The sequence below is a fragment of the Pan troglodytes genome, chromosome 3, assembly GCF_028858775.2.
Source record: "Pan troglodytes isolate AG18354 chromosome 3, NHGRI_mPanTro3-v2.0_pri, whole genome shotgun sequence".
NCBI lineage: Eukaryota > Metazoa > Chordata > Mammalia > Primates > Hominidae > Pan > Pan troglodytes.
In genome coordinates, this window is record NC_072401.2 from 112,408,204 (window position 1) to 112,480,292 (window position 72,089).

Consider the following 72,089-nt stretch of genomic DNA (forward strand, 5'->3'; position numbering starts at 1 on the left):
GTGTGCTACCTTTAATACATGTATTTGTCTTATATTGTCTTTCTAGTGTATTATACTTTAACTCAGTGGTTACTGCCAAATCCATCTCTCCTTGATTTAGTTGTAATAAGAAACTTGTTTTCTTTTCTCCCTTTTACACTTTCCCCCTTTCTGCACAACTTTGCTTTATTCTTTAACTCCTCCTCCCCAAATCCAAATGAAGTGTCACAATTTAGACTTCAAAGCAATTTTTTAAGTTTTGTAACTCACTTGAAAGAAGGGGTAACTCTCTTCTATGCCCTGTACGATTTTGTCTTCTAAATAAAATGCTCTGGCAATTTAAATTTATTTCAAAAATGCGGGTGGAAAATTGATTTAAAATACTTTAAAATTAATGGTGCATTAAAAGTTCACTTTATTCTAATTTATCTAGAATGGTTTAGGGGCCCTATATAAAACTTGGGGCTGTGTTCAAAGTTTGTTATAAAAATAAAGCACTAAAAGTTTTTGGACTGATTTCAGAAATCTAACAAGGTTCTTAAGGTTCTTATCAGGATACTTTTTAAAGAATGAATAATCATTTTATAGGGTAAAATCTGAGATACTGTGGGTAAACTCTTGGAAAGCACAGTTTGTGTACACATTTTATTGCCCGACTGCCTAGTTCCACTATTAGGCAGGCAGGAAGCCATCAATACAAGCTTCTGGAATTGCATTGAGTTGGAGACTGAGAGTAGTTGAGAAAGCCAAATAATGTGAATGGGTATCAATCACTGCAAAAATTCTCACGTCTTACGATATGTTTTTGTTGTATTAAAGAAATGTTAGAGAATCTAAAGTTGGAAACTTATTGGCTATTCATTTTTCAGTAAAATGTTAATTTTCATTTAGCAATCCTCAAGAGATTGTCGTTAACAGTTAATGCATCAAAGGCAATGCTTGTCTTGACAATAAACCAAGAGGATATTTAGTATGAATTTGTATGTTTTCATCTTTATTCCCTTTACCTCATATGTTGTTTTCTTTTCTTTAAAAATGTAAAAAAGATGGAATACTTACTGAAGACAAAGCTTTCTACAAGCTTTATTTATTTGTTTATTTTTTATTTACACTAACCACCCTGATTGATAAGGATGTCTCTTTAGTGGTTTGGAACACAGATCTATGATCTTAAAAACAACAACAACAACAACAACAACAACAAAAAACCCAAAGATGTTATTTTTGTAAGTAATCCATTATAATTTAACATTTTCTAAGAGCAAATCTCTAAACATATCAGTTACAACATCATTGGAAAAAAACCTAAAATTCTATTTTGCCTGTATAATGAATTGTCTAGCAAAATGCCTTGTACAAAGTAAGAATTTAGTAAGTTTGTAATAGTAAGAAGAATGTAATTACTTCATACAAGAAAATTAAGTTTGTGATAATTGATCCACTACAAAGCTTGAAAGTAGACATTTCATATATTCTATCAGTGGACGTGCTTTAAAACAATATACACTTAAACATCTATGAACCATTTTTAAGTTTCTAAAATAAACAAAGGAAATCCAGCTAGCTTGTTAAGTGTCTTACTCTAGGTTAAAGTTGACTCTTTAGGTGTGTGTAGGGGTGTGTGTGTCTGTGTGTATATATGTATGTACACATTTTATATATACACATGTAGATATACAGTATATATGCTCTTTCTTTACACACACACAGACACATACACACATGAATATAAAGTAAGTCATATTTTCTGATTCACGTGGTCGTTCCAAGGATGCTTTATTTTCTTCATATCTGATTGATCTCCCATTGGCAGTGTCTCCCAGCACTTGAGCTCTAAGTTTTTCTGCCCCCATAGCTTCTTTGTCAAGTAGTTAATGATCTGTCAACAAACACTTAAATAGGGAACTCCCTATTTCCATGAAACCATCTGTGAATTCTTTTGTGATATGAATAATCACATTCTAATTTATCTGTTTTTCAAGTTATCTAACTTTCTTAAAAAGAGGCTGTCTGGTGATATTATTTTAGAATATGAAACTTTTAAAAATTGATCTCTCAGGTACTCCTGGTCTTAAGCAAGAAATATGTAATTAATGGCTAAATGGAATCCTCAGTTAGGACCATAAATATCAAGGCCAATAAAGAAATTCAAAGCTAGAATCTGCTTAATATGCAGTAATCTATAGCAACTCTTATAACTCATGATAATTTGTTTTGAAGATACAGAAAAATGGGTAATACTCTGTTTCTTAGTAAAGTCAGTATTATTTGAGAATTTCTTATTCTCCATGTCTCTGTATTTATAAAAATGCACTTATTTTAAAAAATATTGTATATAGGAAACCTAAATATATGTATTCAGTGTGATTTATCCCACCATTAAATTTTAGAGGGGAAAATAATCATCAGTCAGGCTTACAAAAGCTTTTATAAAGACCAGTGTTTAGAGTTACTGTGGCTTTGAAATACCTCAAGTGGTTTCTATGGAAACATGAAAGTTAAGCAGAGAGATAATTTTAGATAATATTTAATATATCATCTACTTCCTCAATAATAAAAATAGAAACCTAAACTTTTCAGGTTGTTATAATTTTCCCCCCCAAAATGCTGCATTCTTAAACCCTTTGAAATATGTAGATGAAAACATGGATTAAAATTACTATGTACAGTATCTGTGAAGAAAAGAGACCACCTCTTATTTCTTCACCTATATATAGACAGTTTTGTTTAGGGGCTGTGTATATCTGAAATCTCAAATAAACTGGCAGCACTCTGTAGTAAAACTTGGAGGAAAAAATTCAGAATTTCTTAAAATATTAAATTACTTATTAGTAAATAAAAGCATGTAATTTTATATGGCTTCTGATCAAAGTTAATTTTATTTATGTGTATTTGATTTTGGGGGGAAGAAACTTGCTTATAGAATATAGTTTCTTGCTCTATGAGAGTAAAATAAATTATGTTAACTAATATCTAACAATGTCTCATTTTATTTGAATAAAAATGTCTATTTTAGAGCACAGAAATGCCTAAAATAGACACAAAAAATGTCTATTTTGATGCACAGAAAATCCATGTCGTTTGACAAGGCCACATGGGGCTGTAAGATTTAAGTTTTTTTATGAGAGCTTCCATTAAAAGCTTGAATATATATCTTAAAATGAGATGACTTCTTATTTTATATGGACATTTGTATAGTTTGTGGAAATTTCCTGGAAAAACTAAAATCTCCAGTTTTTGTTTTTTAGAGCCTTGTAATGTCTTAAAAAGTGAAATTGTTTACTTTTTTTGTTAATCAAAGCATGTTTAAACTAGCATATTGTAGTTTGGTTTACAATTTGAAAGCAAATGCTCTTATTAAACATCCAATTGTCTTTCTTAAAATAGCATGAAAATACTTTATGTAGGAAATTTAAGATATACTTAAAGCTGAAGCATTATTTTAGTGAGGTTTGGTTTTGTCTCATCTTTTTTTGTGCATCATAGGTTTTATAAGCAAGTGTTTACATTTCAGATATGATATCAGAAACTTGCACTCCTAGTTGTGTAATTTTATCAAGGGTGTCTACAAGTATCTGATAAATTGTATTTGGTTGGAGGTAATCTGCTGTAATCCCAATACAGAAATCAAGGGGGAAAATGGTCCCAGCAATGAATTATTCTTTCTTTCATTCTTGTTACCTTGAGTCTACCAGTTTTTCTCAAATCCCCTGATTAAGATCACCTGCCCCCCATTTTGCCCCATTCAAAAAAATGTCTTTTAACTAAAAATACAGAAAAATATCAACTAAACAAAATACATCAATAATTTTGGTTCTAGAACTGTAAAAGTTGTTTTTAAAAAATGGTTAAATGGTAGGATTATGAATAAGACACGAATCCACAACTGTCAATTTCCTGTTGTAAAATGTACAAGAGGGCCAAAGGTTTAGAATATTGCTTATTATTCTAGCCTTGGAATTCTTAGTATTATAATAAGATTGGTAATGCTTTCCTTTCCTTATTTCAGTGCATAATAAATTTAATGTTTTCGAAAGTGAATATTTATTTAGAGATAAAATAAAGACTGTGCTTTATGGTTACAGTTTGCATGCTCCTCTGTAAAGAATATAGTGGCTGTCTTGTGTTAGTATAGCTAGTTTTAAATTCAAAAAGTCTATCAAGTTTTTAAAGAAAATGTTAATATATTACACATGGCATATTGTGTTAAAAAGTCTTTCTATGATATTCAAAATGTTTCAGAAACAATGACAAGGTCAGTGTTGCTAGAGAATCAGTGTTTTACTAGAATGCAATGGTTTTAATGGAAATAATAACAACTCACACATTTTAAGGCTTAAAACTGAGCTCCTTGATTGTGTTTAGCATATTGGAAGTTACAAGGAGCTCCTATTTTGTAGTTGCTGTAGATTAGATCGGTAAATGAAAATGTCTTTCTGATTTCCTAGAAACACTTTGTTTCTATTTTTTGTGAACGTAGATACTTTGGGGACCCGGCCTTGTTATCTCATGACTGTTTTCCAGGCTGTGTTATCATGATGAATGGGTAATTACAGTACAGGGCACCCACACAGGCCACTGCATATGAGACCCTTCATTTAGGACGTTTTTACTTTATAGAGAGATTCCTTATAAGTTCTGAAGCTCTTGGGTTAAATTAAATTTCATTTTGTCATACCTAATGTGTTTATTTTCTCTTGTGAAGAAAAAGTCTTCAAACTTCATATGATTTCTTAAATTCAAAAAACACAAGAAGCACAATTCCAATTTCATGAGAATGTATTATTTCTTAGTATCATACATTCATAGATGATAGACTACTTTAATGTGTGTGTTAGCAGTGCTTTGACTTGTTTAAAAATGCCATCATTTAATAATATGAATTTTTCTTGCTAAGAATAAAAATTGACTACACAATATGATAATATTTGTTTCTGATCCAACACACAAAATGAAAGCTTTGCTTATTTATTTGATTAAAATGCAAAAGTGCAAGTACGTTTAGGTTTGTGTTGTATAGAATAGAACTTATTTTATCAATCACTTTCATAACCTTTAAAGAGCCTTAAATAGTACATATGAAAAACACATTCATATCAGGTTCCCCTTGAGGATTTTTTCTTTGGTTTAAGAAAATTTTATTAAAAATCGGCATTGCAAATAACATTTTTCATAACTATATGTAGACCTGTTAAAATTTTTATTAAAACTGGAGTTCGGCCTGTTCTTTTTCATCATTCTATCAGATATTAAACTCCTGCAGCAGCTGTAGGAAATAGAGAAAGGGATTTTCAAAGGGATTTGAGTCTCCCTGTCTCTGTGCCTTTAGTGATCATATTATCATAACTATCACACATAACAAAGCTCTAAATCTGTAATTCAGATAAAGTGGTCAGGACTCTGAAATACAAAAATCCAAACATATGCCGTAACATTTTTTTGCAATGCTGGCTCCTTTAACGTGGATTTTGTAAACTTGGAGAGGTATTCAAGAGCTTTTGTATACGAACACAAACTAAACAACATTGTTAGTGGTATGTTTCACAGAGATTTAATTAGAGGTGTTTTTATACATCCAAGCAGTTCCATTGAAAGACCATGCCTGCATGCTCTAGCAAATTATGATCAAACCTCTGAAGGTTAAAAAGAATGAAATCAGAAGCTTGTTTTGAAGCAAGGTCTACATGAATCTATGTCTAATCCTGCAACAGTCTGAGTTCTTTCTCAAGAGAGCAACATTCCTTAAATGCAGTGCTAAGGGTGGTAAGTGTGACCACATAATTTTTTTATGAATTAAATTAAAAATGAGGGTAATAAAATTGTAAATGGGCTGAAATCCAACTGAAAATTACACAAGAAAGAGTTACACAATGAGTTTTTTCTTCACATTTACAGGACAAATTTATAACTTAATATCTACATGAAAAGAATATTTGTGCTGTAAAAAGTTGGTAAAACTCTCATCAGAATGTCCAACCAGTTTGTAAATGAGCAGCTGTATGTATATATTTATTGTAACAGTGCCTTCTACTGGTCACACATTATCTATGATGTCAGTGAAATTACTGAAAAGTAATGAAAACTTGTGTTTATCCTAAATTATTCTTGGGTATTTTTATTGCCTTGGCAAAAGTATTTCTGTGAATCACAACTTACATACATAAAAAATATAGTGTGTTAGAGATTAACACATTTGATTTCTGTTGTACTTTAGCAGTAATAGGACCTGTTAAAAAGTTTCTCCTAAAAAGAAAAGCATTTCCTACATACTGCAACTTAAAATGGGGAATATTTCCACCTGTTTATTTTATTGTCTTTCCGATTTTGAAATTGATCTTTTACTTACCAGCATTTTTCTTTTTAGCTTTTCAGTCACACTGTGTCTAATTAAAATGAGTAGATTTCTTACATATTATCAATATCTATAAAATGTGAGAATCATGAAATTTATTTGTAAGTTGAGAAATGCAGCAGAATTTGAAATATAACTTAACTAACAAAATATTTAACAATATTTAGTGAGAATGATTTAAGGTTTGTCTAACTATCTAGGTATAACAAAGATGGTTGATTTTAAATTTGCTTAGGAAAAGAATCAAATAATTAAAAAGAGAAGCATGTATAATCATGAAGAAAAGCTGCATTTTTCAGCAAAATATTGACATCAAGTATTTCATTTTCTTAATATATAATAAAGATACCACTGAAATCTCTTTATGAATCTATATGATTTCAGTTTTAATTTTAAATAATATTTAATAAAGTACTTAGATGATTATAAAATAATTGTTTTTCAAAAAAAGCATGTTCCAATTAATTTTATGTAGATATGGTTTACACTGAATGGGCTATCTTGCTGAATAACATTTTTAAGAAATTCTGAACATGAAATTTTTACTATCTGCAATAAAAAATCTGTGCTGTGGAAAAAATATTTTACTTTTGTTTAAGTCAATAAATATTGCTTTTATTGCCTGAGGCAACATTTTAAAAAACTTTATTATATGCAAATTACAACCTGAATATCTGATAAAATTCATTCTATTTAGTTAGAAATAATTACCTCAATGGAGGCAATCTGTTTATGTTAGAAATAATGTAAATCAGAAGGAATCCTCATGATTCCCCTTATCACAGATCATTGCACGTGTGTGCTCACTAGTGCTTATTAGACTAAAATCAGAGAACTTTCCTGAGGAATACATCACGTCAGGAGCAAATTGTTTCGATGCTCAATTCAAAATTTGGAATCACCTACATGACCATAACATTCAATGGAGAAAACACAATATTTTAATTTCCCCAAAACTCTTTATTTTAAACAATTGTTTTCTCTAGGAATGAAATGCCATCATTACAAGTCTATCTTAACATTCATGGAGAAAAGATAAGGATTAGGAACACAAGGTACAGTCAGTATTTTTTGAATAGTGTTCCAGTGAGATTTCAATCAGTGCTGAAAAGCATATTTCTTAATGGGGGAAAAAGCTAGAAAAATAGTTGTCAGAGATGAAAGGGTGCTGTTTCAGGTTTGTACACCAACAACTTCATTCCTTCCTGTGTGAGAAAATCCCTCTATTACTTTATAACAATGGCATCCGTTTTGTTTACCTTGCGGCATCCATAACAAGGATAGAGGTGTTCCGCATTAAATTTTGTTGTTTGGAATGAAGTACATAGATCTTTACAAACAAGTGTCTGGTTGCTATTTATCCGTGTGTGACTATTTCCATATTATGTGTGTACATTTACACTTGCATAGATGCATCCATGAATAATGAGCCGTGGAAATATGTGCGCAAGGACATAGAAAGAGACAATACATGACAGTGGGCAGTTAATGCACTTTCATTTCCATGAGTTAGGGATAATTGCATAATTCATGATTGGCAGAGAAAAGTCACAAGTGTGAATTGCATATGGGCAACTTAATATATGTCACTACCATGCTAGTTAAAGGATGTGTTTAAACTTGCATCACTAGTAGTTTGGAATCAAATCATTTTAAGTGGCACATCAAGAGGAATTAAAAATCTACTGAAAACAATGTAATTGTTTCCTAATAAGGATAGGATATTTACAATAAGCACATTTTGTTTTTGCTTAATTTGCCTGCAAACTGAGTTTTCGTATCTTGTGTTAAAAATGATTCATTCATATTTTATTTTATGCCAGGTCTTCGTATAAACAAAATTGTGTTCTCATTTTTGTGGAAGTTACATTGTGACATCTAAGTTATTGAATTCACTGAAGACATACAGATCATATTCATACTATGTCTAACACAGACATTGTAATGATGATGTGTATTTCATAAAGAATAGTGATCTTTGCTAGAACTTCAGAATTTTCAACAGTTTTTGAGATATATAATAAATATAATTTTCTATGCATTATTTTTCTTGGTTGGAAGATTTAAACCATAGTACTCAGTAATTAAATATTCATTGAGAACTACTTCCTAGTATTATTTAAATAGTACGTTCAAATGAAGTAGTTAAGATGTTCCATGAGAAGAGCAACAGATTAGTAATTTTAAAAGATTTCAGATTCAAAAGTGTTGTCTTGTGGAATAATAACACAGCATTGTTATGGGGTGGGGGTGGCTGCTTGCATATTTACACACTTCTACATATAGTGTATGACTGCTAAATTTATGTGCCAGTTGATGGATCTAAAATTGTCCCAGAGAGTTACAAATTTTCATAATGATTCTGAGGAGTTAAATTTAACCTAATGCTTTATAATTAAAACTCCAATATGCAAGGAGATTTCAATGCCCTGCTCCATCAGCTCCTTGTCTGAGCAACTTCATGAACACAAATTCTTTCAGTTGTTCAGATCATTTCCCCTCGCTTCTACCGCAAACGGTGTGTCACTGTATACCTGGGAGGAAGCAAAAACATTTGCTTTACAGCTGTTTTTTCAGAAACATATTTCAAAGACAAAAATGTTTGGTATTTAAAAACTAAACGGACTTCTAATATCCATTATAGTTAATGAAATAGTATATTTCCTCATGTGGGAAGAAAATTACTTTAGATTCAAACCTATGTTAACTTACTTTACACAGTTGTGAAATGTCCTAATATAAAGTATTAAAAGCGGAATATTTTTAATACAATGAACACAATACTGTGCCATTTATGAAATACAGCACAGAATTTCTGTCTCTGCCATTAAAATGCCTACAATTTGTGAACGTCGTAAAGCATACATTTTTCCTCCTATTAACTGGAACAGACTAATTGCACATTTTGAGGGTGGTTGTTGGGAGATTCCATAGGCGATATTATAATCATTCATGGGCATCAGGCAGGTATTTAACAGTTTGGTTCAGGTTGTCTAGGACAACAAGAATGTTGTTATGCTGCATCTCCAAGCTGCTGGGATGAAATCAGTTGTGACAAAGCAATGAAGATTAAATTTGTAACAGATACAACACCTTTGAAGTACTAGCTTATGATTTCACAGTGGCATTATAAGTCTTACTGCAGTATTTACGCAGTTAGAAAGAATGCTGGTTATTAGCAGCTGAAATTTGTAAAATAGGATTTTATTGTCTTTAAATAGCCATGGCAGCAGTTTGTATTATCCTAGTACAACATTTTTGTTACTATGTATTAGAGTTGGTGAGTATTTTTCATGCTCCTCTTTTTCCAGGTAAATTCTTTTATCTATCTTTTAAATCCTATGTTAAACAAACATAGAAACGTATACATATGTATTAATATAAACATCTCTATTATGTATTTTAAAATTTAATGCCATTTTGTAGAAGACCAAAGGAAGAAACTTTCTACTTTATTTCTCCCAAATAACATTATAATGATCAGATATCAAATATTCCAGGCCTCACAGAATACTATGTACAAGGCAACTTAAATATATAATACCATAAAGCTGAACTATTCTCTTAATAATCTTGAAAGGACAGCATCAGCTATACGCAAAGCAATTATGCTGTGTTACTAAATCTGATCACATCTAAATTTCCTGTCTTATCATATGTCAGAAAGAGCCTGGCTCCTAAAAATAATGTCTAGAAATCTTGAGGTACGTAATAAACTGCTTCTTGATGGGGAATGTGATCTCCACAGATGTAATATGAGGGAAACATCTAAGGTTCAGGCATACAAATTTGAATACCAAAATTTTATGTAAGTTACTTAATATTGAACTTGTGTTATATCACTTTGTTTTAATGACTACAGAGACTTCAATGGGTTAACTTTGGATGAGGGTCAGGTTTTATATGTTTATATTTTCTTAGCCTTGGTCAGGAGAAGTGGCTTTGCTTGCCCTTGTGCAGTGCCGGAGTGGTAGGGTTTCACTCCGTTTGAAAACCTAGCACATCCCAAGAGGTTACCTTGGTGTAGATTTCTTTCTTTCTGTATTAAATCGCTCATTGTCGCAAAGTGACTAGTGCTGCTGGGCTTTGAAAAGAACTTCTAAGAGGTTAAAAAAAGCTTCTGTATGAAAGGATTTTTTACTTCTGCGGACAGAATACAGTTTGCAGCTGTCTGACTTGCGACAGTGATATGGATCTGATTGTATACAGTATAGCAGGAGCCGTGGATGCAGCTGGAATGGAGGTTATAAATTTTAAAAGCGATGCAGATTTTTGCCATTAATTGGCTGCTAATAAAAGCAAACTCAATGGCTTCTAACTGTGGGAGACTGTGGTTCTGTATCTGATATCAGGAATTCATACACATTACACAGTTTTAGGGATTCAGACCACGACTAATTGAAATACGAGGCATACTGATCAAATTTAGCATTACCAGCATGCACTATGGTTTGGGACTGTATGGCGACAAGGTAGCATTTATTACTTATTCTCCATAACACTGCTTGATTGAAATATCTAGCTATGTTGTCAGCAGAGGCCCAGCTGGGCTTTAGTACAGCTAATTAAGTCATTAAAAGAGAGGTCAAGCAATCTAACTCTTGCATACTAAAGAACAAAAAAGTCTTTTATTATATTTTTTAATATGTTAAGATTTGAATTTTTAAAGAAATTTCTATTTAATAATAAATGCATTTACTGGTGTATTTATTGAAGTCTTAATTTAAATATATAGAAGTAAGAAATTATGAACTTGTCAATATACAATTTCCAAAGCAGTTTATATGGTTATGTTTTAAAATAAGTATATTGTGTATGTGATTTTTGAAAGTTGTTCAATAAGTTAAATACTGATGGAAGGGGTGTAGATTCTGATGATTTTCTACTTATTATTTCAGTTATGGTGGTCTTTAGAAAAAATTTTCAGAGATAAACACTATTAAGTACAGCGTACTTATATTATGATGTATATTATGCGTCCTTCAAATAAAAGCAAATAGATACTATGACATTCCTTGTTTTAAGTTTCTTTTGGGTAAAAGTATGAGGTTCTAATTGTTTATTTCTTTGTAATTTATCAAATGCCTCTTCAAATCCCCTTTTCATTTATCTACTTGAGAAAGCACATGAGCTCGTTTGGGCCAAATGAGTCAGTGGAGATGGAAACATTAATGTATTTGAGTGGGCGTGTGTTAATGCTGCTCTAAAATATGTTTTAAAGGTGTGGGGATTACAGACATATTACCTCAAACACTGCTTACTCCATAATGTAAGAATGGTATACTATAACACTTAAAAATATGACAATTTTGCTTTTCTTTATTATGTGAATATGTATGAATAGCTGAATTTACATTTTCTCATAATAGACTCCTGAGGTAAACACTGAACACAGTAGGTGTTCTAGAAATGATTAACCAACAAATGAATGAATATCTTGAATGTACAGTATTAATTTTCTTAATAGTTTGAAGAACAATTTATAGTGTTTGTTTTACATTAATTCTCAGTCATAGGCTCCAAAGCTAGAGTAGAAGATAGATCTTGGTGCTCAGATTTGTTTATTTGATTACTATTATATATATGAATGGATTTGGGGAAATGTTTGGGGGAAGAAAAAAATTATATGTTAAATTAACAATGAAATTAATTTCTGCTTGTTATTCCTGTTTCTCATTTGGTATATATCACAAATAGTAGAATTGGTAGATATTATTAATTTTGGTCTTCTTTTTAAAGTATTTATTGCAATATTAAGAATATTTAATAATCAAGTGAGAGAAGAGTGATTGGAGAAGCTTGAAAAAGAATGGGCGAAACGATACAAAATAGTTCAAATTACAAGTGCTGTCTTGGTTAGAAATGGTTTGAAATATCAAATGAGGTCTGCTTTAGAAAAATCCTAGAAAAGAACTATAAAGAGATGTAGGTCTTATTCCAGATTTCATATCTGTTGAGTATCCGCTTTCAGCATGCGATTGACATGGAACAACTGTTACTAATTTTTACACTTTTATTATAGTAGAGCATGCATATCTAAATAAGCTACTGCTATTTTGGCAGGAACTGTACATTTTCAAGTAAAATGTGGATTGACATCAAAATATGGTTATGGTAATGGCTTTTCAGAGATTGGGGCACTTCGAACTATAAACATAACTAGTTGTTCTCTAGCCGTTATTGCTTAAAAGCCTTTGGATGTAAAATTATACATATAATAAATTGTAAATTTATTTGTCCCAGATGCAGATTTCCTTGCTAATACATCTAATTCTCTTGGAGAGTCATTGTTATTCAAACATAATGGAGAGCCTAATACAATACCATGAAGATTGGGCATTGGAGCACCTGTTGCTGAGTGTGGAATATAGGAAGGGACATATTCATAAATCAAGTAATGAAAACAGTCCTTTCCTGAGATCACTGTATAAGTTCTATTCAAGGAGATTCTAGTGGTGAATGCCCTAAAAACTAGTTTGTGTCTATTGCATTACTGTTTATTCAGTCCACACCCTATGTCTTCTTTTCTAGAGAAGTTGAAAACCATGCCTTCCTCAGAATCATACTAACAAATACAGAAGTAGTTTATTTTGGTTCAAAGCTAATATCAGAAATTTATTCTTTGTATCAAAAAATAATTTTCAACGTCTAGTAAAAGTAGCTTTTCCCATAGTAGGCTTTGTTAGTAATAATAAATCTTACATGAGCCATTTAAGAGGCACATTTAATTAGACACATGATCATCAGACTAAAGAATGATCATATTATTTAAAGGATAACCCTCGCTGTGCTCAGCTAAAAGGAGGTCCTGCAAAGGAGTGATGGACAAATTCCTTGTCAACTCTTCCAGACAGGCTCTCATTCATATACAAGACCTATATCAATGGCGTATTACCCTGAGAGGCTGCCTCTCAGGCCACCACTTACTGGGAGTTTGTGGATGAGGATACACTTTAATCAGAGACGTAAAGTTACCAATCTTCATAGATGAGTTGGAACTCAAATGAAGGTTTCACCTGTCTCCCAAAACATGCTCAAAAGCGTTATTGTTAACATTGTTTAAAACTGGACTCAAGAGGTAAATGTTTTTAAGACATTTCTACCTCTCTGGAAAAAATGTTGACTTTTTTTTCAAAACTTTAAAACATACTATTTTGTTAGGTAAGTATTTACAATAGATATCTTAAAGTATAATTATATATATATAGATATATATATAGATATCTCATTTTTCAGGATTCAGAAAGTTTTAAATCTCTTAGCTTACATTTATTGTAAGGACCATGGGTATGGAATATGACTGAAGACCAAAAGTTTGGTCTCAAAATAATTCTAGCTCAATTTTAAAATCAGAAGTTATGGAAGGTTTTGGGGTAAGCCCGAGAATCTCTGGGCACCTGTCCAAAATGAACCTCTAAGTCTTTTGAAGTCTACCCATCACTAATATACACAGCACAGTCTAATCCAGCTGTCTGCCCCTTTTCCTGTTTCCCTTTCTCTTTTTTCAGTCTGTCCTGAGGTACCAATAGCTACATACTGTGGGAGATGTTTAGTAGAATGAATATTGCCTCTTGGAAGTGTTCCCACACAGTGAAGCTAGGGTTTTGTTTGGGGGAGGTGGTGGGGAGAACAGGTAATACTTCAGTCATTTGTCTTTCTGGTTGACATGCATTTACACCATAATAATTCCTACCTACCTTTCAAATTACAAACTATTTATCTATCAGTAATAACAATAATATCTTTGCAGATTTGTTTTCTGTTTCAACAAAAGATCATACAATTTTAAAGAGCAGTACTGATTCACAGATGAAAGTAAACAAAATATAATTTTAGAAAATCAAATTAATGAACACCTTTTAATACTACAAGACTTTATATTATATGCTATTAAAGTTTTTGAGTGGGTTAAGTCAGTGGAATTTTTAATTAATTAATTTTTTTTACATTTTACAGTTGATTGGTTAATGACATTATAATTTAATACGTATTTATTTCAGATTTTTAAAAAATATTTTTTGGCTCGGGATGGATTTTAGATAAAGATAGAAAAAAATAACATTAAAGCAAAGTAAAATCTAAGCATAGTTTCTAAGAAATCTTTGTAAAATACACATTGAAAACTTCAGATTGTAGTTAGAAAATATTTCTACTAACCAAGATACTTAAAATAGCATGTGTTTTTAGAATCTCTCCTTTCTTGGTCATTTTCTACTGTTCATAATTGGATATTCATTTATAAAAATTCATTCTATTGAAGTCTTTCTAAAAAGGAAATTCTTCAAATATTTCTAAGCATGTCTTCCAAAAACAGTAGCAGAGTCAATTTAGAGAATTTTATGTTGTTACCACAGAACCCCACACAAGTTAACCAAAAACACAGGGCAAGAGCAAAGAAGCCAGTTCCTTCATTGCTCTGATCTATGTAATAGAGATTCATTTTATATAAATAAAAGACTGGCACATTGCAGGTCAGAGAAACTATGACTCTGAAAAAGACTGCATGTTCAGGTAAAGAAAACAATGGAGATTTTCCTTTTTTTCACTACTCACCATGCCCTTCTTGTTTTTCTCTTCCTCTTTGTGGTTAAAATCATGAAAGCATTGAGCAAGTCTTGTGTGTAGATTACTGTAGCAAAAAGTGTGAAAGGCTGTTGATAGAAAAAAGGGATAGTCACAATCTTAAAAATAAACAGACCAGCCAAACACACAAAAGTCAGCACCATTTGGAAATCTAAGTTCTTATATTAGCCCTGCCCTATGAAATTAGGCACATTACTAAACATTTCACATCTATATCTATCTATCATCTATTCCTTTCTCTCTCTCTCTCTCTCTCATAAAATAGTAATAGAATAGTGACCCAGTTACCTTTTGGGCTTGTTGGGAGGATGAGATCGGAAAATGTCTGATAAAGAATGTAAAATTTATGTTTCATTGACAATTCCAATAGGGGTTTGTAGGGAGATTACAAGCAAATTCTAAAATTTTTATGGAGGAAAAAGGACAAAGAATAACTGAAACAACTTTCTGAAGATGAAGAATAAGGAAGCATTAGTGACTTTAGGTTATAGTAATCAAGGTTAAGTGTTACAGAAATAGAGGTAGACAAATAGACTAGAATGGAGACTCCTGATAAAGAATTCTTCATAAATGAAAACTGGAACAGATACATGGGTGTGTTGGGAAACTACTCAACAAATGATACTAGGACAGTAGTTTAGACACATGGAAAAAAATCCACATACAATCCTAGATAAATAAAATATCTTGGTGTGAAAACCAAAAGTTTAAAGTGTTCAGAGTAAATATAAGAGAAAATATAATATCAGAATATGAGGGCAGAAGACCATTTCTTTCTTTTCTTTCTTGCTTTCTTTCTTTTTTTTTTTTTTTTTTTTTTTTTTGAGACGGAGCCTCGCTCTGTCGCCCAGGCTGGAGTGCAGTGGCGCGATCTCGGCTCACTGCAAGCTCCGCCTCCCGGGTTCACGCCATTCTCCTGCCTCAGCCTCCCGAGTAGCTGGGACTACAGGCGCCCGCTACCACGCCCGGCTAATTTTTTGTATTTTTAGTAGAGACGGGGTTTCACCGTGTTAGCCAGGATGGTCTCGATCTCCTGACCTCGTGATCCGCCCGCCTCGGCCTCCCAAAGTTCTTGCTCTGTCACCCAGGCTAGAGTACAGTGACGTGAGTATGCCTCACTATAATCTCAAACTCCTGAACTCAAGCAATCCTCCTGCCTTAGCCTCTCAAGTAGCTGGGACTGTGGGAAAGTGCCACTGTGCCCAGCTAATTAATTTTTTTTTTTTTTGAGAGAGAGAGGGTTTGCTATGTTGCACAGCCTGGTCTCAAACTCCTGGCCTCAAACTCCTGGCCTCAAGTGATCCTCATGCCTCGGCCTCCCTGGCCCTGCATCTGGCTCTTAGAAGAGCATTTCTTAAAACCAAAAAAACCCACACATTATGAAGAAAAACACTGAGATATTTAATTATGTCAAAATAATAAAAATCTCTGTATATCAAAAAGTTATATAAAAATAGGAAAATATAAAGTAAAACTATCCCAGATATTTGGGATGCATATAAGTGATAAAGAATTAATGTACAACAAATGAAGGATTTCTACAGATTGAGAAGAAAAGGATATATGAACCAATAAAATAGGTAAAGGATATGAACAGGGACTTCACAGAAGAGGCAAACTAATATAGCAAGTAAACAGATCAAGAGATGCTTAGAACCATGAAATTTAGATTAAGCAATGATAAGATATTATTTTACATCTATTGGGTTGGCAGAAATTGAAAGTCTGGAAAATATCAAGTGTTGCTGAGTATGTGGAGCAGTGGGAACTTTCATGCACTGCTTGTGTGAATATAATTTGGTGCAATAACCTTAGGGAATATTTTAGCATTCTAGTAAATTGTAGAAGGCACATATTCTAAGTCACATTCCAGGAAAGGTTAGAAAATGGAGATGATGATTAGTGGATAAAAGAAATACTCTATCCTGGCTGTTCTATACAAGGCAATAAAGAAAGATACTAAATGAAGTAGAGGCATATGTATCAACAGGTATACATCTAGAAAACCCAATGATAAGTGAAAATGTAAGATGCATAATCATACAGAGAATGATATCATTTTACAAAATTTAAAACATACTGTATACTGTTTTTAGATAAATATATACTTAGTAAAACATATACATGTGAAATATACATGCCAATTTCAGGATATTGGTCAAGTCTGTAGAGGGAAGAAAAGAGAAATGTGGCCTGGGGTGGGTTCAAAGGGGATTCGACTCTACTTGTAATATTTCCTCTTTTAAAAATGAAAACACAGCAACATGTTAAGAGTTCATGAAGCTCATCATATTCTATGCATTTTTTGTTTGCTTGAAATATTTAAATTTTCAAAAATTTTTTAGTCAACCATTAGATTTTCATGTTTATTAAAAATTACTAAACATTAAATTTTGTAAACTTGTAATCAAATGGATTATGCAGTATTAAGAAGTTGAGGTTATTAAAATTTAGAGGCTGAGAGGAGCAGCCCAGCAGAGGTGGAATCAGACCCCCAGGAAGGGGATCTTGGACGACTGGAGTGTTGTTTCTGAGGTGGAATCATGAGGCTGGAATGGGAATATGAGAACCACAAATGGGAGTCGCTTGCTGCTACTGGAATAAACAGCCACTACCAGGTTGAAGCAACATTTCTGAGGTCATCCTAGAGAAACAGGAAGGACCCAGTGCCTTCTCCTGTCTTTCAGTCTCCCTCTGGTGCCCCCTAACGTCAGAGCATAACAGGGAGCAGCTGGCAAAGCAGAAATAAGTCTTAAGAGTTTTCAGAATCACACCCTAGAATCACAAAACAGAGTAGAGAGCATGGTTTTAAAGCTGAGTACCTTAGTAACTTAGTATATTTCTCAGTCACTTCACAGAACCTCCTGTCTATCCCAACCTCCAGAATATCACTTCATAATGGTAAAGAATAGAGGATGCTTGTTCTTCCACGAGCCATCTAATATGGTTCTGCAAGAAGTCAGCATTCTTCTAGCCTCTTCCTGCTGCTTCCTTGCAGGCAATTTCACTTCTACCCCATGTAAGCTCATGTTTATTAATAAACCCTTTATTTTATTTTGTTTGGGTCTTCCACACATTTCATTCCCCACCCCACAAAACTTTGGCAAGTAACTCAGCCTTTCTCTGTACTTCAACCCCTGCCATGATCTGGAGGGATAACAGTGTCTATGTGAAAGCCCATGAGAGACCCAGCTTCTCAGCCCCTCTATCTCGTGGACTCCAACTCCTCCAATCCAGCTTCACAAAAGCCACCCAGCTCTGTGGTCTCACCTTTGATTTTGTGATTCCTGAACACCCTCCTATTGTCAAATATTCATTACATGTTCTCTGCTTTTTTAGAATAACTACATGATCTTTTATCTCTCGCAGACTCTTTCTTCTATTTAGCTTGTTTTCTTACTCCATGAAATCACTACTGTCTTCCTCTAACTTCACTTTTCTCCATGTCTACCTATGCTTCTCTGGGTTTACTATTTTCCTTACTTGCCTTAGACCATAAGAACAGCACTTTAACAATATTGTTATAGTTACCTTTGCTTCCTCTCCTCTGCCTTACTCTTTCATTATAGATGTAGATCAGCACTCCTGGATTTTTAGTGAAGAGATCTAGATTCTTTGCTCCAGTACCAGGAAGGCTGCTGGGGCCACTCCAGATTCTACCTTTCTCAGCCAAGAGTCTTGAAAGTATAGTCTGCCTTTGCTATTTCCACGTCCTCATCTCTACCCACTGCAGTCTATCTATTGCTTTGCTGAATCTGCCTTTGTTTAAGGTTAAAGATGGCATTATAATTTTAGAATCAGTGAAAAGTTTTCAATATTTATCATACTTAGTCTCTTAAGATATTGAAGACTGTTGAGTTTTCCCTCCTTCAAACTCTATCCACATTTGGTTTCTGTGACATGATTTCTTCAGATCTTCTCCCTACATCCTGTTCTTCCTTTTCAGCACACTTTTCAAGTTTTTAGTTTTTAGCCTGCATCTTAAATATTGGCATTTTATGGCTCTTTTTCATCTTGTATGCTTTACTACTGAGTGTTACCTTTCATTCCTGTAGTTTCTGTAACCACAAACACACAACTGATGCCTCTTCTATCTCTCCTAGCTCCAACCCTCTACACTAATACCTTAAAGCACTTAAAATACAGCTGTCATCTTCCTGTCTCCTGACCTATCCCACTCAGTCTCTTATTGCTGTCCACTCAGTTTATCAAGCCAGGAATATGGGTATTGGATTAAATTTCAACCTTTCCCTCTCCCTCATTCTGCATATTTATTTATTTTTGAGACAGGCTCTTGATCTGTTGCCCAGGAGTGCAGTGGCATGATCTCGGCTCACTGCAACCTCCACCTCCAGGGTTCAAGTGATTGTCCTGCTTCAGCCTCCCAAGTAGCTGGGACTACAGGCACGTGCCACCACGCTCAGCTAAGTTTTGTATTTTCAGTAGAGATGGGGTTTCACCATGTTGGACACTCATTGGAATTGGGGCAAGTGCCATCAAAGTTATCTCCCCACCTTGATCCTCATGCTTTTCTAATATATCCTCTATACAGTCATGAAAGGGATATTTTAAAAACCAGAATCTAACCTTCTCGCTTTCTTGCCTGATGACTTCTTATAGTTGTTCATTGCCTACAGAATAAATATCTACTTCCTCGATAAGGTGCCCAGGTCTCTTTGGAATCTGACCCCTGCCTCATCTGTCTTTCTTTCCCATGCTGGGTCTATATTGCTGCTATTCTGAACCTCTTACAAATCTCTAAGCATATTCTGTGTTTTCACATTTCTCTGTGTTTGCACATGATACTCCCTTCGTCTGGAATAACTTCTGCCTCCTCCCTCTTCATCCTACTTAGTCTCTTTGGCAGCTTTAAACTTTTCTTCTCAACATATGTCTCAGACTAAGCATTTTCTTCTCTGTGAAGCTTCTGGAGGCATCGTGTTTAACAATGAGAACATGGGCTTTGGTGATATCCATCCATGGGCTTTAAACCTGGCTGTACCCTGATATAGCTGTGTAAGTAATCTTGATGAGCCTTGACAATGTGATGATAATATAAATCTCACAGATTTAATAGGTGGGATTACTTGTAATAAATGATAAAAGAGTAAATGAGATAAAATGAGATGAAATATCCTGTCCAGTGCCAGGCAACATGGTAGACATTCAATCAGTGGTTGCTATCATTATTATGCCTGTAAATATTAATGTTAAGAATGATACTAGTAACAGTAATATTCCAGGTACTCTAATGCAAAATTAGATACTTTGCTTTATAGATCCCAAATAGAGCTATGTAGGACATATTCATTTTGTACGTCGCTCTTCACCATAAGACTGTGAACTCCTTTGAAACAGTGACCTCATTGTTATGAATTAGTTTGAATATGCCCACCTTCATTGCTAAGAGGACTTGAAACACTTTATAAAAAGAGATTTATAACAATAAAGTGCATAGGTATTAAAATTGTAACAAAAGGAAAATATGGATAAAAACCGAGAGTAAGTGAATTCATAAAAATTTGTGCCATGTAGTCTTGTGCAGTTTCTAGGATAGATAAATGATTTGCCTTTGAGCTTCCTAGTGGCCAAGACAAAGTGGGAAACAAAACTTACAGCATCTACAAGGTAAAAATCAACCAACTACTAAGGATAAGCATAACTTTTCCTGGAACTGTGTCTTTTGAGAGACTTATTAGATGCATTAATCACAAAGTGACACTATGGTGTACTTTGAAGACTTGCTACTCAAATTATGGTTCTTGGACCAATTTCACTTGGGAGCTTGTTAGACATGTGGAATCTCAGCCTTCACCCAAACCTACTAAAGTCAAATCCACATTTGAACAATACCCCCAGGTGATTTGTATGCACATTAAATTTTGAGAAAAGCTTCTGTAGAGGACGATGTTTGCAATAATTTCACTCAAATACATTTGTGAGCTTTATATGATGGTTTCTTTATATGTTTAAGTTTTGGATTTTAAATTCCAAATATACAAAAAAGTATTGTAGAAAATACAATTCAGTTTCCAGATTTAACATATTTTTAATATTATTCCAAGTATTTTTAACAGTATTCCAAGTATGTTTCAAATCTCTCCTTTAATAAAGAAATAAAACATAGACACAGTTATATATTTTCTCCTGTCACCGTCTCTTGCCTCCCTTCTTGGAGGTAATTATTCTTGTATGACTGGGGAGCATTGTTCCCACATAGGTTTTTTTTAGTTTTACCACTTATGGATATATTCATAGAATACCATTATTTAAGTAATTGTTTCTAATGAAGATTTTCAACCTTCAGTGAAAATCTAGGGCAGAACAGGAAAAGATACCTCAGGTACAGCAATTAATACAAAGCATGGAATCTGTGTGAGAAACATGCTCATATTTCATATGGTTTGGCTTAATCCAAGGAAAGAATTTAGATATTAGAACTATAAGAATGGGTGAAAAAAAATGGGTTTGCATTATATTGCTCTGGTAATGCTCCACAATTAGAACTGAACATGGGAGAATTCAGTTTTATATTTAGTGGTTGCAATAATGGAGCAAAATGACAGTACTAATGTGTCAGTATTAAATTCCAATGCTTTTGTTCCCCTTTTCTTTTTTAAGGAAGAGATGATTATCGTTTTTATATACTTTTTCTTTAGATGCTGCTCCAGTTGAGAGAGACAGAGAAAATGCCAGGTCTGAGAGCCCACTGAGCTGGAGGAAAAGGTTCTGGATAAAATATATTATCCTAGGGAAAAGAGGCAAAGGCCTAAGAGAAGGAATTGGTCCTGGAAGAAATAAGGGCAAAGAGAGAGAAAGGAAACCAGATCAAGGGACGGGCAGGAAATTGGGCCTGCTAATGACCCACTCGCTTTGTCCTCTACTTATGTCCTTTAGTTTCCCTTTCCTATTATTCTCCTCTTCTCCTGAAAAATTTTACTCCCTTCCTCCAATTCTACAATGACTCCATCAGGACCTTTGGGAAGTTCATAGGTGCCCAAACTGGTTTTGGAGAAAATACAAATAACTAATAAACATAGAAAACAAGTTCAAATTTACTAGCAAGTTAAGAAAAAATAATTAAAATGGCAATAAAACTCTTGGAATGGTCTCAAACCTACAGGGAAGTGGTTGGAATCCTTTTTAAATGAGTGGAACTTTGTTAGACTCTAAGGAGATTTTATTCTCTAGGTATATCTTAAGCAAAAATTATTCTGATTTGGGGCAATTTTTAAATACCAAAAGTAACACTCCTGCACACACACACACACGCACACAAAATCAGCATTTTGGCAGGCACTGAAAAACAGCAGAATCCCAGACTTCTGAAAATTGATGATGAAATCACTAGTTATATTCTCCAGTAAGAACCTGGAATGCTGATATTTATAGTACATGCAAAGGCAGAGTCGTTTCTACAGAGGGCATATATTCAGGATTTCAAAAGCATCATGAAAATTGTACATTTACTCATTATAAAATTGTACAGGGGAACAAAAATGTAAATATTAAAATTTGGTGTGGTGGCTCACGCCTTAATCCCAGCACTTTGGGACGCCAAAGCGGGCAGATCGCCTGAGGTCAGGAGTTCGAGAGCAGCCTGACCAACATGGTGAAACCCAGTCTCTAAAAATACAAAATTACCTGGGCATGGTGGTGCCTGTAATCCCAGCTACTTGGGAGGCTGAGGCAAGAGAATTGCTTGAACCCGGGAGGTGGAGTTTGCAGTGAGCCGAGATTGCACCATTTCACTCCAGTCTGGGCAACAAGAGTGAAACTCCGTCTCCGTCTCAAAAACAAAAACAAAAACAAAAACAAAAAAAAGTGGCTGGTATAATTTATATTGTGCACATTATGTGTTATCTTCTGCTAATCTTTATCTGCAACGTTTTGCTAATCAAGTCTGTCTTGCTGTGGAAGGCAATATAGGAATTTGGTGGTGATAATGATAAGAGGGTGGTCCATCAGATATCTTAGGTAGAAAAATGCTCTGGGCCTCTAGACTAGATGTTTGCTAGGATCCTGCTTCGCTTGAATATTCTGCATGTATTTCTCAAGGAGAACATTTGATAGAGTTGCCCACATTCTTGTCTATAAATGCTTCCCTACGTGTAGTCATAGTGAGATGTTACCCAAGGGATACTTGTGTCAAGGTGGAAGCTGAAATAAACTGACCTGTGAGATTTTATTATTATTCTTAATTTTTATTACTTTGTTTTTCAGAGTTTATTTTTCACATGTTTTTGCTTTTCAGAGTCGTTATTTTTGACAGTCTTTATTTTGAGTTATTTCTATTTACCCAAGGGTAAAGGTTAGGCATTTCAGGGTTTTGCTACATTCTCTTCATCTCCCTCTTTTTAACCAATATTCTGCAGGCCCTTCCTAAAAAAATGAAAGTAAATACTGTAAGGGAAATAAAACGTAGAAAATATTTAGGATTTTTTTGCTGTGGAAATGATGCTAACTTTCTCACTTGAAATATATTTCTTAAGGAGAGAGGACTATTTCCACATGGATCCCAAGAGGATCCCTTCTAGTCCATTTGGTAGAGTGTACTCCTTTTTGATGTAATGTCTATGTGATATAGAAAAGTCACAACTTGTCCTAAGCTGCATTTAGGCTTTAAATCTCTCTTTAAAAGCTGTTTATTTTTTATTAAGCCTCTTCTTTTTAACCCAGGTGGTGTATTTATGTTTAGAAATGTATAACTTTGGCTTGCTTGGCTATTTTCCCCTCATGCAGATTTTATGCTGGTAAATGTGCACTAAAGGACATTTGTATAATTACTTGTTTAATCTGGAAGCTCAGTGCACTTTGTATGCTGCACAGCACAGTCCCAAGCTCAGGTATTAATAGTGTTTTTTGATGAGCTGATGAGGTTGATATTGATGGCAATGAAACGAAGATGAGAATAAAATTAGTATAGTGAGGTTTAGGAACAGAGCAGAAGTATGTTTTCGTCCTTACATAGAGAATTTTGCTGGAAAAGATAAGTCTCATGCTTGTGCAGAAATAGAACATGTCTATGGCATTCATAGCTATAAATATACTCATGGCTACTTGCTTGTTGACTTAAAGCAGGCATAGATTTGATTCTAGATGCTACTTTTCTAGTTATTTGCTTTTATAAGACACAAGAGAAAATAATATTTCTGTATTATTTAGTAGGTTAAACCTGAAATAATTCTTATAATTTATAGTTTACAGGAAACCACTAGAGATTATTTAGCTCTGTTTTTAGATGGACCACTGTTATACTGTTCCGAACAGAAGACAATATATTTTGTTTTAAAAAATGTATCGTGAATGTTACTTTCAGCCATTTCAGGATACAAATAGTACTAAATAATGCCCTTGATTCTAGTGTTCAAATTGGCATACAATTTACTATAAATATTTATGTAGTTCTTAAAGTATTTTAATGTTACTCTTTTCCCCTAAAAGAGTACAATGAAAACCTTTAGTTGTCACTGCTATTTATGAGTAGTTAATATGCTTTGAGACTTTTTTCTTTAAGTTCTTACAGCAACCTGTGAGGTAGGTGTTTTATCTCTTTGTTTTCTAGATGAGGAAATCAAGTTATAGAGAGCTTAAGCAACTTTCCTCAGCTCAGTGGTTTTAAGTGCTGGGAGACAAAAGAATGCTCTTAATCATGACTCTTTTCCATGGTAGAACATTAGTTTCACAAGATTTTAGTAGCGTTACTTGAAACAAAAGTCTTCTAGTCAAATAAGTGTTTAAAACAAAACTAGATAAGTGAAATGATAACAGGTTTGTTAATTATTCCAAAGAGCATTATAGCTATGATATCATGATATTTATAGTGGGACGCTGAGGTGACTATAGTTGGCTGAAATTTGCAAAATTAGCTTTATTGCTCAAAGATGAATTCATTAGCCTTTCTTGGACACTACCTCATTGAAATTACTCTCCTTTAAGTATTAATGATAGTCGAGTATCTACTCTGTGCTGGGTACTACGCTAGGCACGTTAACAGCTTTAATTTTCAGAGCAGTGTTACCTATAAGCTTTCTGAAGGCAGGAACTATGTCTGTCTTATTCACAACTATGTGCCCTGAGTTAATAGTGGGACAAATCATTATTATAATATTTTAATGGATGGGAAAACTGAGGCCAGGAAGTTTCAGTTGCTTACTGATGTTATAGACAAGTAAGAAATAAAGTGGAGATTTAATTCCAATTCATCTGACTTAAGAGTAGTAAGTAGTCCAGGCAGGATTCTAGATCCCTTAGAATGGTCTATGAGGCCTTTCATGATGCCTGCCTGCTCCTCTAGTGGGGCTTCTTTCTATGCGTCCATAGAAATGGAAATGGAAATGCTGTGCCCTGTTTCTGGAATTTTCTTTTTCACTTTTTGCCTTTGAAACATTGCTAATGCATTGTCTTCTATGTAAAGACTTCTCTAACCCCTATTCATATCTCCATCCCTGACAGTATTAATCAAATCCTTCTTTGTGCTACTTCTGAATTGCAGATATAATATTATATTGTAATTTTTATTTCTATTCTTACTTCCTACAAGTCAATGAGTTACTTTAGGTCAAGGGCCATGCTTTCTTTCTTTTGTTCTGCATGGTCTAGGTGAGGGGCTAGATATTATGTGTCTCATACATTTGGAATGAGTGAACAAAGGGGTGTCATCTATTACTTAAATATCCTGGGTCTCAAGTGAGCATTTGGCAACTGATGGATGGCAATCAATTCTTGGTTGAATTCTCTAATGGACATTTGAAGAGATGGCTCTTCCACGTTGGTGATTAAAGATGGGTTTGTGTATTTTAGATTCCACAGGGTCAAAAGATAGTTAACATTCTGTTGTGAAATTCTTAGAGCCTGGCTTGAGAAATCAACCCAGACAGAGAACAGTCCACAGTGGTACTTGCTTTCTCATATAATGGGAGCTAGGTTTATAAGAAATGTTTCAAGCCAAAAAAAGAAAGAAAAAACAAAAAACAAAACAGAATTTGAAGATCTCTTAAAGCCTAGCATTGGAAGTTACTATATGCTTCTGCCACATTCTATTCTCAAAATGAGTCATAGAGTCAGCCATATGCAATGTGGAAGGGGTTTACACTCTTATATGGTTTTTTGAGGGGTCCCTCTTCCACTTTGAGGGAATACCTGCCATTGAGTCACTTAGAATTCATTCGTGTACACCAAGTAGCCACGTGGTCTTTTCATAGGAGAATTTAGCATAGGCTTGCTTCCTGAGACAACATTGAGTACTTGGTTTATTGTTATGATCATTATAGCTCTGGTTCTCTTAGAGTAGTGGAGCAGGCAAAAGATTAATATAGGTTAATAAAAATGTGTGTGTGTGTTCCTTTTGAACAACTGGGATAGTAGTGCCATGGGAGCTGATGTGAATTTGAGAGTGAAGGGCATCACCCAGAAGGAGTTTAACAAGGAAGAACAGATCCATGAGAGCGAGGAAAGGAAACATCAGGAGAATGGCCCCAAAAGTTGATGGAGAAAATCTGTCCCAGAAACTTGTTTCCAAAGGGAACATATCTTAGAAAACAAAAAAGTAGAGATGTGTCAGTCCAATTTAGGAATGAGATGCAGTTAAGGGATTTGGCTGTTGAAAGGTCATTAATAACCCCAGAAAGAGCAGTTTCTTTAGAGTTATAGGGAGTGGAATCTGGAATATAATGGATCATAGCAGTTGTTCTCAAGCTTTAGTTTCTGTAAGTAACCTAAGAGGCTTGTCAAAACAGAAAAAGATCTGATCTGGTAGGTCTGAAATGAGGCGCAAATATCTTCATGTTTAACAAGCGTCTCAAAATAGTGTGAGGCAAACCCCATTTTGAGAAATGCTAGATTACAGAGAAAATGAGAAGCTAAGTAACAAAGATAACTACCTCACACCATGTTGTCAACCAGCTTCTTGGCAAAAGATAGGGTGAGAGCTTAGGGAACAGAACAGAGGAAAATGTTGTTTTGGTTTTTTAGGAATGAGTATATTTGAGTAAATTTATAGGCAAAGAAGAGTTGAATGGAAAAAAAGATTTATAAATGAGAAAATGGAACAGCGAATTCCAAGTGGAGTTGGGAAGATATATAATCAGATATATATTCTGGAGCCCCTGCTTGTCCCAGCCTGCTTGTCCCACCACACAGTAGCGATCCCATTATCTACATGCTCAGGCTTCTCAGTCTTGGAACCAGTGAGAAAGCAGTTTGGTGGGTTATTATTGGCTTCTTTCTCATGAACATATGACATATGGAACCAGTTTAGTTGGTGAGGGTTGCCAGTGTCTAATGAGGAGAACAAAGAACCATGTATTAAGAAGAACATCATTTTGTAGATTAGTTTCCATTTTTCCTTAAACTTCTAGGATTGCTAGTCTATTGGCTCAGCAACTTAGGTCTGCAGAGTCTTTTATTTATGTTTTCTTTCTGCTGGCTCTTGGTTTTGCGAATAATTAGAACCTAGACTAGGACTAGAGAGGCAGGCTCAGAGTGGGATAAGTTGCCCTGATTTCTTCCCACTTTTTTCTTTTCCTTACTCCTGCATTGTGCTTTAGAGTGAACCATCTGCACCTGAATCACTCGGGGGTGGCTGTAAATAGTCGATGTTCCTGGGCCCTGCCATAGATCTTCTTGATCAGTATGTCTGGTTGTAGGGCCAGGAAAAATGTATTTTAACAAATTCCCTGGGTGACTCTTGTGCATGTTAAAGTGAAGAACACTAAACTGGACAATACCTCTGGAAAGAGCCTGATACTGCTTTTACAAATTTTCCTTTTGACCACAAAAGTGTACTGGATCATTAGCACAGACACTTAGACTCCAGTTAATCCCTGGATAAAAAATCTTGAATAGCAAGATTGTCCTAGATTGGCCTGGAGTTGGCTAAGTTGTCTTGAGCTTCATAATAAATGACATCTGAGGCCTCTGGGGTGAAGGGAAGATGAAGTTAGCAGGGCAGCCTTTCTATTACAGTTACTTTGCCGGGGTCTCCAACTTGATGTATTTTGGCTCATTCCTTATGAGTGTCTTCTAGTTCACATGGGGAGTCATCAGAATGCTCTGGGTCTACCCCATATTGGCTTTGGGAAAAAAATATAGTACTTTCTCTGAGGAAAGAGAGTGAAGATATTAAAGTGGTAATACTATAGACAATATATTAGTTCCTCTTCTTGCCAGCCAAGCTAGATGTTCATGTGCATCTACGCTCATTCTTTTCTCATTTCCTCTCCTTAAAATGGAAGAAGTGACACTGCCTGCTCCCTTCATGACACCAGTGCTTCCCATTGCTTCCTACTCTCTAAGTGACTGTGACTTATTGGTCATCCCCACATCCTGGATTATCAATTTCTTCTTCTCATTGGCTCCTTTTCCTCCAATTTTTACCATGCTGAAACCTTCCTCATCGTTTCTGAAACCAAATTCCTCCATCACCCCTCCTCTATCTCTCTTTTCCTTAATGGTACAATGTAATACAAGCATTATCTACACTCTTGTCTCATTTACTCATTCTTCACATTTTTCCTGACCCACTATAATTTGATTTCCAGGCAACCATACCATTGACACTGTTTTGCCAGTCACCAAAGGTTTCTTCATGCTAAATCCAATAGACACATCTCAGTCATTATATTATTTGTTATCTTGGCAGCATGTGATAATATTGACCTTTTCATCTGCCCTGAAATACTTACTTCTTACCTAAGCGTCAGGCTTGGCTCTCCCCCATGTGCCATTTTACTTCTTATTCTGGCCGCAGGACACATAGGTCAGTGCTTTCAGTGGCACTGGCAGTTTTTTTCATCTGGGCCATCACATAAGCACTTGCATCTCTCTAGAACTCTTTCTTCCCTCCTCACTGTGATGACTCTAATCTATTCTCTAATTCTTCCCTTCCACATCCCTTTCTCTGTTTTGTCAAGTCTGGGAAAGTTGTTACTCCCATTTATTCACTCAAAACTCCTTACATGACATTTTTTCACTGTATCTTTGTTACCTGTTTGTCTAAATTTCTCACTAAAGTATCAACTACATAAGGCTAAGGCTTTTGTCAATTGTTTTACTGATTCATCTCCAGGGTCCCATAGCCTCCAATAGCAACTGGCATAAAGATCAGATAGGAGCATAATCAATCTTGATTCCATAAATGAGTAGAAATACAGACACACAACCTGCACGCACATGCTTCTGCATGCACATGCACTCTCTGTGGCCTGATGGATCCGGTGGGAAATCTAATGGAGTATATGATAACATTTCATCTCTAGGGCAGAATTTCTAATTGGAAAGAGAGATTTACAAAATATTGTGATAAAGGACAGCAAATGCTTGGAGTAAAAAGGGTTGTAGAAAGAATACACATTTTTTATGCAGCTTAAAAAAGGGTGATAGAACATTCAGCTGAGATGGGCAGCACATAGAGAAACCAAATATTTCAAAACTTAACCCTGAAGGATGATGCAAGTTTTAATAGGGAGATTTAGGAAGAGGGTGTTTTCTGAGAGTGGCAATAGTGGAGTGGAAAAGCACAGGGCAAAACTGGGAGAGAGTGACAAGCTAGTTATTCAGCTGGAGCAAATAGGTTCTTGTGGTCAAGAGTTGAGAAAAGCTTGAGAAGGTTGGCATGTTGTGGAAGCTCATAAAGGGAAAAAATAGAGTTTAAACTTTCTTCTTTAGTAAGTGGGAAACCACGAAAAGATTGAATTTCGCACTTTTCCCCACATGCTGGCATAAAATATAAAATTATTAAAATATTTTCTTTTTCCCTTTAACATGCAGTTATTAGTGTAATCAGCTTCAGGTAATATCTGAGCACCAACCCTAGCAGGGAGTGTGAATCTCAGAGCTCTCTTTCGATGTAACTGATTATATGCTGCTTCTGTATATGTAATGATTGGCCTGGACAATTGATGTTTTTGCCATTTTAAAATTTCAATTAAAAAATTTTAAAAATGTTTGCCATGATGTGTAACCACTGCATGTATCTTTGCAATGATTTCTTTGTTTTAACTGGCAATTATTTAGTATCACCAGAGAATTGAATTAACACAAAATACATCATTCTAGGTAACTGGAAAATTGTTGAATGAGTATAGATCTAATTCCAGTTCCTGTAACTCTACAATCAATCTCCTTTGGTGCCTGTACTAACTCATTAATTTTTGCTGTTCCTTCACAGGTTTCTAGTACATATTCAACTATCTGAATTCACTTTGTAACATTATGTATGTCAACTGAGTAATTTACTAAACTTAGATATACACTTAACTATTAATTCCATTTTAAATGTGATTTAAAAACACATATAGTTACTTGGCACATTTTTAATATATACTTTGGTTGTGATAATATCCTATTAAGTTGGCATAGCCTCAAATGAAGTTTGAGTACTTTTATTCCTCTTATGCTAGTCTATGGTCTATTTCCAAAAGTAGTTGATTCAAGCCATCTCCTTAGTTTTCAGGCTTTCAATCCTACAATCACTTCTCTGCACTCTTAGAAGATACGCTTCTGTATTCCTGAGAAATTCAATGTAAATGTTCTCGTGGGAGCCTCCCAAAAAAGGTGACAAATGCGCTTATTGAAAGACCAGCTCATGGATCCCTGACATGGCAGTGCTGGCCACTATTAGCAAAGACCACAAACTGTACTACTTAAGTGAAAATACACTGCCTCCACTTCCCTAAAAATCCCTATTCTCTGCCCGTCTTAGAAATGGGAACGAGAGAAGGCAAGGCAATGCAGATAGCTGCCATCTTCTTTCCCCAGAGCCAGGCTCAAGCCTGAGGGCAGGGAGGGGAGATAATTTGGAATAGATGTTAGAATTTTAAATTAAGTTCACTTAAAATTTTAGAAAACCTAAGGTGTGTCTTAATTTCCAAAACAACTATTGTTTTAGCTGGAACAGATTTTTTTTTTAGCTGGAAACATCTGCAAAGCTACTGGCATAGACTAGAAATATAGTCATAGTAAGAGAGATTTAAGAGGGCATCTTTAACACAATGGTAAGAGAAAAATAAACCACTTCCTTTTCGTACCCTATTCAGTTCAGTCCATTTAATTTATCCGCAATGATACTCATTTTTGATACATTACAGGAATCTTTAGAATTATATTACAGAAAAATCAACCTCCAAAACATCTTAATTCTTCTTTCTCTTCTAATTGCTTCCTCTTTTCCTACCTCTCTTCCTTCCTCCTTCCCTTCCTTCCTTTTTTCCTTTCTTCCCTCTTTCCTTCTTTCCTCCCATCCTCCCACCAATATCAAGACCATAATCTATGCCGGGCACTGCTCTAAGTAACTGGGATATACCAGTTAAAAAGAAAGAAACAATCATTGCCTGCATGGAGTTTACATTCTAGTGTCAGAGAATAAAGTTAATTACTTTGAGCCAAGACTAAGTGAATAGCAAGAGCATGTCATGAGAATATCCAGTAAAGGGTGTTGCATGTAGAGGGCATAATAAATGTAAAGACCCTGAAGCAAGAGTGTGATAGGCAGGCTTGAGGAAAAGCAGAAGCCCAAAGAGATACTGGAAAAGCAATAGGAGGCAACATTAGGAAAGTGGTGGTTAGGGGCAGATGATGTGGGATCTTGGGTCTTTAGGTTTTATTCTAAGTGGAAGGAAAAGTCATTGGATGGTTCTGACCAGATAAGTGATACAATTTGATTTTGGTTCTAAATATAGATAGACCTTAGGCAGACAAAAGTGGAAGCCAGCAGATGAGTTAGAAAGCTATAATAGTAGTCCAGGCAAGAGATGATAGACGCTTTTACTAAGTAGAGGTGGATATGATGAGACATGATTGGATTCTGGTTATAATTTGAAAATTGAGCTGAAAATTTTGCTCAAGGATTAGAGGAAAGCTATGCAAAAAAAAGGCATCAAAGATTGTGTCCAGGTTTGTTTGTTTGTTTGTTTGTTTGCTTGCTTGTTATCTAGTGCAGAACCCTGGTGTCATTTACTGTGATCCAAAACAAAACAGGAAGAGCAGAATTGAAGAAAAAAAATCAAGAGTCCAACTTTTGATATATTAAGTTTGAAATGCCTAGTAAACATTCTATTTGAGCTAGATGAGTCTAGCACACACACATGTAAATATGGAAGTTGTTAGTTTATAGTTGGTATTTAAAGTCAAGTGATTGCAGTTGAGCACCTAGGGAGTGGGGAGATAGAGAAAAGGAGATAGGTCAATGAACTGAGCCTTGGGTTACTCCAGCAGCTAGAGAATGGGAAATGAAAAGTATCTATCAATGGAGGCTGAGAAGGTGTGTCCAGTGATGTCCTGAAAGCTAAAGGAAGGATATGTCTCAAAAAAGGTGAACGTGATTAGTTGTTAAATGCCGCTAAGAAGCTTCATTAGATTAAAAACTGAGAACTGGAAACTACTAGAATTGACAAATGTGGATGTCCTTGGTGACTTCGATGAAGAGGTTTCAGTGGAGTGGTAGAGGTGAAAGCTTGATTGAAGTTGGTTCATGGGGGAATGGAAGATAGGAAGTAGAGAGAGTGAATAGACATCCTTTAGAGTAGGTTTGTTAGAAAGAGGGGCAGAGAAAGGGAGGGGTAGCTACAGCTCAATGAGGGATCAAAAGAGGGTTTGTTTTGTTTTTAGATAGATAACATTACCGAAGGTTTGTGTGCTGGTGGAATGATCCAGTAGAGTGGGGAGAAGCCATGATGTGCGAGAGAAAGGAACAGTTGCAGAAACAAGATAGGTAGAAAGGTAAAAAAATTACAATGAATAGCTTGGCCTTTGATATGACAATGACATCACTTATGTCTGGCATAAATAGAAAGAATAATACCAATCCTGTATACCTGCTGTTCAGAGTATTAGGTCAGGTAGGCCATGGGAAAGCCCTTTGTAAATGTGAAACTGCTTATAAATATAAAGGCTTCTATTTAGTTGAGTCACTTTTACTGAATGAGATGGTTGTGTCACCTACATCTGACAGATTTATTAGCATGTGGACCTCAGACACTGATGGGGAAGGCAGCAGGGGCCTATATTCCCACATACTTATCTGAACACATACCTTTTATTTAACTAGACCAGCAACAAATATTGAAGCATCTTTGATGAGCCAAGCACTGACTTGGGCACTGGGAATACAGTGATGAAAAAGACAAAGTCGCTTCCAGTAAGGGTCTTATATTCTAATGGAGGGAGATGATGGATAGAAAGATGAATAAATAAATAAGACATTTTCTGGTGACACTTGTCATTAAAAAAAATAGGGAGATGTGATAAAGACACTGACCTCATTCCTTTGAGATTGAAATTTGTTACATATGAGGCCTATATGCTCCAGAAACGGAATGTGTTCTGATCACTGAGAGTAATTATCTCTCATCCTCACAAATTTGTGAGACAGGTGGAACAAGACAGAAATGATTCCCACTTTTCAGATGAGAAAACGCAGATTCAAGGATTTGGGGCATCAAGTTGTAAAAGGAATATTGAAATACAGATGTTTTGGCTTGGAGTTTACTGCTTTCTTTGTGATACCAGAAAAGTGCATGTACAATAAATTGAAAATGCTTATAATTCTTTTCAAAAATCATCCTATATATTCAAAAACAAATACAATTATAAACATGCAGGAGTTAGAATCTCTTAGATTTCAACAGGATCCAGGAAGATTAGGTTTGCACTTTTTTTTTTTGTAAATATAATTGTTAGTTTATAGTGGATGTTAACTACATTTTTGGGAAAAATGTAAATCTTTATATTATCAGTCAATCTTCTGTAATGACATTCTATTAGGTTGCGAGAAATTATGTGTTTTAATATCATGTTTTAAATGATTTTATTTTACTACTGTTATTCCATATTTTATGTTAAATATTAATATTTGCTCAGAGAAAGTTGTTTATACAATGGTTTTTTGAGACTACAGACAGAGATTTTCCTAAACAGAAATAAGTATTTTAAACTAATACCTTGTAAAATTTCATTTTGGAAACATGAAACCATTTGGGGAATATAATTGTGCTATTCAAGGTTGTTGGCTAAGCAGCTCAAAAGCCAGGATTTCTTGTTAACTAAATGCTAAAGCAATAGATAAAAAAAGTATGATTTCTTTAATCCCGCCTTTTTACTTGTACTTAAACTAGACAACAATTCGGATCTGTAAGACAATTTTATCTTTTAAGCGCCGGAAAATGTTGAGTCATTGGTATTGCTGCTAATTACATGTAACAGAATTTTGAAATGTAATTTCCAAACCTTTTGATTGTGGTAAAATTAAAGAGAATGTTAACTATGAAAAATATAAAATTTCTAAAAAGGACACTGTAATATCCTAAGCTGCCCTCTTCATCCCAGTGTTGTAGATGTAAGCTCTGGGTTTAGAAATGCTATTACAGATGTTAAAATGTATAGTGTTTATGATGATGTTGGAGAGTAATTTTATGAACATGAAGCAATTGAGAATCAAGAATCAAGTGGCTTAATATTGACTTTTATTTGGGACTCCCGGACCTTTGGTAATCTTATGCATAAACTTTGAGGAAGTCAAATATCACAGGGAGTATCTAAAATTTTTGTCTGAAGGTCTTTTTGTTCTTAACTGTCAGAGAATATAAAAAATCAGCTGTGGTATTTTCAGAACTATCCAATTTCAAATGCCCTTTTATTCAGTGCTTTTATGACCAGTTGCTTGACAACATATAGATATAGTTACTTCATGTGAGTGTTCCTGTGCTGTTGGCGTTAGTGTATTTTTCTGGACATATGCTGTTGTACAGTAGTTCCCGACTTATAGATTCTAAACTGGCTCTAGTGCTTTGCATTGTTACAGATTTAGAAACTTTTGTAACTGAAAAATATTTCTCCACACATGCTTTTGGAAACATATTTTGAGACAAGTATTAGTTACTAGATATATAATGTGTGCTGGGTGTGCTTTAATAGCCATTCGGTATTCATTAGACATTAAACAAACTATGTATAAAATTAAGCTTTTAAAAAACCTTCCATTTTTGTATTAATTTGAATATCTAAGAGTAAATTTTGTTGCTACAACCTGAAAAGTTCAAAATATAATTATTCTAAAATATATTTTTAGTGAAAGAATATAATTTCAAAACAACATATACTTTTATAGTAATTACAACCTTTAATCTCCTCTGTTCATACTTAAATAAATTTTGCCAATTTAGGCAGTATTGGGAATATAGCTATACATACACACATGAGTCATTCTTCTGCATTTATAAATTTCTGTAGGATATTTTATACTTAGTTTATACATAGTTTTATACATAGTTTATACATAGTAAAAACATACCTTTATAGTATCACCACATTATATGTCCAACATATGAAGCACATTCGAGAAACATATTCATGTAAACATTTTTTCACTGTATTTTGTTTATTATGTGGTCTTAGTTATTATAGGAGAGAGAATAGGTTAATAATATAATAGATCAAGAAGAGTAGCATAGGATTAATTCAACACAAACATTCATGTAAATGACTGAATTTAAAATAACCACTTACTAGATCTTCTACGTTTAGCAAATACCTGAAAGGCAAATGTTTAGACTGTTAACTTTGTGGAGATAGTGGCTCTGAAGACAGTTTCAGGTTAAAGTAGTTGTATGTTTGAACTAAAAACAATGTGCATAGGAGTCCTATGCAATTCTAGGGGATTATTATTTCCTTTTAAGAAAAACACCGCCCTGTGGATCACCACGTCCAGATTTGTACAAAGAAAAACTAGTTCAGGGCTGAGACTGAGAGCTGATACATTTCAAGGAGGACTGGCCAGCTGCACTTGTGAGCGGTGACAGATCTCTGTGAAATATAATCCTGATTAAAAATGCATGTGTGAAACCTCTTCGAATAAAGCTCTGTGTCCAACAGCATTTTTAGAGCTCCTGCATGTAAGAAGGGAAGACTAATGTAGCTACTCTTGTACTATTCACTCCATCATTTGCTGGCTGTTTTACATTTCTGAAATTATCTCTTACTGTAACATTGAAGTAGGCAGAATTATTTTTGTTTGTTAAAAAAGTCATTGATACAAGTGAGTTTAATAATTTAGAAATTCACTGCGCACACATACATGGACTTTTTATAAATATGTCAAAATCAAATAAATACAGAGTGATAGAAAGTTCTGATGTAGATGAACACCAGTGACTATGATATGTAGGCCTCCACTAGTGCTGTGTCATATAAAAAGGCATCTGTACAATTACTTCATACAGATTAGCAACTCTATTGTTGTGACTGTATTATTCTTGCAGTGCCAAAGCTGTAATCAATTATTGAACAATTTAAGTGTGTATGTAAACTGATTTTGTTTTTTGGGGTCCAGATTTGAGGGAATTCAGGTATAAAGCCTGGGAATCTTCTAAAATAGAGGTGAGGTATATCTGTCTAGTTAAACATAAAAACAAATAATGCAACTATGGAGAAATCTGAGCAAGGCAAATTGCCTTGTGTTCCAGTTATTACAACTGTGTGTAATTTTGATCCTAAGATTATGGCCTAGATGCCTTATTATGGCCATGTCCTTTGTTGGGATCTAAAATATGATCATAAACCATGCAAATGTTCACTTCTTTAAAACCTTAGAAAATAAAGATTTGAGGAGGAAATCAGTAGAGTGACACAGAGGAGTAACAGAGTATAAGCACTTGTCTGGAACTGCACATGTATCTAGCTAGTTGTATAATTGTTATATATATGTATATATATATATATACACACACAGATATAAACATAGATAAATGCACACACATATCTATAATAAACAAATATATCAGGAAAATATTTATTGAGCTTCTTCCATGGGCTCTATGACTTTATGATGGGTATAGCTTTCTAGGTGCCCTAAATATTTATTTTTAATGGCTATATTTTAAAAATCTTATTAATACTCCCTGAACAACATCTCCCCATTTCCCCTACCCCCTAACCCTGGCAATCACTATTCCACTTAATGATAATTTTAATAGATGAGTGTTTTATTTGATGTCATTTAGAAAAAAATGATAATCTGAAGTTTTCTACATAATAACAATTTCCTGCTGAGAACATTTTAAAATGTAGCTCACCAAATAAAATATAATTCTAAATTTCCATTTGTAGAATGTGTGTAGAAGGAGTGGCCTGTGCGAGTTTCTTTATCTTGCTTTTTCCTATATGCCTCAGTCTAGTGCACTATGAATATCTGGTAGTCTGCAGTTCTTCACAGGAAGATATGAAAATTAACTCACAAATGCAATGCATCTAACATATTGGTACCAAGTTTTTTTTTTAATCATGTAATTATAAAAGTATTCAATATTTTGAGTTCTGATTTTGTAAAACCTGATGAACAGGTGATAGGAATAAGTTTGTCTTCTTTTGAAGGGACATTCATATTTTAAGGGACGTTTTAAGATAAAATTCCCATCTATAAAAAAAGTCTTCCTTCCCATATAATTTTTAAAAATACAGTGGGACTTCAAGTTAATATTCACACTTGAAAGACCTAGGTAAGGCCAGGTGCAGCTTTACTATTTATGCCTGTAGTAAAGCTTCAAAGCCGAAAATGTTACTAAGTGTAAGCTAACTTCTCTTTTTTACGTATTCAATTAACATGTATTGAATAGCTATTGACAATGTAAGTTTGCAGTTACTCAATTTTAATTAGAGTATTAAAATGGGTACTCTCTGAGGGACAAATAGTAGTGTTTATTATCTCTAAATTTGAGATTTCAACTTATTATGCCTTAAATTTTGTCTTCCCTAATATTTGTGTATATTTTCAATAATATCTATTCTTCCTTATAGGAGAATTAATCCTATAAAAAAGATTCCTTTATCATGTATATGCATAAAGAGCAATATTTATTATATATTGTGATTTTCCTAAAATAAATGTAATAATTTTTGAAAAGTATATTATATATAGTTTAATGACAATATATAGAACATAAGATAGTGGATGAATTTCTACCACAAAATATGTTGCAGGTACAAACCAATGAATAAAAATTACTGTCACTGAACAACAACAACCAAAAGCTTTCTAAAATATTTAAGACTTTGGATACTTTTTTCTAATCCCTTGGTGCCTTTTAACAAGTGAAACTATTTTTTTTTTAAATAAGATTGTCAATGGCTGTTTTTTCAGATTTATTGGGGGCCCCATTTAGCTAGAGTAACTGTCTTTTGTGTTTTAACAGTATAAAAAGCTTTCTCATGTATTATTTTCCTAGTACACATGCTCACACACGAAAATGCATGCAGCGAAGTTCGCCAAAGTGAAAGGCTGATCACCTTCATGTAAAATGTGATCCTTTATGTCTGGTGCAAATATCAAACGAATAAAGCATACATGCATTTTTCTTTGCTGATATCCTCTTACTAATGAATGCTTAGATAGTAGAAATGAAATGTAATTTATCTTCATCATTGTGTATATTTTACTTTATTTGCAATTAATTCTCTTGCTATATTACATCTATGTTAATATATGTTTTCTTACAAATTCTAAGGAGAGTACTGACTTTAATTTATTTCCCATCTTGCAGTTAATTTAAGCAGGGGTTTAATACCAGTGATCTCCTTTCTTAGTAACAAATACACATAGTGAGTGTTCTGAGATTTGTGTATGAACCCAGAATTCAGAAATGGGTTTTTATTGTTCCTTTTGATTTGAAATAAATTACCAATTATTAGCTTAAAAATTCACATTGAGAATTAGTAGTCTCAGATTGCTATTTAATTCATTCCTGTTATTTTAAACTTTAAATTATTGATATTAATATTAGCATTTTTGAGCAACATTTCTAGGGTAAACAGGTTCTCTAATATTCATAGTCTGAAATCACTGTGTGTATATATATGTATGTGAAGAATTAAAAAAATTTTATGTGGAAAATTAAAATCTAAATATTTATAAAAATATTTGTTTTTCATGATGTTACTTCCAGAGTTCTATAAAGACAGTTACATGAATTTTTGTGTATATTAAAATAGTGACTTTTAATTACAGTTTCACAAATAAAAATTAATAAGATAAAAATCACTCAATAGATTCACTGACAAGAATTGTCATTGAATGTTATTAGACATCTGACATTTGAAATGTCAATTGTCATCCCCTCAAAAAAGATAATTTGTAAAACAAGTATGTTTAGGAAACAGAAAAGAAAAAAAACTGTAACTTTTAAACCAATTCTAGCTCAATAGGAATAAAATCTATTATGATTATAAAACAGTCACAGTGCTGGAAGGAAGACAGAAAAGGTAAAGAGAAGTAAAAATGTTTCAAACATTGAAAAATGCTTTATTTTAGTGCTTATAATCATATATGTAGAGTGCTTCATTTTGAAGTGCAATTTAAAATACTAACTTTTGTGACAACTTGGGGTGAAAGTTCCTTCTGTATTGTATACCTGGACAGAGGATACATGGGCCCTTCCTAGCTATAGTTTTTATTACAGGTCTTCCCAAGAAAGAGTTTGGGTTTTCCTTTTTAAATCTTCATCCAGTGATGTTTTACTTATCATACAGTACAATATCATATGGTGTCTTCAGCAAACAGAATGTAAAAAATTCAAGAAGCCCTACATGTAAGAATGTGAATGTTGACCCTTATTTCTGACTGACCTTGCTGATATACCTTCCATATAAAGTAGCTGTGGGCCTTGCAAGGCTTCTAGTGACTGTTATTTGAATAACAAATGTAGAATCTAGAGAAATATGTTTTTTCTTAGCATTAACACACAGGTACAGCAAATGGTAACACGCCGACTGGCCCAGAGTCCTTAGTTAAATCATCAGTTTGTTAACTGCTGTTTGCAAGGTAAACCCTCCCTCTGGAATGAACTCCTTTAAAGCAAAATGAAATAAAATAAAGGTAAGTAAAAGTAAATAGATTTTCCTATTGAAAGTTATTACTTCAGGAATGAAGAAGATGGATATTGATCGGCACCATCCTTTGCCATTACTGTCAGGTCCACGCAGATAGCTAAGACACTTTATTCTAAGCAAACAGCCATTTTCTCTTCTGACATGGGATTCCAGTGAGAATTGAAAAAAGTAAAAGGTTGGTAAAAACATTTTTCTGTCCTTCTTACAGGGACAATTTATGTTGAAGTAACAGTTTGTGAGGTACTTGCACTTGTTATTGATTTATTTCTTCTTTGTCGTGAACAATCTCCTGTTTTATAATACAGTTACTCTTGTATACTGTTCCTAGGCAGTAATTTAGAAATAATTTTCATTGCAACAATGTCCTGAGGGGCTCAAAATATTGGAAGTATATGAATAAAAGAATAAACATGTGTAAACCTTTTCTAGGTGTTATCTAGGTGTTTTTAGTACATTGATATTTGCAATATTTGTTTTTAGCACTAATAAAAGACACAATATCATGATGAGCTATTGTCATAACATCGCAAATGGAATTCTAAATCCATGAAGTCCCCATGGCTTTTGGTCAAATAAACCCTCCAATATGACCTTGGGAATCCATGGACTGGAAAACAGAAAAGAGTGTGAATAACATAAACTTAGCGTACTCAGGTTATAATTTATTACTATCAGAGATTGGCTAAGTCTCTGTTGATAAGAAAGCAAATCTGAGTGAAAAATATAGTAAACCTGAAGAAAAACTTTTGTTTAAATCAATAAATATCTTTGAGATATGCACCTATAAATTTTCCCACTAGTGCATGTATAAACATCCACTTTACTCTGTGTGTTCACCTATACAGTATACAATTGTTTCCTCCAAAAAAAAATCAATATGGCTGTGATTCCGCTATAGTTCATTCACTGTTTATGGATAGGGATTAATGTTTGACCTCTCCTTGCCTTCTTGACTTGAACCAATTACTTTAGAATAATTTTTCTGGTTTAACTTTTTATCACATTTTCTGACATTTTAGTGAATAATATTTGACAGCTATGAACATCTGCAAAAGTTATTGTTATCATAACTTGAGCTCAATGGAACTACCGTCACTGATGCTCTAAAGATCATATTGTACTGCAGAGTATGAACACACTTACATTAAAAATTTATTTGATTTTTCAGTAGGAATCTTTGCTTAGTTTGCTTTAACAAAGGCAGACTGTTTCAAAATTTTTTTTTGAAAATGTTACCTGAAGGTGGGAAGTGAATTTGCATTCTGTACAGGGGAAGTCTCAAAGTCTCTATTTTTCATTCTGGAATTTTATATATTACTGTTATGCAGGAAACAGCTTTTAATCTTCTCTATCTCTGTCTACTTTTTCTTAAATGAATAAAACAAAAATCTTTGGAACATGAACACTGAAACCCAGCTTTGTGCATCATAGGTTTGTGAGTAATTTCTGATAAAAGTATTTCATTTTAGTGTCCTGATTTCTTATTCAGTTTGCACTCAGGGAAACTGGTATATTGCATTCTCCTTGAAGAAAGCCATAGAGAGAGAAAATGCAGTTAGTCATTTATGTGCATATAACAATATAAATTGTAAAGATTAAGGGGAATCATTTTGGGGAGGATCACAATTTTGCAACTAAAGGCACTTAAATAATTACCTTTTTAAGCAACTTTTATTGACTATGCAGCAGGATAAAAAGTAATCTTACTTGTTTTAAACGGCATAAAGCAACCAAATGCCATTAACAGAGTGTTACATTTCTTATTTCACTAAGATTGTTGAAGCTTACCAGAAAGAGATAAAAAATGTATAAATTCAGGAACACTGGCTAGTAATATCCCAAACCATTGTCAGTGGACTCCTACTTTCTCCTGCCAAAATATGTGGAAGCATGCATGGATTGTACTAGATTAGTAAGAGGGGCTCGTTTCCGTGGCATTAGTCAGGTATCTTAGCAACAAGACCATACCAGATTCTAGCAGTGCTCTGTGGTGGTGCATGTAATATCCTGGACATAATCTGTCTTTTAATTTTCTTTGGATTGTAGTGATATTACAGATACATGTGTTCAGTTATAGATCTTTATTTAATAAGAAGAATGCCTTAGCTGAAGATTTGTACTATGCCAGGAGTGGGCAACTCACAATAATGTTGCTGGCGTTTTAGCCGAGGTACTGCCTTGTCTCGTGTTTCAGATTGACAGGAAAACTTACTCCCTTCATTAAGATGTGCCTCATAGTTCATATCTTTATGCTGTGGAGATGAGGACGCTGCTGGAATTCATAATACTAAGAACGTTATTTAATGTCAGATAGAATGCAAATTGCTCGTACAATTGAAATGTCATCTAAAACATGCCACCGTATGCAACACCACTTTATTATAAGTCACTGAGAGCAATATCTTAAATTTGGAATTGCACTAATCCTTCATCTGCTTTGTTTACCTTTCATCTATAATAGAGATGTCGAATTTCCTCCAAATTGGATTTGCATGTTTTAACTGCTTGCTCACATAGCTGAATATGTGTGGGAGAACCATATAGGGGTACTTCCTTTGATTTTCTTGTCTTTTTGTTGTTTGTTTAATGCAAATTAACAGCAAAAGATAGCTTTCAAATATGAGACAAAATGCCGTGTCAACCCTTTTGGGGAAATAAGCTAAAGCTTATGAAGGAACATTTGATTATTTAAAGGATGAATTATAATACAAATATGCTGTCGGTTTATTGGTAATTGATTTTCTTGGTAATTTAGTTTCATGCAGTATTTTCTTGCATTAATTGAAACAATAATTTTATAAGATTAATTTTGTTCACAGTGAAATTACATGTGAGCTATTTAAGACATTTGTCATGCTTGCTTGGAGAAAGTGTCCAGAACAATTGCCATCCAAAATAAAGCTATCTTGACATAAAAAAATGTTGTTTGTACGCAAGCATTCTTACCTTGAGTTCTAAATATTCATTCAAGATGATGGCTTATCTTTTATAGATCAGTTTTCAGTACCAAAGAAGTCCCAGGACACCTCTTGAATCTGTAAATTCTAGGGTTTTCCAGAAATAATTACATTTTTACAGAGATGAGAGTTGTAAGAAGGAAAGTAGGAAGAAAGAAGAAAGTCCTTAAAACCCCACTCTTTGGGTCTGTCCCCTCCTACTCAAGATCCCCTCTTCTTGCAGCACAGCTTTTCCCAAACGATTTAGGCTCTTAAATGCTTAGTATCTTTTGATAGGCTGCAGTGAAGATTCTGTTTTGTTTGCTTCATATTATATAGTATTTTCATTGTTCATAACAGAGTATTCTAAATCTCAATATGCATTTGTAGGGTCTTAGAGTTGTACTTCAAAAAGATTATTTCTTGGTGATTATATTTGATATAAAACTTATGTAAGAGTGCCAGGACTCCCAAAGTTCAAACTCTTCCAATTAGATAAATATCTCGGTTTTTGTTTGTTTGTTTGGTTGGTTGGTTGGTTTTTTGAGACAGAGTCTCAGTCTGTCACCCAGGCTGGAGAGCAGTGATGCTATCTCAGCTCACTGCAACTTCCACCTCCCAGGTTCAAGTGATTGCTGTGCCTTAGCCTTCCGAGTGGCTGGGATTACAGGCACACGCCACCACGCCCAGCTTATTTTTGTATTTTTAGTAGATACATGGTTTGGCCATGTTGCCCAGGCTGGTCTCGAACCCCTGGGCTCAAGTGATTGCATGCCTTGGCCTCCTAAAGGGCTGGAACTACAAGCATGAGCCACCGCACCTGGGCCCTAGTTAGATATATATCTTATATATCATTTGGTATAAGAATCTGTATAAGGCTACAAAAAATTATTTGTATTTATGAAGACATGCTATGACTCCTTGCAAGGAACAGCCTAAAGTAACCACTATGATATGGTTATTGCCATAATGCTATAACATTTCCTCTAGTTTTTAAAAGATCTCTAGAGCTGGGCCGGGCGTGGTAGCTCATGCCTGTAATCCCAGCACTTTGGGAGGCCGAGGCGGGCAGATCATGAGGTCAAGAGATTGAGACCATCCTGGCCAACATGGTGAAACCCCGTCTCTACTAAAAATACAAAACTTAGCTGGGTGAGGTGGCACGTGCCTGTATTCTCAGCTACTCAGGAGGCTGAGGCAGGAGAATCGCTTGAACCCAGGTGCTGGAGGTTTCAGTGTGCTGAGATCGTGCCACTGTACTCCAGCCTGGGCGATAGAGTGAGACTCCATCTGAAGAAAAAAAAAAAAAATCTCTAGAGCTATTATACAACTCTCAAAGAGTTGTCTGAAGATTTCAAGACTTAGAATCACTTGATATATTTATGAAAAAGTTAGATTCCTAGGCCTTTGCCCAGACTCATTATGTAAGAGTCTCTATGGGTTTAGAAATAGCTCCAAGTTTTTCTTTGACACATTAGAATTTGGAACCATTAATTTAAAATAATGAATGGCAATTAATACAAAGCTTAATTTTCATAATAAGGGTTAGTTTTGGCAAGTTAGACCATGTTATGTTTTATATATGTGTGTGTGTGTGTAGGTTGTGTAACATATATGATATAAATATGTTACACATATGTAAAATTGGAGATTTTACTAAAAAATAAGTTGAAACATTGGGCTTGGGATTTCTTTTTAAAAAGTCAAAATTATGTAATTTGTCATTACATAATTTGAGTTATTTTCATTTTTGCCTTTTTTTTTTTTTAGAGACAAAGCCTTGCTTTGATAGTTCACTATAATCTCTATCTTCTGGGCTGAGGCAAGCTTCCTGCCTCAGTGTCCCAAGTAGCTAGAACTACAGACACATGCCACCATGCCCAGTTAATTAAAAAATTTTTTTGCAGAGATGCTATGTTGCCCAGGCTGGTCTTGAACTCCTGGCCTCAACTGATCTTCCTGCTTTGGCCTCCCAAAGTGCTGGGTCTACAGGCATGAGCCACACCACCTGGCCTTGCCTAGGTCTTTTAAGTGAGAATATTAACTTGAAGTTCCACTGTATTTTTAAAAATCACATAGGAAAGAGGACTTTTTTATAGATGGGAATTTTATCTTAAAATGTCCCTTAAAATATGAAAACTCAGACATGTATTTTATAAATAATATAAAAATATAAATTTTTGCCTTCCTTGATGTAAAAAAAAAGGATGAAGATAAAATCAAGAACTAAGTTTTTATTCTATATTTGGTCTGGCTACCGACTTTGAAGTCAAGTTACATTTTTGTTTCTCCTTGCATAATTCTCAGTAACCAGTCTTGCATTTACCAACATCTTGGGTCCAGAAGCATCCCGGGGTTTTGTGTAAACTAAATATAGAAATCAATTTAGCCAACTGTGAGGTATAATCATCTCTTGGGTGTAAAATGACATCTGGTTCTTTGTGTCATCTGCATTATATAGCCACACTAAAGAAAAAATGACACACAGAAAGACAAAGATAAATTCAAATTCATGTCAACATAATGGAATTCCCAGGCTGATGATATATGACTGATGCTTAACCCAACAATCAGCAAATGGTTTAGTAATAGATGCACATAATTCCAGAGACTGACAAGCCAAGAGCTGGTCTCAGGCTCAGATATATATGAACAGTTATTCTGTGCTACCTCTTTGTAGGTGTGGTGTACCAAGATATAATCAAATACAGAAATGTTTCTAATGCTTACCTCAGAATGTCAAGCATTACTTAGAATGATGTATCTGATATGCAACCTGGTAGTTTATCATAAAATACTCTTTTTAAAATTTGAAAAATTGCTACTATTTGATGTCTCCAAAATGTTCATTATAACTTTGACGTTTTTCATACACAACAGTTGTACCTCTAACTACCTTTCTTTAGAAACTATGTTATTATCTCAAATTCAGCCTTTCTAAAATCAAAATTAAAGTTTTCCTCTGAACACAATATCCTATTACTGATTTCTCAGTTCTGTTGCACCACTATTAATTTTCCCTTATTACTTGTGTTCAAAGCCTTTCAGGGATGTTTTGGTACAGTACATGTGCTAAAACTTCTAGTCATTTTGCACATGATATCATTGTGAAACAGGTTTATTTTGAAAACATGCCATGGATACATTGGGAAAAAAACACCTTTAGTTCAAGATATCAAACCAGCTTTCTCAATACCCAATTAAATTATACATCCTGCTTCTAACCACATAAAATGAGAGAATATGACACTTTAGGAAAGATTTGATCGTCTAAATAAAACTAGCAGCAAGGAATAGAACATATGGTAGAATTTTTACCTGAAAAAAAATCAAGACCCTATTTCTGTCTTGATGAGGAAAGAGTCTCTGATTTTATAGAAATCATCTGTTTACACCACAAAAGAATATTTTATCTTTTAAGCCATTGTGCATCAAGGTGAATTGAGTTTATCTTTTTAAAAAATGTGGCAGGGTGATTTTTTGTTTTTTCCCCCACTTCATCCTGGTGATTTTCCTGGGCACAGCCTCCACCAAGAATCGGATTACAGAAGCACCCATTGATGATGCAACCTAATGTAGAGACTCTTGGAATCCTGGGGAGAAGACAAAGAGATGAGAGTGTCAGCTCCCCAATTTTAGGGACCTGTATCAGATGAACTGCGGAAGAGAGCTGGAGAATTTGAAGAGTGGAAAGCACACTTAACTTTCTCCTCATGCTCCATCTCAGACTCTGTCTGAATTGGAAGAGATAATTAAAACCAAACAATAAAGATGTTCTCTGTATGCATCTGGGTCCTGGCTAACAGGACTTTGGTTTAAAAATGGGCCATACAACTGTTTTTCTCTACAGCAAAGGACATGATACTGGAGATAGAATCCTCTTCAGGATAGAATCCTGGGGGGCTATTTCTCTATATGGCAATGTTATGTTTTAGGTCATGCCCCATTACAACAATGTTGACAAGAAAGCTCACAGAAGAGATTTGTGAAGGATAAGGAGTTAGTAAGGAAGTGCCAATTCTTGACAGGGCTGATATTTACCTCCAAGTGTCATCATGAATTTGAATATTGCTAATATAACATTTTCCCATCATAATTGCAAACACTCTGTTTTTACAAGGTAGCAGGCCAGACTGTTGGAAATTGGCAAAATAAGATGAAAATAAGCACATCCACATTTTGGGGGGCTGCCATGACAGAAGAGGTTCTTTCATACACATCTCGTATTTTGCAGAGTAGTTTGGTCCTTTCTAGCTTATCATCCTTCTCATGTGTAATGGGACAGAGAGAGTTAGAGACAATTAAAAAATCAATGAGAATCCTGTTACTAGAGAATTCACTGTAGCCCTACTACTAGAGAACTGAGAAATCCCCCAAATCAGTGACTGCAAATCACCAACAAATCCTGAGAACTTCTTATGTGCCATAAATTTGCCAAGTGCTTGACATGATGTATGTCTTTCAATCCTCATCACAATTCTGTGAGATAGAGACTATTAACCAATAGGTTTGGTGAGGTTAAATAACTTTGATAAAATCATTCAGCAGATAATAATAAGAATACTTATCATGATAAAGCAAACAGTTGCATAGAACTTACTGAGGGCATTCTACTGCTAAGTGATCAATATATACTAAAAAGTTTAAACCCACAGCAACCCTGTGAGGTAGGTTCTATAATTACTATAATTATTCTCGTTTTTATAGATAATTAAGTTGAGGCCTGGAAAGATTAAGTTGCTTTCCCAAGTCACAAATCTAGTAAATGGTAGAATTAGGATTCAAAATTAGGATTTCAGGCCTCACAATCTGTACTCTTTACCATGAAGCTATGGGAATACATTATAGAGCCATAGATCCAAGGCAGGAAACCTTACCTCCCAAATCCAAGCTTTTGCCTTCAAAACCTAAGTGTCTGCATACATAAAAAATAGTTACAGAATGAATAAGACGTACTATTTGATAGCACAACAGGGTGACTATAGTCAATGATAACTTAATTGTACATTTCAAAATAACTGAAAGAGTATAACTGGATTGTTTGTAACAAAAGGATAAATGCTTGAGGAGATGGGCACCCAATCCTCTGTGATGTGGTTATTAAGCACTGTATGCCTGTATAAAAACATCTCATGTACCCTATAAATATATAAACCTACTATGTACCCATAAAAATTAAAAATAAGAAAATTAATAATAAAAAACCTAAGTGTCACCCCTTGAAACACAGCTATTGATATAAACGTATTGTCTTTTTTTGTTTTTCATAGTTTTGATATATTAATGTAGATATTAAACATATTCTATTGATATGATTTATTCTCAACAACAAAGGATTGTGATTAAAGCAATGGAAAATAAGGACACAAAGATATGAGAAGGCAAGCACTTTGAGATGTTCATCTCTCCATTATTTTGAGCCTTTAGGTCAACTTCTTTTGAATAAATGTGTAGGTTAGTAAACTGAGTGAACTATAGAAAATTACGTTATTGACATATTTTTGTGTGTGTGGTTATACCACTTAACAAGTAAGTGATCTCCAAGAAAATCAGTCCTAAGTCAAAACATACAGTATTGAGTAAATTAATGTGTCTTTACTACTGGTGGGCAATAATGAATATTCTGCTAATCTTTAGAATTATTGCAATCAGCACCCAGCACTACATCGCAGACTTCCTTCATGACTTAATCTTTACCTTTAATCTGAAATTGATTTTACATTTGTAATTATTGGTCTACTATGTGGTTTTTGGCCTTTACCAGCTATGCAAAACAATAGCTGGATACTAGAAGGCATTTTATTATAATCTTACTATTTTTACCATGATTGAATGGTAAAAATATGTCACCACTATTATGATGTCATTTTAAACTTGAATAAGCTTAGACCACTTATTGAAAAATCCTGGGTAATTTTAAATTGATGTTGACATTAAAAAGGATTGCCTATAATGATAGTGTCTTGTAGCTTTAAGTAGCAGTCTGAAGTAAATCTAGTAATAATTATGGTTACATCTTGATCACTTGCCTTTTCCTGTTTATTAACCTTGTAAGGAAACATATTGTTAGAGTCATCTTTAATTCCTACAAAAAATTAATCCCCTTCCATCCCCTCTTAGACCTTAAAACAAGAATAGAGAATGTGAGTTCAGTGCTTGAACTTTTTTCCTGGACAGATTCCCACATGGAAAACTGAGGCAAGTCTACTAAAAGCTAAGTACCTTCATCACACATCAGCTTCGAGGGCCTTCTGTTACTGTCGGTCCATCTCTTCATCTCTCTGGGGAGGAGCCCCAACACACACAACCCAGGGCCTGCTGGAACCAGCCAGTGGTAGAGCTGTCAAGGCCAGCCTATTTGAAAAGAAAATAATGAAAGACAAAATCTCATCAGCTAACCTGAATTGCTGATCCCCGGAGGGTGCTCTAAGAAAAGTTGGAAAAGATTATGTAAAATAGCTCTCATATGTTAGGCAGGAAAAATTACTTATTGCCTCTAAACTGAAAGATTGTAAACAAAGTTTCCTATTTTTGCAAAAAAGAAAGATCAGTTGCATCAGATGCTGCTTTCAAACATAGCTTCTATAAAGTGCCATCAGGTTTAGATTCAGCCACTTGTGTCCAAGAGAGAAGGGGAGAAATGGGAGAGATTTATCTCTCTTATCTCTAAGCCTCCTTCTGTGTTGGGCAGCACCCAAAGCCTAAATAGATAGGATCCCTTATCCAAAACCCACACTTCTGCCTTTTCATCCTAAAAGTGAAACAAAACAATTTGGCAGTGCAATAATCAAAGAAACAGTAATATTTTGTAAAGAGTTGACTATGAAAATGTGACCAAATCAGTATTTGTTTACTGTCTCGCCTTATTAACAACATGCAGTTTATGTGTAAATTAAATTTGTGTGATTCTCACTTTGACTTTGAATGTGTTTCATAGTTATACCGATGCTGTTATTAATTTTAACTTATTACAAGTTGATGGTTTGTATGTATAAATGTTACAGACAAAATCAGTGAAATTTAAAGTATGTGTGACCTTTAAGTGGTAATTGTGTATATTTTTTCACGTATTTTAAAAGTTGCTAAATAAGTATGATAAGCTTAATTTCTTTCTCTTTCTTTCAAACTCTACCTAGCCCAAGCCTCACTATTATTTTGCATCCTTTCCTGACCAGTCTAGTCCATAGACGTCTCCTTTTTGTAAAAAACTCAAAGAACAGTCGTTTCTAAACATTTTGCTATGAAGCAAGTTAATTTTTACCTTTTGTAGACCCTACCTATGCTTCCAGATTTTATTTAGCAAAGATGCATTTACTTCGTCATTTGTTTCTTCAGTTTCTATTTTATGGGTACTATTAACCAGCAGTAGACAATAGTGGCATTGATCTGCCAAATTTGATGAGAAGAGCCAGGTCTGGGATTTGGACTGAGTGAATGTGGGCAGATGTGGTACAGGTGTTTGGAGGACACAGAGGCTGAAGTCCTCGGACTCCGTAGCAGAGCAGAGCAGTGTGGATTAGGGCTTGGACAGAGAGAGAGCGAGCTGATGACTGGAAGTGTGTGATTGCCAGAGATGAGTGGGAATGCTGCATGAAGCCAGGAATGGGCCAGGAGCTGGATCACGCATTGTCAACATAGGATCTGATTCCAAGTGAGAGGCAAATAGCACAAGAAGTAAATAGAGAAAAATTAAGAGCAATCATATGTCACCTGTATATTATTATATAATTCAACCATGGATCCATTCATCAAGAAAGTGCCCTTCCTTATGCCTGGAGTGTCATTCCTATTTGGGTCTTTAGGGGATCCTAAATAATTTCTGAAATAATTTTAGCTAAGTGTCTGTCTCTGGTAAATGCACATTAGCTTTTAAAAACTATTAAAAATAGTAAACATTTATGAAGAATCACTGTGCTGCCTCTTCCTATGAGAAGACTATTCTTCCCAGTCCCAATTTCCCTTGTCCAAGGAAAAGGAGTGAAAAGAACATGTGCTATTTCTGAACAATAGCTTTAAGAGCTCTCTTGTGGCTCCACCGTGTTATGTTTTCCATTTGCTATAAAACCAGCAAAGTTTTAGGTAGGGAGTAAAAAGAACCTGGAACAGATATCATGTTGGATCCCAGGTGGACATGCAATGTGAGTGAAAAATCCACCTTTATTTTGTAAGTCGCTGAGATTTTTGAGATTGCTTGTTATCATGGCATTGTTCAGTCTAAGCTGACAAGTATACATTGTCATTGACATGATTGTTTATCCTGGAGGTCAGTCAATATTTGTATGGCCTTTGCATTTTTTATATAGTGTTTTTAAATCTTATTTACCTAAATTATATGTCCCTTGAGAATAACTTTATTATCTCATTTTTTTTGTTGTTTGATCCACCATTTAAACTGTAAACCTCTGAAATAAAGAATTTTAAAATGTGTCAAGGTTAACCAATGAATGAATAACTTAACATATGCTCCATTGTAGTAACTGTGAGTGATACAAACATGTCAAAGAAAGTGCAGTTAAGATAAATATTTCCATATTGACAAGTCTATGGTAATTATCAATCAATTCATCTGTTTCTGATAGTAAAACAAGCGATACTTGCGTTCTTTAATGAGACATCTGAAGGCACAGTGTGCAATTAAAAACTATAAATATATTGTTGAAATTATAAAGCATCACACTTTTAACTTGCACTACTGAAGACTGCCTAATACGGCACTTATTGTACACATTTTCAAGAAAAGAATTACTTTAAAACTAAAGTAGGGGAGGTTTCGAATGGGAAGCTTTGCTGGTAACCTCAGGATATTTACTACATTTCTGAGGCTGACCCTCACCCTTGATGTGAGAAAATTAGGTTTAATTTTCTATTGGCTGATAGATTGAAAAGAATTATAATTATACCAACTGAAGTATGATTGAGGATGCCAAGTTATTTATTTATAGAAGAGAATAGCTATGTTCATGATCCTTACTCCTGGTACTCTTATTCAGGAAAAGCCAGGGACTTGGAAGTACATACAGTTGGAACTAGTTGTTTGAGATTTTTAATGAGAAGTACATATCATGTGGCCATTTTATTGAGGTCCCAGTTGGAAGTAACGAAATGTCTTTGTCCTGTATTAAGTAATAGGTAGCGGTAGAATGCATTTGTTAGATTCATCACTGTTCTTCCCTTTTCCACCAACGTCGCTATCTGAAGTCCGTGTTCAAGCTGGGTCACCTTTTCTCATTTATATGGCATATGTATTTTTTCTTTTGATGTACTCATGTTTCTGTTATGTTTGAAGAAAACATTCTTGCCCATCAGATGGTAGAATTGCCTGATAAACCAGTATTTTTACTTAATAATAGAGCTCTTTGTGGAGAATATCCTCTTTTTATGTTTTCTGGTTTGTAAGAAGTACTTCCCAATTGCTATCATGTACTGCTTCTGAATAGTCTTGAGGCAACATGCGGGTAACTGTGAGAAAAAAGTACTTTGCTTAGTATTGAGAAGACCTAGGTTCCAGACCAGCCTTTAGATTGTATTATCCGTGTGACTCTGATTAAATTACTTATTTTTTCCAAGCCTTGGTTTTCTAATGTGTAAAATAGAAGTTATGTTATCTTCGTCATAGAGTGGTAAGGATAAATAAATGCTATGCAAATATGGGCTAATATAAACATAGACTTGAGGGAGCCATTAGATAGCACAACCAGAGCTCTATGTGTTCTTAAACTTCTCTCCTACAGCCTAGACTGTAGTGGCTGGACCATGTATATAAGGAATTGTATCTTCTCCTGGAAAGGTCCTTGTCTTCCTCCCACCATCTGATTCATAGTCTTTCACTGCAGTTTGATGAAAAGACCCTTAGGAGTAATTTGGTCATGGTCTGTGTCCGTGTTTACCTCAGTCAACATAAGATACCCCAAAACTCCCAAGTCATCTTTTATGCCTTAGACTTCCATGCCTATATGGTTCTGTGTATTCCATAATTTGACTCACCCAAACACTTTCAGTCATTAGCAAAATCTTCGATGTCAGAGGTAGAAAACATTATTTTTAAAGGGCCAGATAGAAAATATTTTAGGCTTTGGGAGCTGAGAGACAAAATCAAGGACATCGTGGAGGTATTTCTATAACCATTAAAAATGTAACTGTTTAAAAATATAAAACCTATTCTTAGCACCTGGACATAAAAACAGGAGTTTGGCTGTCTGACCACAGCTTGGCGACCCCTGCTCTGTATCTTCAGTTTCCTCACGAAACTTTCTCTTCCGCCTGTTGGTTTATGTGGACCCTGGCTCTCCCCAAGCACTGCTCCCTGAGCACACCTCTATGTGTTGTCCCCATTAACGATGATTTTTTCCTTCTACAACCTTCATATCACCATGCCTGGAGGTAAAGGTAAGAGTCTTCCTAGATCTCATTGCTGCCTGCAGACCATTGTGACAACCATCCTTCCCTTTCAAACATTCCTTCTCAGAAACATATGCTGCTCGATTATTCTACCTTCTATTCATTCTTGCCATAATAATCACCAGATTTCTGAGACACTACTTCCTCATCTCATCAACTTACAATCATAAGTAGATCCTATCCATTACTTTACCATTTATCCTGCTCCAACACAACTCCTGTCATAAATCATTGTGATTTCAGTATCTATGCAGACAAACCTTTCTAGCATCCTGACTGCTGAGGTCCTTGACCTCCTCATCTGATTAACTTGTCTTCCAGTGTACCTTAGTCGCTGTAGCTATGCTTAGATCTTGGTGTTATGAATTATTGCACCTTTTCATAATCTCAATTTTAAGCACTCCAATCTCAGACTTTTGCATGCCTACTTCATTCTCACTCTCTCTAGTACTTTAATTCCAAAATGCCTTTCTTTCTAGTTCCTATTTTTCCACTGTCCATCATATCCTTATCCTCACCCAGCTTAGATGCTGTGGTCCATCATTATACTGACTTTCCTGCATACCACCTCAGCTATTTGCTCATCCATTATCTTGGCTTAGAAAAATCCCAAGCTTATTAAATTCAACTCCTAACTCACTATTCAGCTGCCCAAGCAGCTGACTTGAGCTGAAGAAAACCATACAACCAGGTTCTTGTGTCTCTCATTAAGTTCATGACCACTAATCTCAGGTGAGCTCTTAGTGCTGCCCTGTAACACTCCTTTTTATCTTTAGGTTCTGTACTCCTCTCCTAGAAGATTATTTCACACCTTAAAAAAAAAAAACCTCTCTAATTTCCCACGTCTTTCTTCTGCCATCTTTCAAAATATGACCTTTTTTCTTATTTCATTGAAATAATGGAAACAATCAAAAGGCAATTTCAGTGTGCTTCTGCAACAAATCTAGCAACCTGCACACATCAGTCCCTAAACATTCTATCTTCCCTCCAGGTAGAAACTATACATTGCCTTTGCTCCCTCTAAGGCTAGCCCCTCTTTCATGCATTGTGTTCCCCATCATACCTTAGGGACATTGTTTCTACATTTGCTTTGTCTATCCCGTATCAGATTATATCCATCTGCAGGAACATTCCCAATATTATACATCTATGCTTTAATGTCACACATTATAAAAGAAAGTCATTTGGCCTCAATATACTTCCAGATACCTCCCCAGTTTTCTGCTAACTTTTATAAAAAATGACCTCAAAAGATTGTATTTAATCTCTCTCCACTTTTACACCCATTCTCTCTTTAAGATACTTCGTTCTGGTTTCACCTCCAACCACTCCACAGGCACAGCTTTTGTCATGTTGTGAAAGGGCTCCATATAGCAAAATCCAGTGGGCACTTTTATTTTCTTATTTCACTTACTGGGAAGTAGGTTTTGACACATCTGACGATTTCCTCCTTGAGACATGCTTGACCTCTGGAATACCACTCTCCTTTCATGATCCTTTTACCTCATTAGATGCTCCTTCTGGGCTTGTTCCTCTTTATCTTCACGTCTGAACATGGTAGATATCCAGGGTTCAGTCTATGTACCTTCTGTACTCTCTCTTTCTATACTCAGTTTTTGGTGAACTAATTCAGTTAGTTTAGCTTTAAATGTCATTTATACACTATTTCCAGAATCACTTCCTTTGAATTCCAGATTCTAATATCTTACTGCCTATCTAACATGTCTAGTTGGATGTCTCATATGAACTTCAACTCTAACTTGTCCAAGTTACATATTTTCTCCCAAATCCCACTGCTAAAACCTCCTCCTCCTGCAGTACTACCATCTCAGTAAACCAGAATTCTATTCATCCAGTTGCTTGGGTCAAAAAAAAAGTGAGACTTTTTTGACTCTTCTTTTCCCCCTCACACAATCTAACACAGTTCTGTTGATTTTACCTTCAAGTTTTGTTTAGAATCTCACCAATTCTCACTATCTCCATCTCTAGTATCTTAGTCCAAGGTAGCGTTATCTCTTACCTGAATGCTTTCAGTTGTCTAAGTCATGTTTTTTTGTTTTTTCCACCCCAATTTCTCTATAGTCTGTTTTTGAAGCAAAAAATATTCTATTAAAATATAAGTCACAGACTGTTTTTTTTTTCCTGCTTAAAACCCCAATGGCTTTACATTTCTATTATTTCTTTGAGAATTTCTTGCCTTCTCTATTTCTAATAGTAAGATGCTAGAAATCTTAGCTTATTCCTTCATGTTTTGTTTCTTTCTTTCATATTTGGTGTCATTGTATTTTTCTCTATAATCTTGGATATTTCCTTGGCTTTATTTTCTTGTCCATTAATTACAAATTTTAATTTCAGAGATCTTAGTTTCACTTTCTACAAGCTTTCTCAGAAACCTGTATAGTTTCTTTGTATAGCATTCTATTCTTATTTTGTAAATATAATGCTTTCTTGAAACTACATAAATGTGAATTCGTGAATTCTTTTTTTCTATTTTTAATTGCCTGTTTATTCTATGATCATTTTTCCGTTTAATTTATATAGATCTTTCTCCTTTATGCTGTTCTTTTTTGTCTGAAAAATCTTGGTTGTCTGTTTATAGTCAATCAAGAAGTATTAGTTAACTAGTGTGCATTTTCTCGCTAATAGGTAAATGTTAGGTGTGTCCCATGAATGGTAGACTTGGAGCTCAGTGTGTGGCTGGACATAGTTTATTGACTGGGAGGCTTAACTTTAAATTGAATGAGCAGAGGAGAGCTATTAGGTCTCAGGTCCCCCAGAATTCCAAACAAAGTGCTTTATTCTTGGCAGACGCATTCACAGCAGAAACCTTGGTTTAACCAAGTAGGTCTACTCAAACTCTTCAGAAAAGAATCCCCTGGGGATTTTACCCAGAGCAGAAACACTCTGAATTTTTCATTGCTGCCAACTGGGGGTACTGACTGGTGAATTGTACCATATACAGATCTTCATTTAACATCTTTTTTTCATCCTCATTTGTTCTTGACATAACTTCATTATAATCCCTCACAGCACATCTTGAACTTAAACTGTTTTGTATAGTTTCAGCCATCCATTAGCTTTCCTGCTTCTTTTACTTTCAGAAATGAATTAAAGTGTTTTCTCTACTGATGACTCAATTTCCTTACTTTAATTTCTCCTTCTGGTTATAATTTTTTTATTTTTATTGTTTATAGTTGTACAGCTTAGTAGGCATGACCAGGTTTGTGACATGAAAGAAACAACTTTACCTGTCCATCTGTTGCAGAGTTTGTGCTATTTAATGAGATCATCATATTTTCTCCTTGGGTTTTCCATTTTGATGAACATATAATTTCCTTAATTTTTTTCTCCCAAATTCTGGAAGGGCTGTTCACTTCATCTATATCAATTACAAAACCAATGTTACTTGTGTCTAATGCAGGAGTCTCTAACCCCAGGCCATGGACTAACACTAGTCCACCATAGCCTGTTAGGAACCAGGCTGCACAGCAGGAGGTGAGCAGTGGGTGAACCAGCATTACCATCTGAGCTCCGCTTCCTGTCTTATCAGTGGAGGCATTACGAGCGTGAACCCTATTGTGAACTCCATATGCGAGGGATCTAGGTTGTGCCCTCCCTATGAGGTAGAACAGTTTCATCTCCAGACCATCCCCAACCCCGCATCCCTTGTCCATGGGAAAATTGTATTCCACAAATCCCGTCCCTGGTGCCAAAAAAGGTTGGGGACCGCTAGTCTAATGGAAATTCATTTTCATGCAGAAAATAGTGTTTACAATGGTTAGTATTAAAAATCGGTATAAAGATGAAATTGAATGGGCAAGATTTCAGTTCCACAGTATTTGATAAAAGTTTCTTTCTCTATGGAACATGGCAAAATGTGTTAAGGAGAAGAAAAAAAGTCTTGTTTTCCTTTGGTGGCATCATGATGATTACTTACTACGGGACATTTTCATTACTTACATATGTTTGTTGCTTTTTGATTTGTTAAGTGTATATGATTCAGCATCATTTTCTCTAATGCAAGATGACGAGAAAACCCTCAAACCACAGTGGGGTCTGCTGGGATAGCCTCTCAAAGTATTTGCATTTGTCAACCAAGTGTGGCATACTAAAAAGAAAAAAAAAAGGAGACTTTTTTAAAATAATAAAGTAGAAGTAACTCATCAATACTTTCAACAATAAATGCCAAAATTCAGTTTTCGATTAAAAGGTTTTTGTGAAGTTGAAGAAAATTATTTCATTTTAATGGTTTTTGTATTTTGTAACTTTAAAACTATTGGCAGATTTTAATTTTTTCCCTTAGAAAAGTTATATGTAGTTATTTCACTACCAATTTGAATTTACAGCATATGCTTACTCTAATTACAAATTACTTTTCTAATTTAAACATTATGATCACTATATTCTTAGCATCTAGTAAGGTAGATAAATAGAAATGAATTTCAGCGATTTAGATATAATGTTAACATTCACACTCCTCCAATATTATTCAGATGACTAAGACATTTAGATTATCTTAATTCAATGGTATCTTAATGTTCATTAACATAGTTTTGTCACAGAGTCCAGCTGTAATTACTTATGTAATAAGTGAGTTAGTTGTAAAATATGTAATACATGACCGGGCATGGTGGCTCAGGTCTGTAATCCCAGCACTTTGGGAGGCCTAGGTGGGCAGATCACTTGAGCTCAGGAATTCGAGACCAGCCTGGGCAACATGACAAAACCCAGTCTATACAAAAACATACAAAAATTAGCTGGGTGTGGTGGTGGGCGCCTGTAGTCCCTGCTACTGGAGAGGCTGAGGTGGGAGGATCGCTTGAGCCCAGGAGGCAGAGGTTGCAGCGAGCCAAAACCACGCCAATGCACTCCAGCCTGGGCGACAGAGCGAGAGCCTGTTAAAAATAAAAGTACTATATGTCCTATTTATAAAAGAATTGTTTGGAGTTGCAAACGTATTAAGTTATAACACAGATGGATTTGGTGATTGAATTTAATACACGGTGAGCAGGCCATTTTTACACAGGGCTAATTGCAATGCGATTTGAAGTAAGGAAGGTCCCCAAAAGTTATGCCCTGAAGTCATGTATTAAGCACAAAAAAGTAAGAAGAGGGTTTTGCAAAGTAAATTTTTGAAGGGGTAAAATCTCTGTTTTCTCTTCTTCTTAGCACAATTTTCTATGTCATAACTTCTCTGTGATCCTCACCTGGCCTCAGCTGCACCTCAGCCTCTACCTGCTGCTATCCATACAGGCTCCTCCCCTTCTCCTGCTGCTCTGCCCTCCTCCGCTCTGCCTGCTGCCATCCATACAGGCTCCTCCCCTGCTCCTGCTGCTCTGCTCTCCTCCGCTCTGCCTGCTGCCATCCATACAGGCTCCTCCCCTGCTCCTGCTGCTCTGCCCTCCTCCGCTCTGCCTGCTGCCATCCGTACAGGCTCCTCCCCTGCTTCTGCTGCTCTGTCCTCCTCCGCTCTGCTTTGGAGACCCACTGCACCTGGCCTGAGATTCTCAAGGATTCCTGTTAGAAACAATTTTTCTGCCCTCTTTTCTTCTTGCAAAATTTACCTGTCTAAAAGCCTACATCGGTAAATTTTCCAAATTTTTGTTAATAAAGCTTATCAAGAAAAAAATTTTGAGCATTCAACTTCAGAATATTATTTTTGGCTATTTGTACATTGGATGCATGAATTGCTGTACGAATATATGTGTTTCATAAAACATACAAAAATAAAAATTAACGGTAACTGAGGAAAAAAGTTAAAACATACACAAATAAAAATTGAGGGTAACTGAGGAAAAATGTTGTTAGTGAAACTTTATTCCTATACTCTGATAGAAGTCTAGTATTTCCTTTGTGGTCACACTCAGTCTAGAGACAACTACATAGACCATTATTTTGGGTACGGCCATGTGGTTGAAAATCAAATAAATTATTTCTTGTAGGATATTGATGAGAGCCATTGACTTAAGGTCTTTCACTCTCCAGACATGGTTGTATTTGAGTAAGAGTTTTTCTGCTAAAGATATGACAAAGTATGGTATCACAATCTGTGTGAAAACCCTGACAATGGAAATTTTTAAAGGGAAGCATTACCTCAAAGCCCCCTTTGCATAAACTTAAAATTGACCATAGAGACAGATATTTTTACAAGAAGATACAAATTTGAAAAAGAAGATGCTACCAATTAGGTGGGTATTGGAACATGTAAACACTTTTGAGGATATCTCTCTAAAAACAGTCCTTGGGTTGGAGTAGCAGAGAGTTATAATTTATGCTGAGAATTATTTTCTTCTTTGTTTATTCTCTTTAAATTGCAGATATGTAAAATGGCTATAGCTTATAGTTTCAATATGGTTGCTACTTAAATATTTATAAAATTACAGTTTTTTCTAACTAAAAAGAACTTTAGATTTTATTTTATCCAACCTCTTTATTAGGCAGTAGAGGAATTTGAGAGTAGAGAGGTTAGTGGCCCTATTGAGGTCACAGAGGTACTGACAGGACTAAGGCTTTACAATCCAGCTCTTCTTCCTATAGGACCAGTAGGCCTTCTGTTCTCGATCAGCAGAAATATGAAGGGATCCTATCTGAAAAATGTTCTGAACTATATGTGCCTCTGCTTGCATTCAACTTGCTACAGGGAGTGTCAACTGTAGATCCCAGAGTTTAAAATCTCATCCATGTTACAGCTATGGTGGCTTGGATTTATAACTCAGAGAACAATTTTTCTAATCAGCCTTGGTGAGTGGAGTAGGAATGAAGCATAAAGAGGAAAAAACTAGACCAAAACTTATGTATAGTAGAATCCAAGCATACAGAAACTTGGAAAGGCTCAAGCAGCCTGTAGAAAAATATGCTCTAGTTTTATGAATCTCTCTTGCAAAGAGAATATTTAGAGTCTTGTTTTCAAAGTATCTAAACTGGAATGGGATTTGGATGATAGAGAGCCAAGGCACTGTGGTGAAGACAAACAAGGAAGCAGGCATGGATATACACTGCCTCTGAATAACCGGTTATCGATTTGAATTAAACTTTGCAGAACCCCAAGGACTTTGTTAGAAGATGGAAACAAAACAAGGAATACTGTTTTCTGAGTACTTAGGATGCACCATGAACTGTTACCTTAAGGACATTTATTGGGTATCCTTTGATCTGCCATTTCTTTGGGTTAAAGACCCCTCTTCAGGTGCAACTACATGCCACACTCTAACATAACCATATATTTGTTACTTCCTATTGTCTGTTGCTCTTATTAGAATGTAGCCTCCCTCTTAGATATATATCTAAAAGAAATGAAGGCATATGTCCACATAAAAACTATTCACAAATGTTTTTAGCAGCATTTTTCATTGTAGTCAAAAAAGTAGATAAAACTCAGTCTACCCCCTGATGAACGGATAAACAAAATGTGGTACACCCATACAATAAAATATCATTCAGTGAGAAAAATGATGAAGTACTGATATATGTTACAACATGATGAAACCTTGAAAATATTATGCTAAGTGAAAAGAGGTCAGTTACAAAATACTACATATTGTATAACTCCGTATATTAACTTGCTAGTATTGCCATAATAAAATATAATAATCTGGATGGCTTAAACATGAGAAAGTCATTTTCTCTCAGTTATGAATGCTAGAAGACCAGGATCAAGATGAGAGCAGGTCTGGTTTCACTGGAGGCCTCTCTCCTAGACCACCTCTTGCTGTGATCCTCACACGGCCTTACCTCCATCTACTTATGCCCCTGGTGTCTCTTCTTCTCATAAGGACACTGCCCTATTGGATTAGGGCCTCGTTCTTATGACGTCATTTAGTCTTAATTACTTTTTTAAAGGCCCTCTCTCCAAATACAGTCACATTCGAGGTTAGAGCTTCAACACACAAATTTTGGGGTAACAAAACTTGTTTCATAACACATTTATATGAGATATCCAAAATAGGAAAATCTACAGAAAGAGAATGTAGGTTTGTGGCTGTCCGGGTCTAGGGAAATGGGAAAATGAGAAAGGATTGCTAATGGATACAGGGTTTTTGGAGGGGGTGATGAAAATGTTCTTGAGTTAGACAATGGTTATGGCTGCAAAACTCTGTGAATACATTAAGTACCATTGAATCATACACCTTTAATGAGTAGATTTTATGGTGTATAGATGATATCTCAATAAACTGCTTAAAATGCAGTCTCAATGTGGTAAAGGCACATTTGGAGATAGAAACAACATAGGTTAATTTAACAAAGATAATTTAATAAGTAATGAAGAACTGAGAAGACAAAAAAAAAAAAGACTCTAAAGTATCACAAAAGTAGCAACTGCCACCCTTAGAGCTGGGGAAACAGAGAGGCTGGAATTATTAACATTTAGCAGCTTGGAGGAGATGAAATTTAGACCTTTAGGAAGGCACTCCCTGGCTGATGCTAGTGTCTCTGAGGAAAGGTGATGCAGATTCTTTGAGTCTTGCAAAAACTGTGACATGGAATCAAGTACTGCGGGTGGAACAAGCTGGCCCTGCTGGAGTGAGGGAGTGTTATGAGGAATGCTGTCAGAATCAGGAGGCAGACAGGAGGCAAGCGGGAAGAAGTGTGTGCTATCCTCCTCCATTTGCCTCCAGGTTCCTCAGGGAGCCCCCTGTTTTTAGATCCTAATAGAGAGCATCTGGCAAAGGAGAAATGTAATTTGTAGGGTTCCAGCCCTAGCATCAGAAAGCTGATGATACAAGGGTGAGTTAGAATTCCAGAGACAATGGCTAAACTAATGACACACAAGGTGTGGCTTAGCATAAACTACAAAATCTCTTCGGCCTTTTCCAACCCTAATGATTGTAGAGTCAAAGCGTTCATATATTAGAACAATGACCAAACGCTGGTCCACCTCCAATCCAGTACAGTGGGTGATTGTCTAAGGTATTTCTCAGACCACTTTCAGGTATTCCCCTGAGTGTATCTTGCTGGGTGGTCAAAAAATTCCCTGGGTTTCTTGAGAAGCCTAATTAACCTGGCCACCCAGACACCTGTCTAGCTGTGCTGCTTTCTATCTCACTAGGCTGGAAGATGGCCAGATGTGCATAGGAAGCTGGGCAGCCTTAATCCCTTTGGTCTCCAAAATGCTACAGATTAAGTGAAATAGTTTTAAGACCCTTGTTTGCGTTTTCAACAACCTAGTCTTACATAATATATATTTTAGGTATTGATACAATAAAAGAATTTCAAGAACAAGCTGAACTTTTGAGCTTCAATCTATATTACATGATAGCAAGTAGATACATATTGACAAACTTTTATAAGAAAACATTTACAATGAGTGCATATTATGCTATATATTTTTATGTAGTGATTTTCTGGCTACCATATTTTTAATGCATCCATTTTGGAGTAAGGATAGAGCTTTGTTCTAATATTAGGTTGTTAATATGGGGAGCTAAAATGCCAAATGCTTTTTTGTTTATGAAAGGATGATGAGAGTAGGTGGTAGTTTTTATTTTTGTTTATTATAGTGCCATTTTGTGGAAACATTAAAAAGGCTACTCTGTATCACCCTCTCTCTATTTCTTTAATTTTTCATTTGCACACATGGCAAAGTTTGTGTATTCCAGTAGCCAAACTTGAAATGACTTGTCCAGTGTTCTGAATGTTTCTTTCTTCTCTTCATTTTTCTCCCATACACCAACATGGCAGACATGAAGCACTGCTCTGTATTTCCTGAATACCTTTTTGGGGCCAAGGGTCTGTGCCAGCGTATCTGAGGATCCCTCTAGTTTCAGGCAGCTAGGAGTTCCAGGGAGCATTCTGTACTATGAAGTTGGTTCACAGGGTTTTTTTTAAATAATACCTTTGTTCTGCTTATTTTCATGGTCTTTCCTATGCTGTCTTCCTATCCTTTTCTTTCTCCTTTCCTTTAGGGATTCCAGAATATCAGGAAGCAATTCTCATTTTTTCATAGTGCAAGAATCCTACCCAGGTTTTATTTCTTTTCTAGTTAAGTCACTATTGGGCTTGTAGAAGTCAAGGTTTATTACTGCATATAAAATACTTATGACTAAAGCTTCCATTTTCATTTAAATGAGTCTATCAATATAAAAAGAATTTTTTACATTCAAATTCAAAATTATCAAAATATGACAATGCTATGGCTTACAAAAATTTACTCAGCTTTATATTTACTTGGCAAGCTCTCAGACCCATTGTCACATCATTACCTAAAACTTTGATCTATAGTTCAGAATTTATCTGATTTGGGAACTCTGATGGAATAGGCTCACTTTGAGGTCTTTGTACATAATATTCTGGGCTTGAATTCTGTCCTCTGTTTTCAGCCCACATCTTTATGTGGTTGGGCTGCTGTGTTTTGTACCAGTGGAAAGCTTCTGGGTGGTCTGCCAAGGGGATCTAGACAAAGCTCCCACAGGAATCTGGTCTGGAGGTCACAAAGGCTTGGGATCTGAGGACAAGCTCCATAAAAAAGAGACAATGTTCTAACATGATTGTAAAACAGACACAAAAAAGTATTTTCAGCCATTGAGGCCACTTGAAAATCCAGTAGCATCTGATTGAATAGCATCTAGTCTGCAAACTCCAGATGTAAAGAGAAAACCCATTCTTTTAATTAGGGTATCAGAATCCCTGGATCCCACCATTCTGCACCCAACTGGCATTTTTCAGTTCCTCAGTTTGCAAACTCAGGAAGGTTTAAGTATGTTAGTCTAGTCTTCTATAAAATTAGCACAAAGCACAATATCAATTCATACATATAGCTTATCCATTTGGTCTTTCTATTTATAACACAGGATTATAAATTCTATTCATCTAATGATATAATAGATAAAATACAATTTCCTTTTGAGAGCAATAATTACTACTCAGGCAAAGTAAGTGGTTGCTTGTCAAGAGATAGTTTATCTTCTAGCATTTAAGAAAATTATCTTATCTATTTTTTCATAGCAGTAGTAAATTTCTGAGGATTTCCCAGGGTAAATAGTGCCACATGGGACAGGTATTAGACTTGCATGTGTGATGCTGTTATATATGTATCTATCATTTCTCTCAGTTTTTAAGAGAATCTGAGATATTAAGTGGCTGATGAAAAAGGCATAACTTTATCTTTTTGAAATGACAGAGTTATCAGGGGATCACCACTATGACTTAAGTATTAGCAATAAAGATTCCACCTTGCTCATTACAGTCATTTCAGTCCTTTAATTGAGATACATTATCAAAAACAAAGATAGGATTTAGGACACTGTGAGACCAACTGCTTCATGTTTTCAGAGATTTAAAGTATACGTCCCTTTTGGTACTCAACATGTATATTTCAAAAATGACCTAGGCTTTAAAAAATGAGTTTCTGGCCTAGATGATCTCTAATAATCTTTCCAGACCTCCAATTTTATGCATTTATGTGGCATTCCTAATAGGGACTTGTATGTATCTCTGATGTAAAGTTATCTTGTTAGGACTATAACTATTTTTAAAAGTATGTAATTTCCCCTCAGAGGTCATGTTAGTTTTTTAAATAAACTGCTCAGCAACCAAAATTTACATTTTGCTGATAAATTTGCCAGAAAGACAATTTCACTATTTATATTATAATTTCAATTTCCACTCATTCACAGCTTATTACAAAATGTAACTTAGAGCCATTTGTATGTGGTGCTAGAATCAGTGAGATAGTATTGTGTAGGACTAATACTTCTAACTTCTCTGCCAGACTTTGGAAATCAATGTTCATTTCACACCCACTCCCTCTCCCCCAATAGTGCTCAACAAATACCAATGCTGGGAGAGATGACCCCTTTTAATTCCTTAATATAGGCCACAGTTCTCTTTGATTTATAGAAGACTGGTAGACTATTTATAAAATATGTATCTGCAAGATGCAGTTTATGAGAAACTTGGCTTTTGGGACACATTAATTCTAACTGCAGATGCAACTTTCATGTTTTATAATATAACCCTGACAGCTGTAATTTCAGATTAAAGATTTTTCATTCACATTCCCATCCTGATTGCTCTGCACGGTCCTTATATTACCTTATTGTCAATAGCAAGTGTTCACCCTATTGGGAGTCATTTAATAACCAGCTGCCATTTAAAGTGTGGACAGAACATTTGTCTCAGCCAGGCCATCTCGAGTAGAGTTCCTCAGCATACAGAGCTGGGACCTCTTCAAGAAAAACAACAGCTGGCCTTCGCTATTGTCCCAACTTTTCCTTTTTTGGGGAGTCCAGTTAAAATAAACACGGACACTCTTGGTGAATTTTCTGAATGCATTTGTGAGTTTGTTATTTTAGTAACCAAATCGTTCCCTCTGTCAGTCTCACCCCCAATCCCTTATCCCACTCTGACCCCATCCACTTCATAGCCCAGGCTTTCATTCTTTCCTGAGTTCTATCAATGTATATTCCTCTTAAAGTCACTTATATTGGTTACGCAGAATTGAGCAACATGAAAATTGTAGGTTTAGTAGATATCATAAAACATCTGCTTTTCAGGAGGCGAATATATCAGTTTTTATAGATTATGTGTTGTAAATGATCAGACTGTAATTAAGAATAATATTAATTATAATAACAAGACAATCTTCCAGGAATAGAATTACAAATCCTGGTTTGTCTATGAAATCTATGTGTCCATTGATATATGAAAATGAATTCATGATTGGCAATGTTTGTATTTAGTGTCTCCCTTTAAATTTCCTTAACTTAACAGCTGGGGATTAGCATCTACAATAGGCAGGGGTGGTAAAAGGAAATAAAAATGAAAAGTAAAGGAAGGCTTAAAAAAAATGGACTCTTTCATGGCTAATTAAACCAGAATACAAATCAATCATTGGAAATAAGTGATGAATTTATTATGCTTGAAGGCTCACTATACCCTGTAGTGTTTGCTATACACTGAAATTACAATTCTCATCAGCTTATAGGGTAATCATTTACCTTCAGCTTTACCTTTATCTATCATATTGATCTGAGACTCAGGCAAGGAATGGAAGGTTGGCAGTCTAAGTAAGTGAGGGGAGTTAAAGTGTCTCAGCTAAGAAACATAGGAACCTCTGCCTAGCAGATGAAGACTTTACTTTATTCTAATTTCAAATGTTAGGAAAGTATCTCAGTCCTAAGTCCACAGGCATATTTAATTCAATAGATGGTAGAGGTGGAAGTTGGGGAATGGTGGCCCCTGGATTTTTCAATTGATTATATCACCTTTACATGCTCCTGGGCTTAATGCAGACTGACAGTTAGGTTTTGGACTGTATTATCAGCACTTATTGGGAAAGGGCTGCAATGTTAAATTCATGCTGGCCTGTAATCCTGGCGTTTTGGGAGGCTGAGGTGGGCAGATGGCTTGAGTGCAGGAGTTCGAGACCAGCCCGGGCAACCACGGCAAAACGCCATCTTTACAAAAAAATACAGAAAGTAGCCAGGAATGGCAGCAGGCACGGCAGCGGGCACCTGTAATCCCAGCTACTAGGGAGGCTGAGGTGGAAGGATCGCTTGAACCTGGGAGATGGAGGTTGCAGTGAGCCACGATCGCACCACTGCTGGGCGACAAAGTGAGACACTGTCTCGGGAAAAAAAAAAAAAAAAAAAAAAAGGCCCAATAGTCAAACATTAAATTAAGATTGAAATACTTTGAAATACTTTTTTTTTCTGTTTATTTTGTGATATTTGATTTCACAGCCACTTCTACATGTCATTTGTCTTCTGGGTAGACTATAATAATAAACTTTTTTCTTTTTCTTGAGAGTCATTCATACTTTTCACATAATGACATGGTTTTTCTTTTTACAAATGTCACGAGCATATCATGAGGGACCATTTAGACCTCTAAATTGGCTCTTGATTTTTGCACTGAAAGAATATAATGGTACACAATGTTTCCAAAATAAAAATATGTTGAATTTATGAATATTTCTCTAGATGTATGTAAATATCTAAAAATTTTGTAAAATGAGAACCAGGTATCCTTTCATAGATACAAGATAAAACATAAGCATGTGACTGACTAAAGCCTAAGGAATGGCAAAAAAAAAAAAGAAAAAATATGTGATTACCTGTGCTTCATAATAAAGGATTGCTGACCTTCTTAATTTGCCCCCTTGCCAATGTGAGATTCACAGACTGGCTCCTACAAGTGAATATTACTTCTTCTGTAGGGATAGTGCCATAACTAAGCTGTTGAACTCTCACCCCTATAAGGCACTTATCTCTCTCTGCTCCAGCTCCATGACCTTGCCCATGGGGCTACCAGGACTTCTCTTGGTTGTCTCAATGCACCTCATATATTAGCCATTACATGCTCTTTCAGAGTGAAAGACCATCACCCAAAACTTGGCCCAACTCTTCTATGTGTCATCATCTGAGGGCAGCAATAAAGAACTAGGCCAGCTGCATCCACTAGAAGAAACCGTGGTCTGAAACATCTGCATTTCAAATCCAGCTCTAGATGAATAATAAATCGAGATGTCTCTGACTTAAATTGGAAAAGAGGTCCCATGACTAATCATGCCTCTTAGAGTAAAAAAAAAAAAATAAGATCATCTTCATTTTCTGCCTCTGCACTTCAGTGCTTACCTGCAGATGGTTAAATACAATTGAGAAAGTAGTTGTTTTAAGCAAGGCCATGAATATTTACCTTCATTTTTTTCTTGTTTTATTAAAAAGAGAAAAGTAAAACAAGTTACTTTTTAAAAATTTAAAGTAGAGAAGGTGCAGCACAGAAAAAAAAAAAAACCCCTATAAAAAGGCAGACCTGTAACATCTAAATTAAATAAAAATTTAGAAGGACCAGGCCTTCCAGTGATGGCTGTTTCATTATTTACTATAAACAAAGCACGGAGACCTCTGGAGGCTAATGGGGCTGTTGATTGGTGTTTACTCATCCCAGCAGGATCTGGTTTCTGATAATCTAGGACTCCTGTGTACTGATGAGTGTAGGCTGGTGGTGAACTAGTAGAGCCCATTTCAAGGTAGGAGAGAATGGCTTGTAAGTTCTTTGTGGCTAGGTTGAGCTGAAAGACTTTGTTTATTTAGAATTCCTCCCAAGTCCTCTAGGACCCTAGCAAGGGCTGCAGAAGTCAAATTTCCTAACGTCCTGTGTGTCTTTGTAGAAGAATCTGGTTGGTAAAAGGCTAAATAAGAAATCTACCACATTCTTCAAAGGAGCCCAGGACATTTTATCAGATATTTATTGTTTCCTTTTACATAGTGATGTTTTGGTAGATTGTTGTTTAAGCATAAGCTATTTCAAACTGAACGAGGACAATTATTAACATTTGCTCTAAGAGTGAATTTTTCAGAAAAAAACAAAGGTAATCTACATTTTATCGACATTTTAATTTTCTTTGCTTTCATGGCCTTTTAGATTTAAGACCTAAAAGCAGATATCAAGATGATTTTGACAAGTTCTGCCACAGAAACTTGGAGCTTCGTTATAAGCAAGCTCCCATGAGAAAGTTTATTCCCTTATGGTGGTTGTTCTGGATAAGAAATATAACTTTTGGATGCTTAACCCAATGATGATCCCAACTTTTTGTGGTCTGACGACCATTGATTATGTGATTTCCGTCTTAGAACCACGGAGATAGTGTATGCAATAATGGCTTTGGATAAACTCAGTGACATTACACTTAAACCATAGTGAGTGCTAATACCTAGTAGCTATTTGATCTTGTCAGAATCATTTCTTTTCTGCCTCCAACCGAATTACCACAATTCTGCTTCTCCACCAAAAGGAATGAGGCACTGCTTTCCATTTATCCAATTAGGCTTTGCTGAGGATCACATTTTGATTGAAATGCAAAATTTGAAAGCCCACTGATTTGTTATAATTTCAGTAGTTTCAACACATATGTTTTAAGCTTGCTGCAGTTTAGAGAAGGATGTTTCACATTTCTTATCATTTTGTTATGTCTTTATCATTCATCATTAATAGTCCTAATTAAATTTACCATATTTCTCTTTCAGAATCTGTGTTTAAAAAGAAGTTATAGCTTAAAAGATGGTATATAACTAGTATAAGAGTAAAACAGTTCTCTCAATCTGTTTCTTCATCCCAGAATGACATTTTATGACTACCAAATACATATATCTCTTCTTAGTGAATGTTAGTTTTTTAAAAAATATTGATAGAAGTGGACAAAGGTAAACCAGTAATTTAAAAAATTAATTTGCTGATTGTGTAAGAAAAGATAAATCTTATATCTATTAATCCATCAAGAAGTGTTTATTGAGCAGCTACCATTATATCTAAAATGGTGACAGATATTGTGCAAAGTAAAGGAAAAGAATATTCTGGATTCTCTCAAGGGAACCACATGAGGCAGACATGACACATAGGAAAACACTGGATAACACAGACAAGCACATAAGTGCGTGTTGGGTTACGCAGTTGAGCTAATTAGCAAGACAGAAATTCAGTGATGAGCATGGGCTAAGGAGAAGTTGTTTGGAAGAAGCAGAGTGGCGAATAAATCTTCACAAAAGGCCTGAATTAGAGAAGAGAGGAAAAGGCAAAATGTGGGTCACACATGCTATGTGATCAGAAGCCAATAAAAAGGAACTAGTCTGAAGAGAAGAGCTAGTTTTAAGAAAAAGTGTTCAGATAGCTAGCAGGATTGAAATCCAGAAACAGAATTTTCATTCTGTGTATTTGTTAAGAGGGAGCCACTGCTGGCTTTGAGGCAGAGAAGTAAAACTCCATAAAAATACGTAGAATATGTAATTTGAATAAGGGAAAAATCTAGGGCCAGTGAATAGGGAGGCTTAAGCATAGATGGGCAATGGAGATTGAGCAAAAACTATTTGTACAGGATTAATTTTGCATTTAAATATGTTTTAGTTTTATTATTGAATATTCACATTAAAGAACTGAAATTTGTTATGCTTTGCTTTTCTATAACTTTTTATCTTGATTTTTTAAATAATATTCCAAAACTACATTGACATGTTTTTTAAGTTTTATAATTATGTTATAATAATGACATGCATACACTGAAGACATTTTAAAAAATACTAAACCAGTAAAAACATAAATTAAAATCACATAAAATTCCACTTTACTTTGAAATCGTTACCATTAATATTATAGCATACAATTTTTAAGTTACTTCTGTACTCACATTTTTGCTGTCAAAAAATAGCATAATACAATACCCTTATTCTATAGTCTCCTTTTTTAAACTGGAGTATATAATGAACTTTTTCCTGTGACATTTCAATAGTATTCTATAATGCCAATTTAAATGGTTGTATTGTACTGCATGGTAGAAATAGACCATGTTTATTTCCTTAGTGTCCTACTCTTGAGTTTTAAGTAGTTGCCAAGTTTTCTTATGAAAATGGTTGCATAAACATCCTTGTAGCTAGATCTTTGAGTGCATATAAGATAATTGTTGATATTATAGTGAAGTCAAAATTATTTATTAACATTTGGCTTAAAAATAAACACACTAGTAATTTAGATTTTTTTAAAGCAGGTTACTAAAGTTCCTGCCATGTGCAATTTGCACTGCTAGGTGTCATGTAAAATGAATTATACAAGTTAAAGCCCATACTGTTATATAGTACCAGATAGGATGCCCAAGATACAGCCTGCCCAATTCATACTCTAGGAATGGAAAATTTTGATTTTAGAGAACACTAAAAAATGAGTTGGGAGGGTAGTTTTGGACCCACCCTCAGGTAGTAGTGGTGTGATTATAGACTAAGGAGTTTATAAATGATTCAACCAATTAAGATTTTAAAAACATATCTTTTGTACATTTAAAATGCTTTAAGGCAGAGTGATGAAGGTATGAAGATTGAAGTGAAGAGAAGAATATTTATAGCTAGGGATCCAAAATGGAAGGTTACTGCCATTTTGTAGGGTGTGTGACCATGGGGTCATGGAGATACAAACTGTCAGGGAGGAAGAGGCAGGCATAAACTGAAAGAGAACCTTCAGTTAATGTGGCTCTCAGTTTTCTTGATCTGGGAGGACTGGAGCCAAAGACATAATCACCAATAACCACAGCAAAGGCAGTGGAGGGACTGAGTGGGAAACCCCTAGATCTGCAATCAGTTGTAATGGAAGAACCAAAGTTTTCTTTGAAACTTAGAATAGCATAATGAAGTAGGATGAACATATTCTTTGTAAGATGTTCAAAACTCCTCAAATCATGTAACAAATTAAGGAAAAAAAACCAGGAAAGAAGCATTAAAGAATAAATTCTGGTATTAGTAAAGTTCTAAAATAATTCGTTTTTATAAGATATACATGCTCTTGCTTTGCATATTATTTTAATAAACAGATTCACTCTATGTCAAGCATTTACATTAACTTTTTCCAGTAGTCTAACAGCTATTGAAACCAGAATCTCCCAACAATAAAAAAAATTTCTTTTAATTTTTTTCTACTAATATTTTTTACACATTTACCCAACACAAACTTCTCAATCTCTGCTCAAGTTTATCTTGTCCTTATTTTAAAAAGTAAAAGCTATTTTTTACTGGGTACTTATTATGTACCAGACAGGTGCAAAATATTCTATGGGAAAATTATCTTGTTTACACTTAATGTCATGGAACTTGTTTTTGAAAAATGCTTTGCAACTGTTGCCATTGCTATTAGCTAGAGAGTATGAAAACAGTTATGGAATGGATAGTTCTGAAATCTTATTTTAATGTGACTATCCCCTCATGTCTATTTAATCTCTCTTTATCTGGATACATGGCTATGATAATTAATTTCTACTGAGTTCTAAGGGATGCTATCATAGTGCCATTTAAAAACTTCACTATGGGCTTATATTATCATTGCTTTTTGAATAATTGTAATAGCATGTCCATGATATTGCAATTGTTTTTACCTTTAATACTGAAGAAACTTTAAATATATGATTCATTTGCAAATATAAATGCACAGCATAATGCAAATTATGTAATTAATTTGGCTTTTGGAAGTAGGGTTATACCAAGACCTAAATA

The 72,089-nt window shown here is 35.0% G+C and overlaps 1 long non-coding RNA gene across 1 annotated transcript; it reads right to left on the reverse strand.

Annotated features, from left to right (window-relative positions):
• Nucleotides 1-7,274: 7,274 nt before the first annotated feature.
• LOC134809831 (uncharacterized) lies at nt 7,275-41,710 on the reverse strand. Its single transcript, XR_010156390.1, has 4 exons — nt 41,579-41,710; nt 32,946-33,066; nt 14,885-14,982; nt 7,275-8,865 (listed from the first exon to the last, which is right to left on the reverse strand). It is a non-coding gene; the product is annotated as an uncharacterized LOC134809831 (long non-coding RNA).
• Nucleotides 41,711-72,089: the final 30,379 nt, after the last annotated feature.